At 32.3% G+C, this 72089-nt stretch overlaps 6 protein-coding genes, 1 long non-coding RNA gene, 1 other non-coding gene and 1 pseudogene across 8 annotated transcripts; 6 read left to right on the forward strand and 3 right to left on the reverse strand.

The window, feature by feature from the left end:
• The first annotated feature begins 4498 nt into the window (after window positions 1–4498).
• On the forward strand, window positions 4499–5895 carry LOC131632392 (probable LRR receptor-like serine/threonine-protein kinase At4g36180). The gene has a single exon (XM_058903142.1). The coding sequence runs from the start codon at window positions 4516–4518 to the stop codon at window positions 5893–5895; it is 1380 nt and encodes a 459-aa protein (XP_058759125.1). The 5' UTR covers window positions 4499–4515.
• Window positions 5896–6704: 809 nt separating this feature from the next.
• On the forward strand, window positions 6705–6777 carry TRNAA-UGC (transfer RNA alanine (anticodon UGC)). Its single transcript has one exon. It is a non-coding gene; the product is annotated as a tRNA-Ala (tRNA).
• Window positions 6778–8991: 2214 nt separating this feature from the next.
• On the reverse strand, window positions 8992–10371 carry LOC131632402 (CRIB domain-containing protein RIC6). The gene is made up of 5 exons (XM_058903151.1): window positions 10368–10371; window positions 10155–10238; window positions 9937–10037; window positions 9740–9845; window positions 8992–9612 (listed from the first exon to the last, which is right to left on the reverse strand). The coding sequence occupies exons 1-5, from the start codon at window positions 10369–10371 to the stop codon at window positions 9161–9163; spliced, it is 747 nt and encodes a 248-aa protein (XP_058759134.1). The 3' UTR covers window positions 8992–9160.
• Window positions 10372–15803: 5432 nt separating this feature from the next.
• LOC131632403 (uncharacterized) lies at window positions 15804–19280 on the reverse strand (annotated as a pseudogene).
• Window positions 19281–23379: 4099 nt separating this feature from the next.
• Window positions 23380–23876, forward strand: LOC131632391 (uncharacterized). Its single transcript, XM_058903141.1, has 2 exons — window positions 23380–23511; window positions 23594–23876. The coding sequence occupies exons 1-2, from the start codon at window positions 23452–23454 to the stop codon at window positions 23843–23845; spliced, it is 312 nt and encodes a 103-aa protein (XP_058759124.1). The 5' UTR covers window positions 23380–23451; the 3' UTR covers window positions 23846–23876.
• An 8878-nt stretch (window positions 23877–32754) lies between these two features.
• LOC131632383 (succinate--CoA ligase [ADP-forming] subunit beta, mitochondrial) lies at window positions 32755–38057 on the reverse strand. Its single transcript, XM_058903135.1, has 12 exons — window positions 37825–38057; window positions 37554–37664; window positions 37282–37393; window positions 36987–37051; window positions 36269–36346; window positions 35422–35496; window positions 35195–35347; window positions 34971–35105; window positions 34053–34217; window positions 33705–33827; window positions 33263–33334; window positions 32755–33131 (listed from the first exon to the last, which is right to left on the reverse strand). The coding sequence occupies exons 1-12, from the start codon at window positions 37924–37926 to the stop codon at window positions 33057–33059; spliced, it is 1266 nt and encodes a 421-aa protein (XP_058759118.1). The 5' UTR covers window positions 37927–38057; the 3' UTR covers window positions 32755–33056.
• Window positions 38058–38786: 729 nt separating this feature from the next.
• Window positions 38787–39350, forward strand: LOC131632404 (uncharacterized). Its single transcript, XM_058903152.1, has one exon. The coding sequence runs from the start codon at window positions 38787–38789 to the stop codon at window positions 39348–39350; it is 564 nt and encodes a 187-aa protein (XP_058759135.1).
• Window positions 39351–41022: 1672 nt separating this feature from the next.
• On the forward strand, window positions 41023–41400 carry LOC131632405 (uncharacterized). The gene has a single exon (XM_058903153.1). The coding sequence runs from the start codon at window positions 41023–41025 to the stop codon at window positions 41398–41400; it is 378 nt and encodes a 125-aa protein (XP_058759136.1).
• Window positions 41401–59865: 18465 nt separating this feature from the next.
• LOC131632395 (uncharacterized) lies at window positions 59866–61554 on the forward strand. The gene is made up of 3 exons (XR_009292995.1): window positions 59866–59949; window positions 60036–60337; window positions 61033–61554. It is a non-coding gene; the product is annotated as an uncharacterized LOC131632395 (long non-coding RNA).
• The last annotated feature ends 10535 nt before the right edge of the window (window positions 61555–72089 follow it).

Here is a 72089-nt window from a genome sequence, read left to right on the forward strand (position 1 = left end):
ATCAATAATAATAATATAATATCGAACTAATAAAAATATTAAAATAATAATTATAATAATAATATATTCAACTAACACTATTATATTTTAATATCCTAATTTTTCATTTTTTCATACAAAAAAAATATTTAATTATCAAATAATAATAATAATACAATTTTTTTTAATTAACACTATTATATTCAACTAACATTATTATATCTTATAATCCTAATTCTCTTTTAATTTTTCTCTTTTAATTATTCTATTTAATATTAAAAATATAATTTTTTTATATAAACTTTGAATTACTTATTTTTCTAAATATTCTATAACTCAAGTATTATAAATATTCTCTTTAGATTGCTTCAACATTTATACTAATATTCTATAACTCAAATATATTCTGTTTTTGATAAATATTAAAATTTATTAATTGTAAAAATTTTATATATATATATATATATATATATATATATATATATATATATATATATATATATATATAAATAAAATTTACAATTAATAAATTTTAATATTTAATGTGACAATTATAATTATTGCATTTAAAAAAATAATAATAGTCACGTAATTAATGGTCCAATAACTCCATTCGTTTTGGAAATATAATTATTGACATTTAGTTTTCTTATAATAACTCCTTTTTTATCTATTAATTAGTTTTAATAATACGTACCACTCCATTACTATCCGTTTTCTTGTCATAAAGTCATTTTTAATCTATTATTAATTAATTTAAGAAAAATCAACAACGTCATTACTCTCCATCAGTTTTATTTCATAATCAATCTTCACCCATTTATTCTCTACCATTCTCTTTATAAATAATCGATCCTTATTTTCTTATTTCATCTCAATCACAATTCATGTCATTGAATCTCACATATAATTCATTTATTATGCTATTTCATCTCAAACACAATATTTACATTTTATTATGTTATTTCATCTCAATCACAATATTTACTTTTCATGTTAATCTCTCAATCACAATCTTTATTTCTCATGCCATTAAATCTCAAATATAATTTACTTATATCATTGGTACTTCTCATGCCAGTAAATAAGTATAATTTACTTATACCATTGGTTATAAAGAAATATTAGTTTAAAAGTAGATACATGAGATTTAAAAGTAGATACATGAGAATGGTGGCAGCAACGACGACAGAAGAATGTAAAAAATTTGGTTTAAAAGTAAATACGTGAGAAATGGTGGGTGGCAATGATGGCAGAAGAGGGGTACATACTCCTTATTTTTGTATGCTTTGATTTCTATATTTACTACTAATATTTGTTAATTCTTAATTTTAGAAATGGTGGGTGGCAATGATGAGAAAAGAAGGGTATAAACTCCTTATTTTTGTATGCTTTGATTTCAATATTTATTAATATTTGTTAATTCTTGATTTTTTTTGTAGGTATAAATTTTGAAACATTATAAAATATATTTTAAAAAATTGTTGATAAATTGGATTGTGGAAGATTGAGGAGGGTTAGAAGATACAAATTTATTTTGTTTATTCAATTTTATAATATGTTAAGTCTTTTTAATTTTATTGATGTTTATTAATTTTTTATTATTTGTTTGTAGGTACTGTCTTATATATAATATATTATATTTGTCCCTTAAAAAAGATTTAAAAACTTTTACTTTAAAATTTTATTTTTTACAATTAAATGTGTAATCTTAAATTAAAAAAAATTCTCTCTTCTACATTTCAGATTTAAATTATAAATTATATGTCTCTAGAAGACATATATTCCCTGTTTACAATGTCGAAAAACGTCTTAAATGTGTACATCAATACGGTCTCGGTGGTGGCAAAAAAGAGTTATTGGCCTTCTTAGCAAGGGGATATTTTGAACATCTCTTTTGATCAATGTTGAAGGACTAGAAGACTATTACTCAATACAAATGATATTAATTAATTACAATTTTATTTACTAAAGCTATGAGTTATCATTTTTAATGAAATTTATGGTCCTATTAATAATTATGATTGCATATATAAATGTATAATTGATGCACATATTTTACATAGTTGTAGTATACAATTTAGTTGTAGATCTTATTTTTTGCTCCAAACACCTCTTATATGGTACATATATACTTTTTGATTTTTTATTATCTCTTAAATAGTTCTTAGTTTTTAATTTTATATTGTAATTTTTATTTTATTTTCTTATTTATCACATATTTAAACTAATATTATATTTATGTTACAGATTAAAGACTCAACTTACTCTACTATATTTTTACCAAAATATTTAGCTATAATGTATTGTAATAATTTTTTTATAAATTATTGGTAATTGTTTAATGTTTAAAAGGGAACCAATTACAAACAGATAACATCCACTAAGTTGATTAAATTCAACCGTCCAATATTAGAGGTAGGTTTGTGGTCTTCTTCAACAATCAAAGATTGAATTAATTAGGATTGGAAAGTCCGAATTACTCATAAGTGTCGATTGTACATTTGCTCTTCCAGGATGTATTAGAGGTTAACACCCTTAGAGTTATTTATGTTTTATTTTTCTCTGAGTTTAGGTCCTCATCTATGAATTTGAATGATTGGTTTTTATGATGTAACTTATGATTTATAAAATGGTACGGAAAATATTATAGTGTTAATCTTTTTCTCTTTGTAATTGATTTAGAATTATTTATTTAATTATTGGAGATCTTCAATAAACAAAAATGATAGTGTGAAAGAAAATCTACTTTTCATTGAAATTATCTCTATTATTCATGCATTATTATTAATGATTTTAGAGGTATCATTTACACTTCACTTGAAAAAGAACTTTGGGTCATCCGGAATATAAAAGACATCTTATTTGAAAACACTAAAAAGCTCATGCGGAATATAAAAAACATCTTATTTGAAAACACTAAGTTATCCACATCCTCTGTGAAGACAAATCAAATTGCATATTTCATGGTAAAAATCGCATCCACTAACAACGATCTCCTGCTTCACATCATTTTTATGTTTATAGTTTTTATCTCTCTTTTTTAAGCATTATAATAAATAAATTAAATAATTTTTGTTACACATTATTTTAATAATATTGTGTTTTTATATGAGTAATAGGTATGGTTTCTATTTTATTTTATACATCAATTGAATCTTATAAATTATATTATTTTTATTTGTATTATTATTTTTTAATTTTAATTTTAATTTGTATTAATATGATAATAATTATTAACTATCTCTAAATATCCTTTAAAATTAAAATAATTGATTTAGTTTTAAGTTACTAAACTATTTAAGAGTTACGTAATGATAAAGTATTTGATTTATTATAATATTCAAATAATATGTACTATAAATAATTAATTTCATTTGTTAAATGGAAGAGAAATATGAGGACTAATTTAAATTTTTTATCATAAAATTATATTTAAGAGTCTAAATATCACTATTTAATAATAAATTTTAGAATCATCAATGTCTATAAAATTGGAAAAAAAAAAGTCTTAAATGTTTCATTTTAATTTTTATTATTACTTTTTCTTTAATTTAATTATTGATGTGAATATAATTAAATTATTGAGATGATTATATAAAGTTTTTCACTTGATTAATGATATACATTGATCCATAATAAATAATAGCTTTCTATATCCTATTAAATAACCAATCCATTAATCAAGTCACAACATATTTCTTCCACTATAATAAATAAATAAATCATGAAAATATGAATCAATATGGTAATTATATAATATAATTATAAATAATTAATTTTTTTAGAGAATATATAATTAAAACTTTTTTGGGACTTGACATTAAATAAAAAATTCTTAGATTTTATAAATTATAGATTAAACACTAAATTGAAATTTACATTCATTGACTCTTATATTTATTATGAATTTAATGATTAATCACAAAATAATACATACACATAATTTTGTATAACACTTTTTTTATAATATTGTATTATTCACGTAAATATGACATATCTTTCTAATTTAAAGATATAATTGAAATTTTTTTATGTATAATTTATTAACATTTCACATACTATAAAATTTTATTTTGTATTTAATATAATTTTAAAGTATGTTTAATCATATAATTATAATTAACTATACTTAATCAAATAAATTATTTGATTTTAAAAAAATTCAAATAAAAATTATAAACAAACCCGTGCAACGCGCGGGCCAAAAATCTAGTTCCTACAAAATAATTGTTCTTCTTTATAATTTTATCAAATTGAAATGAAACTTTAATTTTCCTCTTTAATAGTTGAAAATAATTAGAAAGGGAGGGGAAGGAAATATTTGTTGTTGCACACAAGACGACAAATTTCATTTCTGTTACATCCTCTCACACACCCATAACAATATCTCTCGTCTTTTTCTTCCACCTGTCCCATTCCATTTTTTCCGCATTTTCTTTAAGATATCACTAACTCACACTCTGCTGCATAGTATATAACAAACAACACACTCCTCAACAACAACCACCATTTCCCTTCTTCTCTTTTTCTCCAATGGATGAACAATTCGTATTTTTCATCATCTTACTCTTCATGTTGGCCTCCCAAAACAAACCTCCCATTGACCCACTCGAACAGAAAGCTCTCTACAATATTCTCACCTCCATCAACCAAACCATTCCATCCACCACCACCGACTTCCCCGACGATTTCTGTCTCTCCGCCCCACACGCCGTCGTCTGCGAATCCCATCGTGAACCAAACCAAACAAAATCACACATTGCCGAACTCAACTTCGGTTTCTTCGCCGATCAAACCCCTTTTCTTCCTTGTTCCCCAAACGCCACTCTAGACCCTCTTCTCTTCACCTCTTTCCCCTACCTTCGAAAACTCGTCTTCCACAAATGCTTCAACAACACGCTCAATCCCATTCACCTCCTTTCACTTCCTTCTTTCCCTTCATCTCTCCAAGAACTCGTCTTTATCGACAACCCTTCTATCTTTTCACCTCTCCAACCTTTTATCAACAACCTCACCTCTCTCAAGAAACTCGTCTTAGTCGGAAACGGTTTCTACGGTGATCTTCCGCCGCAGATTGATCGTTTTCATAACCTGGAAGAACTTAATCTGTCAAGAAACAATCTTTCCGGCGAGGTTCCGGCGAGTATCGGAATGCTCAAGAAACTGAGCATTCTTGATCTGAGTCATAACAACTTCGAAGGGTGTGTCCCAGAACAGGTCGGGAATCTTGTTAATCTTTTGAAACTTAACTTGAGCCAGAATGGGTTTAATTGTAAAATTCCAGACAGTTTTATCCACTTGAAAAAGTTGGAATTTTTGGATTTAAGCTTCAACCGTTTTGGTAACTTTGGAGTCCCTTTGTTCTTAGGAGAGTTTCACAAAATGAAGGAAGTTCATTTGAGTGGAAACTCACTCTCTGGTCAGATTCCGGAAATATGGGAAAAACTTGGCAGTGTTGAAAAAATAGGATTTTCTAAAATGGATTTGGTTGGTGAAATCCCAGCTTCAATGGGGGTTCATTTGAAAAATCTGACTAATCTTGAGCTTGACAACAACAACCTTGAAGGTCCTGTTCCGGAGGAATTCGGGTTTCTTTTGAAGTCTGCTAATGAGATAAACTTGGAGAACAATAATTTGAGTGGTAGAATCAGTTTCACATGTGGAGGAGGAGTTGGACAGAAGATGTTGAAGTTGGCAGGTAATATGGGACTGTATTTGGAAATCAATGCTAGCTGTTGTTGTGAAAATGGCTTGGATCAACCAAATCACTGCAAAACAGCAACCGTCAACGGGGCTTCTTTGCGGTTTTTCGATCCTATTATGTTGGTTTTGATCTTCATCATAGTGTTTGTGTTTTCGTATCTGTTTTTGTTTTTAAAAAGGCGTCACTTATATCTGTTTAGAAGACTGTGACTCAATTGGAAATGGATCAGTTGAAACTTGAAAGTAATGAATTCACAACTGGAATTCATACAATTGGAAAAGGCGTCACTTATATCTGTTTAGAAGACTGTGACTCAATTGCATATTATTCCTTTTTTGTAAATGAATTCATGCTCAAATTAAGGTCAACTTTGAATATGGTATGGATTTTGGGTTGTTGCTACTAACGAACTGACTAATTTCTCTGCATATTATGCTACTGTTGGATTTTGATCTATTTTGCAAGTTTTATTTACTCTGTTGTTTATAGAATAAATAATAAATTCTCAATCCACCTACTTTAAACTATTTTCGACATGGACCTTCTAAAGTGCAGATCCTTTTGGAGCACGTAAATAAACACGCGAACTGTCTTTTTCATTATATCGGTTTCAAGTTTTCAAAAATCGTAAAATATATAAGTTCTCATTTTTCATCCAAATTACTACAAATTAAGTATATTAGATGCTTCAACAACATAGGGAGTAATTATGAAGATTGCAGCAGCAACAACATTGTTTTATACTACCGGTATATATAATGGTATTGACACAAATAGAGCAACATTGTAAAACATCTTTGATTCTAATAACTAATTAACATATCCCATGCGTGTCTAATTCTCAGAGCGAGCCCATAAACTCTGATCTAACTGATCCATTAATCTTCTACGATTTCTTTCATTTCAATGCTAATGATTCTTTCACCATCAAACAAATGGAAACTTTCAATCTATATAAATTGAAGCTAACAGTATGATGTTTAAATTAAATTCATTTGCGTATAAACGTAAAACAAAAGGGGATGTAGCTCAAATGGTAGAGCGCTCGCTTTGCATGCGAGAGGTACAGGGTTCGATCCCCTGCATCTCCACTTTTTTCAATATAATTGCTTCCATTTTTTCACTCCACTTTTTTCAATATAATTGCTTCCATTTTTTCAACATGTGATGCTGACGTGAAATTGCTAATGTAACGTTTGTTAATTGACGTTGTTTTGTTTTGCATGGCATATGTACAGTTCGATCCTCTGTATCTCCATTTATTTCACTATTATTTAAAAGCATTTATAAACTAACTAAGTTATTAACGTAATTTTTAAAAATTCTACCATAGTATTTTGAATATATGAATTTGTGCTGAGGATTCAAATTAAATCTTTTAAATTTTCTTTTTATAAACAAAAAATCATTAGGTTTTAGATTCACGCAAAATGTTATTTAATTTATATAAATGTTTAATTAAATTATTCTACAAATTGTTCAATTTTCATAAAGTCTTCTTGACTTATTTACTCTTAGGTTGATTGTTTTCAAAATTTAAGGGTTTTTTTTCCTTGCATGTATAAAAGAAATAAAACAACTAAATCTCATGAGACTTTATAAAGCGTTTATTTTAGTGTTATAAATCAGATTGAAAATTGAACTGGCAAAACTTTCGACTAAGGGTTTAATTAGTTAAATCTTTAAACGAACTGTTTATTAAAATAATAATATGAAGTTAAATTTTATAAATATGTCATATCTAATTATACATTCACAATTTCATAAAATAAATATTTTTAAAATTTATTATGAAATTAATATTGTTCTAGACTAACCTAATTGTCAGAATTGACCTAATACATCCATAAGTAGAAAAACAGCCTAATGAACATTGACCCAGTCGCTCGAGCAAACAGAGGCCATATTTCCTATTTTGCACACAACAAGAGACCATCTGGGCACACTAGCTCTCCCTTCCCCGCCAATAGGAAGAGCTTACATTGTGAATGGGCCATGTAAAATCATTATTTTTTGTATATTTTATTTTCATTATGGGAATCCCCTGGATTTTAATCCTGGCTCCGCCCCTGAATATAAATAGCCTTCTCCATTAAGAGGGCAGGGTATTGAAACTCTCACCCAAAATTTCATATTTTCTGTTGTACATTTGCTCTCTTTCTTACTTTGGCATCAAAATGTCTTGCAGGTACAACCCATTTTTCTTAACTTTAATTCCATAACTTCAATTTTAATACACCCACCCAATGTAATGTGGTTTTATTCCGTGTTTTAAAAATTGGACCGAACCATTCGGTCAGACTGAAAATCGGAGGGGTCACTGGTCTGGTCTGATTGCTTGATCAGATATGTTATTAAATCGGTGAGAACCGGCTAAAACTGATCAAAACTGGAAAAAACCAGTAAATCGGTGGTTCAAATGCATACTCTCTTCTTTCCGCACAAAACGACACAGATTTCATGATTTTTTTATAAAAAATAAAATTAAAATATAATTAGACTTTATTCAAACCTTATTTAGAACAACTTTTTCCTTGTTTGCAATTAGACTTGGTTTAAAATTTATTTAAATTTATATTTTGTATTATTTTGTTGTGAGTGATGATTATATTTAGAATTTAAATGTAAAAAATATACATGTGAAATTATGATATTTTAAAATTGTAAAATTTTGTAGGTGTTGTGATATTTTTTAGAGACTAAGTCATCCGATTCGACCGAGTTATCCGATTTAATCTGATTTATTCATGTGGTTCGACCAGTGACCCAGTGATTCAACCAATGAACCAATAACTCAGTATCCTCATCGATTTAATGACCGGTCCGATTTTTAAAACACTAATTTTATCTAATTTGAAGGATTAGTCCATACATATACACATATACACGCAGAGAATATTTGATTTCTAAAAAAAACTTAAATTTTAATACTAGTCTTTTATGCAAAGAGACTAAGTATGAAACATGCTTAGCTTTTCGACAAAAGTAACACGATTAAATAACTAGAAATACAATTTAAGTCTATAGGAAAGCTTTGTACTACTAGTGTTGCATGCTTTCATTTAATGTCTGATTCTTATTAGAGTAATAGTCCTCTGAGATGCATAAGTCCAGGATGTTATAGCATTCTAACACATGCAAGTTGATATTTCACTAAGTTATACTCTTGGCTACTCTTTACCTATTGATTCCACTAAGTTATATATTTTAAAATATTCACAAAAGTTCTTCTATCAAAGGAAAAAAAAACTTTTAATTTATCTAATACAAATCAATGAAAACTAAAGTGAACAAATGGGAGTAATTAGTAATTACATATATCAAGTATCAACAATGTGTAAATAAAATAAGACTCTCTAGTTAAAAAAAAGAAAGAAAGAATGGTTTTCAAATTAAAAAATATCACGTTGAAATTCAAAGAATTATATCTATGAAACACTCTAACTAATAGCATGAAAATACAACAACAATTCCTCAAGATACCCTAGTCATTCCTCTTTCATAATTCTCATTTTCTTCAAAGGAACTTGGTATGTTCCTAGGCTTTGAAGATGGAGATGCATAATCCAAATTCGAATCTGATGATTTTTGGGCTTTCACTCTCAATTTGGATGATCCACCACTTAAATTTTCTTTATCTTTGGACTTCTTTCGGCGATTCTTTTTCGGAGCCTCTGACCCATCTAATTGTTGGATCTCTGAATCATTGGACATGAGCTGTTGTTGTTGGGTTTGTTTGGATCCATCCGAAGATTCTTTGAGGTTTGAGGGTTTATTAGATGATGATTTTCTTTGTCTTGGCTTTTCTCTTGTTGGAGAATCTATTGAGCTACCATTTGTTTGTTTTCTTGATGCTCTTGGCAATTCAGGCAAATCTCTCCCTTGAGTTTGAGAATTCACACTCCTTGAATTTTGTCTCTTTGAATCTATGTGAAAATCAATCATATCGTTATTTGAAAAATAAATAAATATTTTTCTAACCGATATTTTAAATGCTTTAATATATCATAAAGATTATACAGAAATAGAAAGTAAATAGACAAAAAATTATACCTTCTGAAATCCATTTAACTGGATTATCATCTGCTTTATTTTGCCCATCTCCTGTAAGAGTCATTGGTGCCGATGAAAATCCTTGAGTGGTTTTAAATTCATTCATCTAGAAGAAGAAAAAAATCACCAAATATATTTTTAAAGAAAAAACAACTTATTAATAAAAAAATCATAAACTGATTAATTAATAATTTTACCCAGCTGGGGGAATTTACAGAGGGTCCATCCCATCCTATATGGGCCACATGCTTTACATCTGTAGGACATCCAATTTGTATTTCTTGTTCTTTTTCATTTTCTGCATACATATAAATAAATGACATCTTATTCAATTAACATTACATAAATATTTGAGAAATAAGATTTTAGAAATGCAAGAATAAATTAATTGCAAGAGATTTTTTTAATTACATACCAAATATTTGAGATATGTATCTAAGGCCTTTAAGAAGGCCCTTCACCTTCTTGCTGGACATGCTCAAAGTTTGAGTTTTTTCTCCTTTGACAAAAAATATTCAAGATTTACAAAAAATATTGAAGATGAAAACCCAACATTGATTTTGAGACTAAGGTCAAAAATCAATTGTAAACTTGTATCTATGAATTGAACAAATGATGAAGAGAGAACCCATAATAGATGTCTTTTTTTTTTTTGTTGTTACTTGTTAGGAGGTTTTGTGTTTCTTTTGTTATTTGGAAGAGAGAATAATAATGGTTGAAAAATTAAAGACAGTTTTTGACAAATGTGTCATGAAGGTGGCAATGGATGAATCTAACAAACAAAATCTATTGACTTGATGGAAATTGTTAAATCTGTCTGTTGATTTTTTCATGGTTAATTAAAACCATTAGTTGATCGGAATTTTAGGTGTGACAATATGAAAGACATGTAAATATGTAATCTTTTAAGGTTGATAAATTTAGGTAATCTTTAACAGATTGTTTCTAGGATGAATAATAAGTCCACATGAATGGAGAAAATAGATACTTTGGTGTTGACTTTTCCTAATTTCTTGGAAGGAAAATAACTAGAATGCATGTAAGTTAGGTAATATCTATATGAAATATTATTGTTACTATTTTATATAAAAAAAGGTTTTTTCTTCACCCACCTCCTAACCTTCTTGCCCACCCCTGGTGAATTTACAACATCACCCCTTGTTTCGGAAGTTCATTTCCGAAACGGTATTTTTTTTGAAAAAAATGTGTTTTCGGAAATGAACTTCCGAAAACGTGTTTTTTTTAATATAAAATATTGGTTTCGGAGATGCATCTCCGAAATAAAGTTACATTTTCAGAAAATGTGGTGTTTCGGAAGTTCATCTCCGAACGCACCCCCCTTGGAGAATTCGGAAATGAACCTCCGAAAATATGTCTGGACAGAATAAAATGAAAAACAACAACAATTCGCTTTATTTAATCGGGTGAAGATTACAACGATAATAATACATAAAATTAAAGTTACATATTGTTGAACACGGGTAGGTGGGGATGAGAGAGTGGTGGGGAGAAAAAAAGGCTTCCAAATTTCAAAAGGTGTACTACTGTAAGTAACAAATGACGGAGGAGGTGTAACCGGGGCCGGAACATATGACGGAGGAGGTGGATGTCCGGAGAAAGAAGAACCGGAGGTACGTCCACCGCGAGACAAAGGAGCCAATCAATGTAAGCTATAATTTATCATTATCATCAGGGGACGTCATTACAAAAAATTGGGAAAAAAATCTTATTATTTTTAATCTTGATTTTTTAGAAATGATGTCCCCAGATGATAATGATAAACTATAGCTTACAATGATTGGCTCCTTTGTCTCGCGGTGGACGTACCTCCGGTTCTTCTTCCTCCGGACATCCACCTCCTCCGTCATATGTTCCGGCCCCGGTTACACCTCCTCCGTCATTTGTTACTTACAGTAGTACGTATTTTTATTAACATGATAAATCCAATACAAAAACACTGTGCGATACAATCCGAAATCCGAACAAAACAAAACAAAACACGTCAAACAAAACAAAAACATGTTATTCTGCCCGACGGGCGTTACAAAATACACATCAAACAAAATAAAAACACGTTATTCTTCTCGACGAGCGAACTCCTCCGAATGAAAATAATTATACCAATCTTCATCCCACTCAGTATCGGAACCATCAGCGTTGATCACGCCTGAAGGCTGAGCCTGCGCGTCCGAGCCATGGACTCCCAGGGGACGAGAAGCAGAACCAGTCAAAAGCTTCTTCTTCTCCTTCACCACCTTCACCTCCTTCACCTCCTTCACCTCTTTGACCTCCTTCTTTGAAGAACCCTTTCTTCCCTTAGCGCCCTCTTTAGAAGACGCAGTCCTGCGTGCTTGTTGGTTGCCTGACATGTTCCTGTAAACAGTTGAAATCGATTAATATGCGAGACAAAATAAAAAACAAAAAAATTTGAACTTCTGATACAATTCGGAAGTTCATTTCCGAAAACTGGGAGGGGGGTGTTTTCGGAAATGAACTTCCGAAACACCCCTGCGATGGACTTTTCTGCAACTTCCATGGCAGACCCCTAAACCAAACTTCAAACCAAATCAAAATGCTTCTAAACAAACTAAATACTACTAACAACCTAACCATATATCATTTATGCAATTAAAACCCTAAATAACATGCATTTGAATAATAGATCTAAAAATTTCAAAACTTACAAAGTGTTAGGATTGAGGGCTTTTGAATGTTGTTTAGCAGTGTGATTGGAGCCTTGATGCAGCTTTGGAATTCTGTTTGCACAAATTTTCGCCTTTGCCACTTTTTGTTTTGATTTAGGGTAAATGATTGGGGGAGGGGGAGTGTTTTGATAAATCTGCAGAAATCGCAGTATTTCGGAAGTTCACTTCCGAAACCCCTGCTTCGGAAATGAACTTCCGAAATAAGTCAATTTTTTCAAAAAAAAAAAGCGCTTCGGAAGTTCATTTCCGAAGCAGGGGTATTTTGGTATTTTCGCTGGGGGTGACCCCCATAGGGAGGTGGCCAAAGAAATTTTCTAAAAAAATTACAGTTGTAAATCCATTTGGAAATTAGTATACAATAAATTATACACATAAAGACATGGTCAAGAATAATAATAATGTGTCACTTGACATGTCTCACTAGTATTGGTGATTAATTATCTTATTTGTCATGTCATTAGTAACATGTATTCCGCTGACTTTCTTCAACTACAAGTAAGTCGGATTCTTTCTCAAACCAAATAAGCACTTATCTACCTAAAATTTTAAGATGATAGGTATATGAGTTTTCTCACTTATAAAGTATTCATTTTTTCCTTTCCTAAATAATGTGGGACTTCTTCCTCACACTTGATTCTCAACGGTGACCATATCACTTATATTTTGATCCAAAATCACCCCTCCAAATCGTTCTTCTTTCTCTATTAGTTAAATAAGTGATTTTCACATATATTTAGTTTTTTTTGTGATTTCGTCATTTTAGTGCGTCGTTGTTTGTTTTGATTTCCCGTCTTTGTGCAGTGTATTTTGGTTTTTCTGTCTTTGTGCGCAGTGTTCATTTGTTTCAGGTTGAAAGATGAGTTTCGATCTAGTGCAGATCCTATCTATGACTTTGGTGCCATTAACGCTACAGATCTGGAGGCATGAATATTTCAGATATCTCAATATAGTCATAGTTATATTCGTAAGCATATGCAATTTACCGTTTTATGCTATTAATATGCAGGCCCGGCCCTGTGCCTGTGCAAGCAGTGCCACAGCACAGGGCCTCCAATAATATAGGGCCTCAAATTTCTTCTTCTTCTTTTTGTTTACAAACAGATGCAATACTTTGTATTTTATGCTCGTACCAAACATTATCAATTGTTTCAGAGCGGCGCAGCAGCCTGGCAGGTTCTTTTTGAACGAGGTTGCGTATTTTACCTTTGTTCATGCACATTTGTATTTAATTGATAATTTTAAAAAAAAAAAAATATCTTGCAAAAAATTGGCTCTTTAGAACCTCTTATTAAAACATCAAAATAGCATAGATTTTTTATTCCTACACCAATTCACCTTTAATTATTTTATATATTTTTTATTTTTTTATATGTTAAAAATAATTATGACAGTAAATTTGAGTCTACATAAACCTTTATAATTGAATATTTAAAAATCCATTACTATATCAACTCGCTTGTTTTTTATTTATTTATATAAATATATAGAAAGATTTTTTTTAATTGTAGTGTTAGTATGTATATATATATATATATATATATATATATATATATATATATATATATATATATATATATATATATATATATATATATATATATATATATATATATATATATATATAACGCCTAATTTATTATGATGAAAAGACTTTTGAACAATTTAATGTTTAATTTATTAATTATAAATTTTTTATAATATTTTTCACTTATTTTTCTTTCTTCTTGATATTATATTAATTCTTAATAAAATATCAATATTTTTTAATGAGAAATATTTATATATTATTTAAAAGTATAGCAAATATCAAATTAGGTCAGTCAGGTACTCACTAACAAGTGCAATCACGTCTTTAATATAATTTTTAAAAATTGAGACCCTGAGACTATTTTCAAAATATAAAATTGTAAATATTTGTATTTTGCTTTCATTATAAATTAACACAAGTTATGATTGATCTAATAATTCTGTAACATGACAAACATTATGTAAATAAAAAAGTTCTACAAGAAATAAAATCACAAATAATAGTTGTATGGCTTAAACTTTGATCAAAATATTTATTAATAATTTCTTCTTTCTTTAGTTTTAATAATATTTATAATTTAAATAAAAGTAGTTATTTTTAAATTTTGTTTGTTTTTTTTAAAGACCTACTTTCAAATTTAGAACAGGGCCTCCGTATTGTTTGAGCCGGCCCTGTTAACATGGATGTTGTGACCTGTGAGTTTGTTTGCAGATTCATCCTTTTTGTTTTTGGCGATTTTTAATTTGTATTGCAACAATATACTCTGTCGATTGAAATGAATGAATATTTTATTTAGTCAAAAAAAATCATGATTGCTTTTTTTTTTTTTGGTGTTATTCTTTTCAATGCCAATGTTTCCAAGTATCTCAAACTAATGAATTTGCTGCGATGTTGAACTTACAAGTTAAAATTTAAAAATTTAAACATTTATGGAAGTAAATATTACTTTTGTACCTCATGAGTAAAATATTGCTTAATGAAAATGATTCATTCTCCATACTTTATAGAATACTTCCTCTGGCCTGAATTATAAGCAAATATTTTTTTTTTAGATTTATTGAATAAATGAATGTATTTGGTAGATCAGATACATTCATTATTCAATGAACTTAAAAAGAGAATATTTACTTATAATTCAAGCTAGAGGGATTATATGTTAGTACACAAGGTTTAAGAAACCAAAAAAAATAATATTAAAATTTTGCAATAACGGCTACAAAAATGTAAAAAATGATTAGATTTAAATGACAACTACTACTAGTTTATTTATATATTAAAAAACTAAAGTCACATAGATAACATATTAAAATATTAAATTACCTTTCAATAATATATACATATTTTCGGTTGAGTTCAAGATATTCATCTAAAATTTTAACTTAGTTATTACTTTGTCTCCTATTGGCAATGATTACTAATACAATATATTCTTGGATGCATCTTATTAAGATAATTGTTCAGCATGTGCATCTGGAGGAGCACCTAAAGGACTAGGAAAAGACTGATGAGGTGGTAGCGAATTATGCGGAGGAGAACGAAGTGGAGAATGAGGTGGAAATGGATCATTGTTTCTCCGATGTAAAACTAAATCGGGCTTTAATTCTATCCCGACTCAATTTACATAATTTAAAGAAAAGAAAAAAAGTTAACAAAGTTTGATTAGATTTCCACCTTTGGCGGTATGTATGACTTAGAGAGAGAAAAAGTCTCACCTTTTTCAGTGGCGGAGCCAGGACCCTCGTTTAGGAGTGCAAACCTTTAAAATTTAATTAATAATTATAATATTATATATTCAAAAAATTACATCATACTCAAAGAAATTACATATTCTCTATAATTGTCCTCTACGCGGTCTCAAGTTTTGAAACCGTTGAATAATCAACTCTTTATCAACTTTAGAGAACACATATTTCTCAATATAAGTTACAAGACAATTGCTCATCCACTCATCTCCTATTCGGTTACGCAATCTAGTCTTCAAAATCTTCATAGCAGAAAAGGATCGTTCAACAGTTGTTGTGGCGACAGGTAAAATCAATGCTAATTTCAAAAGCTTATAAAGTAATGGATAAACAATATGCCTTTTAGTTGCAACCAACTTTTTCGAAAGATCACTTATTCCTTTCAAAGATGCAAATTCATCACTCGTACGCATATCAATTATGTAAGTCTCAAGTTGATTATCAAGCATCACCAAACTAGTCGGACAAAATTCACTTGGATAAAACTTTGCAAATTCCATCAATTTTGCCTTGTCAAAAGTAGAGAACAAGTTACTTGGACACAAACAAACCATACAAATGAGCAATCGACTATTTGTCTCATTAAAACGATTGTTAAGTTCTTGAAGCTGCATGTCCACAACAGTATAAAATAATTCAATGCGATAGTGATTCCTTATTGTGATAGAATGAGAATCACTTCCACGCTTTGATTTACCACTAAAGAATATATCATCCATATTCGGAATGTCAATATCATGTTCAATGCAAAATAAACATACCTCTTCCAATAAAGGTTCCCACCCATCATCTCTAAGATTTTGTAATCTTTTCTTTGTGATGTTAACCAAGTTCATGGCACTGACGATGTCTTGATCTTTCTTTTGCAATGCTTGAGACAACTCATTTGAAATACCTAAGACATTTTTCATCAAATGCAAAGTGAGTGCAAAATTAAAATTATCCATTAAAAGTAAAAGACCATTTGCTTCGCCTCTTGCATCTTTAGAGGATACATCATCTCTCAAAGTTTCAAGAACACTTGTAACAGAACTATACATCAACATCAAATTCACCAAAGTGGCATAGTGAGAACTCCAACGAGTATCAGCAGGTCGCTTGAAGCTAGTTTCTTGATTCAAACCTTTTCCACTAACAATTTCTCCATTTTCCAAAGCATCTCGAACCTTAATCATTTGTCTTCCATGTAGCATGTCATTCCTTTTGCAAGATCCCCCAACAACATTTAATAAAGTGGATATTAAGCTAAAAAGAGAGCAAACTTGAAGGTGATCTTTAGCAATAGCAACTAATGTAAGTTGCAATTGATGAGCAAAACAATGTACATAAAATGCACATGGACTTTCCTTTAATATCAAACTCTTAAGACCAGAAATCTTTCCTTGCATGTTACTCGCACCATCATAACGTTGTCCTCGAATTCTAGAAGTAGTAAGTCTATGTTTGCATAACAAATCATCTATGGCCATTTTCAATGACAAGGATGTTGTAGTTTTAACATGAGCAATACCCAAAAACCGTTCAACAATAATTCCATCTTTGTTAACATAACGCAAAACAACAGCCATTTGATCCTTATCAGATATATCCTTGGATTCATCAACAAGAATAGAAAACAATTCATCTCCAAGGTCATTAATAATTGCTTTGGTAGTTTCCAAAGCCGCCGCTTTAATAATATCTCTTTGAATTGATGGAGAAGTCATTTTTAGATTTTTTGGAGCATTTTCTAATACAAATCGTCTCACTTTCTTTTTTTGTCAGCATACCATCTAAGCATTTCAAGGAAGTTTCCTTGATTATAAGATTCTATTGATTCATCGTGACCATGAAAAGCCAACCCTTGCTTCAATAGATAGCGAAGACAATCAAGTCAAGCTGTCACTGCCTTCGATACAAGTCACGAGTTTGTTCAGATTGTTTAGATATCACAACTTCAATATGTTGATTTTGATTCATCAAATCTTCACATTTCTTCCAAGCAATGTTATGAGCGCAATTAGGGCCTCCAACATGTGATGCAAGTTTAGCTTTTTTATTCCAACTTGTGAATCCATCTGTTACAAATGTATCACCACCCGATTGCTTTCCAAAATCGGGTCTAAAAAGATAACAACATAAACAAAATGCGGCATCTTTATCTATACTATACTCTAACCAATTTCCAAATTCATTAAACCATGAGGAACAAAATCTTCTCATTAAATTTCCAATTCTTCTTTGGGGAAAATTGTGTTGAGTAGGTTGACATGGTCCTCTTTGTAAATATGTTCGGCGTATTATCTCTTGATCATTCGGATGATATGCTGACATTTTAGGCCGTTTTCCAGGATCTGACGGCAACTCTTCCAAATTACACTCAATATATTGCTGCTGAGAAATTGGGTCATGTTCTTTTGATCGTAATTTTCGTTTATAAAACTTCTCCGTAATCTTCTGCCAAAAATAAAACAACTAAAATATAAGGCAAAATAATTCTAAACACTAACAGAATGGTATTAATACTAACAATCACTAACAAACACTAATATTATATAACTAATATTATATAACTGAACACTAAATAAACAAACTATATTTTTTTCCAAATTGATTCCTAGGTAATATCAAACATTATACAGAGAGCAAACATGTTCAATTTATGCTATAAAATAAACCAGGTTCTTTAAATACTATAAACATGTTCAATTTATCATATACAGCTTTTTAAATATTATATAGCTTCTTTAATAGCTTTTTGATAAAGACAACCAAACATTTCTCTCTAAATGTGTACCAACAATCATTTCAAGTCTCCAACAGGTTCAATTTATCCTATAAAATAAACCAATTTTATCACATTAAACATGTTGAGACTTGAAAGTATCAAAAATAAATTAGACAGAGAGCAAACCCAAAAACTCAGTAGTAGTAAAAATAAATTACAACAATGAAAAAAGTTGTTCCCCAAATGAAAAAATTAGCAAAACTGTTCCAAACATAATCTGAAATCTTATAAATGTGGTAGATTCAAAAAAGGGAAAAGAAAATTTTACAAAACCCTAAAATGAAATTTTAAAATTGATTATCTTAATAGATGTTTAAATGATGTTGAATGCTTGATTAGAGAGTAGGAAGACGAGACTTAAATCGTGGTGGTGGTGTCGGCGGCGCCGCTGCTTCCGATGAACAAGAGGGGAGAAGGAGAAGTTTTCACGTTTTTGGGATGAGAGACTTAGAGAGAGAAAGAAGTTTAGAAAGAAGTGAAAATTATTAAATGAAAGAAATAAATTAAATTTAGGTCATTTGAGTGAGTCAAGGGTGCAAAAGTTTTTTTCAGGGGGTTCAAAATATAAAAGTAATAGGGATATTAGTGCAATTATTTTTAATCCAGGGGGTTCAATTGAACCCCCTCACTATACGCTGCCTCCGCCTCTGCCTTTCTCTCTAAAAATATGTCTTCTTTTCTGCATTTCACTCAATCTGTATCATCTATTTTCATACACTTTCATGTATTCCAGTAAAAAAATCATTAATATACATTCCAGGAAAAAAAACCTCTACTAATAGCATACTTTATCATGCATTTTCATACACTTCTATGCATTCCCCGTAAATATTTTCTTGTTTCTCACATTACATCATTCATCAATTCTCTGATTTGAAACAATGGGTCTGATACTTCGAAAACGGCCACCATAAAACAGTATATAAAATGCCAATATTGTTGAATGTCAATATTCTAATAGGGAGATGAATATGAAAAGTTCTTCGAGCCTCGCATTATTAGAAGAAAAATAAGTGTGTTTGTGTGTTACTTGAAAATATTCCTTAGTTCCACATTGCTTAGATTAGATATCTTGGCTAGCTCCCTTCGTTATATAAGAAAATTACTTCTTTCATTCCAAAACACACCAAAAACTTATATTGAGTTTTTCCTTCCTCACTCTCATAACTCTACATATTTCGAATGGTCAAAGTGCCAACTTCTCACACTTTATTTCTACTCGTTGAGTTTTTTGAGTATTTTCTTGAATTCTCTTAAGAGAATTGTTAATTTCTCCTCGTCTAATTGAGAGATTATTATTGGAGCATTATGACATGTTGGAAAATTTTACAAGATAATCATGCACTAGGTTGATCGCGTGTATACAGAGTGTATTAGAGTAATATAAAATAATGTCGAACCCACAAAGACCTAATGGTCAATCTATCGTTACTATTTCTACGGTGTTTATCTAAAGCGATCTTTAGAAGGTTTGTAACGGACGGGAAAATAAAGTAATAAACTTTTGATAAATATGGAATGATAATGCTAGAATGTGATTCTTGTTAACCAAACAATATACTCTTATTATTTCTAAATAGGATTACTTACGGGACAATGTTTTCTACTTTGCAAAAGAATTAATGAACACAAATTGTCCCTCTCGAGTATTCATAACTGGATTTACTCTTTAATCTTTACAGGGGTTGTCACATTTCCAAGTTACGTTTGCATGAAAGCAGTAAATCCTTTTTTAAGAGATCAAACCTTTGACTCAGTTGAAAAGTAGTTTTGGTTGGAATGTTTAACTAAAAAGGGTTCCCAGCATATGCACTGATAACCGGATTCTAAACCTATGAATGCGTCCGCTAATAGTTTCAAAATCACTTTCTAGAAATATTAAGCTTTCCTAATTAATTTATAAAATGTTTTCACAGTAATTATTAATAAAAAACAAATCAATTTTATTATTTAGTATCACACGACTTTCGATTTTACCCGACATGTTCACAATTTTACTTTCGTAATAACCGATCAAATTAAGTTCAAAAAAATTATGTTAAAACCAAAACAGCCCTCAAATGAAATCCTAAAGAAACAACAGAATGACTATCGTCAAATCGACGGTCCTTACATTGCAGCACTTAAGAAATTACCTGGACATGATTGCGGTAAAAGTAAAAGCTTTTGATTTAAGTGCGGAATTAAACATAATAAGTGAGTGCGGAATTAAAGAAAAATAAGTGCGGGAAAGTAAAGCAAGGAAAGTAAAAGTGCAAGAAAAATAGACAGGCCAAGTAAAAAGTAAATAAAGCTGAAAAAATTAGGAACCTGCTCCAAACGGAAACTTGAATCTGGCACAATTGGAAATAAACTTCTGCGGAAAATAAATGACTTGAAAATAAAGGTGTCCCAAACACGACAACAACAATAATGCGATAATTCTACGGTGTGAAGAATTAAAGCCGAATATTGTACTAAGTTTGGATCCCCTAAAAAGTGAAAAGGGGGACCTATTTATAATGCATAGAAACCCTAGATTTAGGCTGAGCGGTTGCTGAAAACGTGTGAGAAAATATTGGGGAGAGTGGGAGGATTGGAGACCAGGCCCGAGTCCACTTTTCCCACGTTCTGGAAATATAAAGGGTGGCGAACGCCACACCCCCTATGGTGAACGCCATGCTAACAAAATGGGGAAGATTAAGTCTTCCTGATCGTTAGTGGGTGGAACAGAAAGCACGCCCTTGGCTTTCTCCATAGCTAATGCCATCACGAACGCCTTGAGTGCAAATTAATCATCTTCCTTCATTTTCAGTCCAATTCACTTCATTTCTTCGAGTAAGCCTCTAATAAGGTCAACTACCTGAAAAACAGACAAAATGCCAACTAATATTAGGAATAATAATAATAAAAAACGATTAAACATGTGCTAAGAGAATCATATATGTGATATATTTCAGCGTTATCATAGGTAAAACATGATCTTATACTTAGGCTAATTTATAGTTATTTAATTTGCACATATATATGTGCTTTTAAGTCTTGCAATTACCTTTAATTATCTTAGCAACTGTCAAGGGGTATTCTCCTTATATATGTATTCAGGGTCGGCCCAATCAGACAGAAGGTCCCGTTCTAATTTAAAAAATGGGCCCAAATTTTTTTATAAAAATACGATTGTAATAAATAAAAATGGCAGATATAAAATACTCCCTTCGTTTTTTATTATAAGTCGTTTTGGAAAAATATTTTGTATTTTAATATAAGTCGCTTTACAATTCCAATGAATAATTAATGCTATTTTTCCTATTATATCCTTAAATATTTATTATTCTCTCTCATTTCAATTATATAAATTTATCTTCCACATGTCATTAATGAAGGATAATTTTGTAAAAACATTCATAATTTCTCATTTTCATACAACAATTATTATTTTTCTTAATCTGTGTGAAAAGTCTAAAACGACTTATAATAAAAAACGGAGGGAGTATAATTATGTATTAATAAAACAAATTTAATTATATAGACTTTGATCAATCTCATTTTTTGATTGTATTAATTTTTATTATAACATTTTTAATTAATTAAATTTTTTATATCAATTTATATATTTATTAATATTAATCCAAAAAAAATTGAACTTTTCAAAAAATTGGGGCTCTCTAAAATTTGGGTCCCCTATGTTGTAAAGCCTCTTGCTCCTTTTGCACAGGGTCGGGCATGTATGTATTGCATTCACAATCAAAGTATCTTTATTATACTTAGGAATGCCACAACTTCCAAACAAGCATGGTCATTCTTAACAAGATGTTTTTAAGCAAAACTCACTCTCGCATCATGAATCTTAAAGAACGCTTGTCTTAGTTCAACAAAGATACATAATCGGTGACAAATTAGCTACAAGCAATAAAAGCTATGTTTGATGTGTAACACCTTATTTCTCAAACACATAACCATAAATAAATTAGATATTTTTCACAAAAGTTTTCACCTAGGATGTTACACTTCTTGAAACACATTTATCTGATGATCATGTAACACTTAATTTAAACAAACATGCAGCTCAATATTTTGAATGCATACGTTTACACCTAGGATGTTTACACGACATTCATCACATTTGATTTGTACTTCTGATGTATACACGACATCCAACTCATTTGATATCTTCGCAGCGGAGTTATAATTTAAAACATGCCAATTTAAATCTCATAATGGTTTTCATAACAAATAATAAAAACACTATAACATAAAGCAATTAGGAGAGCATGCATTGTCTCTCAGGAAATCTCAGCATAAAACAAAAACAATCCGCTCCCCGAAGTTACATATCAGAGCATAACTAAAGCTAAAATGAATAAACTAAAAGAAATAGCTCCAGGAGCTAACTTCCACTCACAACAGCATCTCTACTCTTGAGTATGTGCACGATGCCTATGTAAAGGCAACATTCATATAAAAGGGGTGAGAATTCATTTCAATAATAACATTATAGAATATAGGCTTAAATGCAGTTTTGACCCCCCTATTTTCATTATTTTGAACTTTTGAACCCCCTTTTACAAAACTCAGCCTTTTAGTCCCCAAACTTACTTACTTTTGGCAATTTTATTGGCCCCCACCAGAATTGCATACGTGGAGTGTTTTAGTGATGACATGGAAGGGTGACCAAGCTGCCACGTAATATAAATCATTTATGTTATTATTTTTAATTGAAAATAATTTTTCTGAAAATTCATTATTCCAATTTAATAAATGAATAAATTTGTTAAATGGATTTAGTTTTTTTCAAACCCTAAATTGAACAGAGTTCGTCGTCTTCCATTCTTCTTCTTCCTCCCATCTTCTTCATTCATTCTTCTTCAGTTAGGGTTCAAATCGCAACTTCTTCTTCTCGTTCGACCATGTCCCGCTGTTCTGTAGCAAGTAATCGCAGCAAAGCTTCCTTCGTCCATGGAGAATGCAGATGTGGTCTGGATGCACCCTTGATGACTTCATGGACAGATGCTAACCCAGGACGCCGTTTTTATGGGTGTGGGATGTACAAGGTTAGTTTATACAAAACTCCATCAGCTTTTCCCTTGTTTCTTCTAAACATTGTAAAATCATGTCGTATACTCTCATTTGTAGATCCAAGGGTCCAAACGATGCAACCATTTTGTTTGGTATGATGAAGAGATGGGAGCAAGAGTAAAGGATATGATTTCTACACTAAATCAGAGACTGATAAGTGCAAAGGTGACTATTGAAGAAGGGAAGAAAGTAGAAGATGAGTTGAATAAGCAGATTAAGGATTTGAAGATGAAGATAAAAAATTTGAAGATTTTGATTGTTATTATTCTTGTGTGCAGTGTTGGTAGCATTAGTATTAGGTTGTTGTAATTTCAATACCAAATTTGTATGAGGAAGAGTATTGTAGTATTAGGTTCTTGTGTTAGATGTTATCTGTTATTTCAATACCAAATTGGTTGTCAATACAATCTGTTATGCAAAGTGAATGTTATACGTTATCTGTTGTATCAATATCAATGTTTTATATTTATCAATGTTATCTGGGCATAACAAACACAGGTCCTTGTATTTGTAGCTCACGATTGGCATAACAAACACAGATGTTAGACGCTGTGGCAAGTGAGCTAGAGGGGGGGTGAATAGATCACCTTATTTAAATTCACGGATTTAAATGTTTTCAGAGAATTTTTCACAAAATTGGCGGAAAGCTATATACGGTCCTGAATGTTTTCACAAAATTTTGCAATGATGGTTGTGCAATGTTCTTGAACAAAGGAGATTGAGAAGATGAAGAAGATGAAGTATCTTTCAGATTTCTGGTGCTCATAATACTCAGTTTGCTTTTCTCAAATGTTGGTAGAATGACACACACTTTCCAATCTGTCAAAAGTTGCTTATATATGAAACAGAATTAGTTAGACATAAAATTACAGTTATGATTCGACACTTAATGCCTATGTGTCAATTCATGAGCCTTTATGAGTTGGCTCATGACTTCATGAGTCGATACATACTGTGATAAATCACAAACCAGTAGCTTCTCAACTTATATGAGTCGATGCAAACGTCGTATGGTCCGAACCATACACTTATGGTTCGATGCATAAAGGCTATGGTCCGATTCATACTGAGTAAAGATGCAAAACAGAATTGCATAACAATTATGGTTCGATCCATGTATCGTATGAATTGGCTCATGTTATTTTGGTTTGATGCATAAAGGCTATGGTCCGATACATGCTGAGTTTGAATTGAAAAACAGAGAAGCAGAAGCTGTATGAGTCGATACAAAACACGTATGGATCGGCTCATGGCTTTTTGGTTCGACACATTTGCAATCATACAAAAATTATTTTCAGAAAAATTATTTTCAATTAAAAATAATAACATAAATGATTTATATTACGTGGCAGCTTGGTCACCCTTCCATGTCATCACTAAAACACTCCACATATGCAATTCTGGTGGGGGCCAATAAAATTGCCAAAAGTAAGTAAGTTTGGGGACTAAAAGGCTGAGTTTTGTAAAAGGGGGTTCAAAAGTTCAAAATAATGAAAATAGGGGGGTCAAAACTGCATTTAAGCCTAGAATATAAGGTAGAGTACAACATCTACGCAATCATGCATAACAACATCAACATGCATAGTTATATTTCACGCACATATTTCATTCATGTTATGAGACTCACGACAATGACTTATATGCATGTGGTAACAACTCAATATTTGGTTCTTCTTCTGAACTGGGTCCACCCTTCTAGATCTGCGAACCCACCCTTGTAGGTTCGGACAAGTTACCGCTCCACACTTCTAGACTTATAACTCGCATCTTTCAACAAAAATGACAAAAATGATACATAACATATAATCGATGCAACAAATCACCAACAACAACAATTCATGTTTACATTCCCCCTTTAAAACATTAACAACAACGATTACGGGTTTCCACATAATGATCCCTAAGCATCAACAATATCAACTCAATGAATTATTAATTCTCATATACGCAAATCACAATTAACTCAAAAACACTCAAACAACACATCAATTACACTCATCATATATAATACATCAATTCATACTCATGGCACATAAAGATATAAATCCTAGCATTCACCGATAATAACACATCTACGTTCCACATAATTCTCATGAATTAATCATATTATTACGACACATTCAGCCTATAATTTTATTATCACTTGATAGAAAACCCTGTTATCTTTCTAGTGCTTCAAACGGAATTTCATTTGGGCTTACGGTTTAAAAGTTATGCCCAAAACATCTTGTAAACCAATCTATTGACGTTGCGGAACAATCTATTGCACAAACTCACTGTTTTTCGTAAATTTTAAAAATTGAGAAGGAGCTAATCGATTGGCTCATGGAAAAATCAATTGATTGAGTTATTGAAACTACTTTTTTTCAATTTTTTAAAGGACCAACTGATTGGTTCATTCCTACAATCAATTGTTTGCTGCTTCTGTTGCTATTTTTTACTTTTTGAAGAAAAATCAATCTATTACTCCCCAAGACCATTCGATTGGTGTCTGGTATTTTTCCGAAAATTCCAATTTTAAATACGTACATCATAGTCATTTAATCCCTAATCTCTTCCCTAACGCAACCTAACACCCAAAACACCTTATTTCGAGTTTCTAACAAGGTAACCAAAATTAATACCATAATTTTATCACATCCTCAATTATTGGCATCAATTTTAACTGTTTAACAATTATAATCATGGATTTCTTTACTTTCACAATTCCCTAAAACCTTCAAACATCATCAATTGTGGAAAATACATGAACGCATCAAAACAGAATTTTATTCACACATTGACACATGAAATTCAACAATCATAACAACACAAAATCACATAAGATCATCAAATTCAACATCATCAATAAAATCCATCAATCCTATTGGAGATTAAGGAATCCTCTACCCTACCTTTTATACACATACCCTTTTATTAAAAGTCATTATCCCCCTTACCTTAGATTTCTCTTGCAAAATTCTTTCAAGCTTCTACAATGGTTGTTCCTCCTATGCCCTAGATTTCTCTCTCTTCTCCTTGCCTCTTTTCACTTTTTTCTACGTACCGTTAATACTCCTCTTTATAACTCTCCTTTTTACACTAAAAATCTAGTACCCTCTTTGGTTATTTCTAATATATCATCATTCTTCTCTCTAACTCCCATTTTATCCTCAATATCTCTACAACCTCTATTTTCACTTTATTTATTTTATTTAAATAATACAAATCAAATCATTATTTTAATTAGTAAATTAATTCTAATTATTCTCTCTTTCTCTAATTACTCTTCACACCCTACTACAAGGTCACACACTTTTCCTTTCACCCACATTTATTTTATCACCCACTCATAATAGTTAAATAAATATACAAAATTATAATTAAGTCAAAATAAATAAAATAAAATAAATTACTAAAATTTGGGTGTTACAACTCTCCCCCACTTAAATAAATGCTGCCCTGAAAATTACCTCAAGTGAACAGATTCAGATATGAATCCTTCGTCTGACTTTCAACCTCCCAAGTTATGTTTCCACCAACTAATCCTCCCCAAGCTACGTTCACCAAGGTAATATCATTACCACGTAACTGCTTCACTTCCCGACCCTTTATCTACGTGGGTAATATCTCAACAGTCAAGTTATCTCTCACTTGTACATCATCCACTTAGATCACATGATACAGATTCATAATGTATCTCTTCAACTGAGACACATGAAACAAATCATGATGATTAGCAAGCGATAGTAGCAAAGTAATCTGATAGGCAACTTCTCCTATCCTCTGCATAATGTGGTAATGACCGATGAAATGTGGAGTAAGTTTTCGAGATTTCAAAGCTCTACCAATACCTGTTACCGAATAGCCCTCAAAAACACATGATCTCCTTCTTGGAACTCGTGTGTTTTTCTTCGTTTATCATGATAACTGTAATATCTCGATTTTTCTATTTTATTTATTTGATAGCTATTTTATTAGTAGTATAATTATTTAATTATTATTTGGTGTGATAATTATTTAATTGTGTGTTATTATGCTAATTGAGTTATTATATTATTAGAAGAATAATGAGAGAATAGCTAATTGGGCCTGATATTGGAAATAGAAATAATAAGTGGTAAAGTGTTACTAAGCCCATGAGACTAGAAGAAAGATAGTGAGGAAAATAGGGTTTTAGAGACATAACATTCATTTGGGGAAAAAGAAAGAAAAGATGCTAGAGAGAAAGAGAAGAGAAGAAAGAAGAGAAAGAAGAGGATTTGAGAGATTCTTGAAGAAGATGGACTTTGATTCTAGGTAAGGGGAAATCTCATTATCTTGAATATATATTTATGCAATGTGTAATAGTATGATATGTATTCATCTCTCTCTCTATTTCATAACTTTCTATGTTAGAGTTTATGTATGAATCCATGAAATTTGTGTGAAAGAATCATGTTCTATGTTGCTATGTTGATACACCATGATAGAACTATGATTAGAAACTCTTAATTGCATGATTGTAGGTTTTGAGTTTCCATTATTTAACTTCATGAGATTTTGCCCAAATTGATGAAAAGTGTGATGTTGTTATGTGATTACTTGAATCGATGTGAATTGTTTTGTGATAATTGGAAATTGTGTTTTGTGTAATAATTGTAGAACTTATTCAAATTATGAAGTGTGAGGATATGATAATGTTATTGTACAATATACTCATTGTACATATTATATGTATTCATTATGATGTGAATTCTCACCCTTCTGTTTGAATGATGGTCATTGGGACATCGTGCAGGTCCGACGAGTAGTGAGCTTGTCTGAGGATTTAGCCGAGGAGCTTTTGATTTATCGTTTTGATTAGGTAGTGAGTCAAATTCTCTGGTCATGTAACACTTGGGGTTTTATTTGAACTCGTGTTTTTAATGTTTGGATATCATTATCTTTTTCGTATTTTTGGCATAATAATTTGGATATGCTTGTTGAAGGCTATGTTGCCTAGTTATTGGATTTCACATAACATAGTTTGATTATGTTATTTTGGATTGGTAGGTGAATATAATATGGGATATATTCATTGAAATTGTTTGATTGTGATTATTATTCCGTTGCGTTTGCATATTATTAAAACATGAAGATTTCAAATGAGTTATAAACATGATCATGTGCAATGCTTGAATGTTTTGTTGTGGTTTTCAAGTGTTTTGAAAAAGACATGTGATGCCCTTTTGTTATATGCTTATTACTCTGTGAATGATTATATTATATATTTGGGGTTAGAAAAGGGTGTTACAATAACTCTTTTGGCGACTCTGAAAAGCTCTCATCTTCTTCTGAATCACTTTGATCTTCTCTGTGGCCTGTTAGAAAATTTCAGGTCCAATCACAATGCCCTCTCTGGACTCATAGCAACACAAAGGAGTCCTACACCTTCTACCATACAACGCCTCAAACAGTGTCATTCCAATACTTGAATGGAAACTGTTGTTGTAGATAAACTCAATCAACGGCAAAAAGCAATACCAAACACCTCTTTGTTCTAGCACACAAGCTCTCAACAAATATTCTAAGGATTGAATAGTCCTCTCTTTCTGACCATCTGTCTGTGGATGATAAGCAAAACTCAAACGTAACTTCGTACCCAAAGATTTCTACCAAATCTCCCAGAACCTCGATTTAAACCTCAGATCTATGTCAGATACAATATTGGACGGAATCTCATGCAAACTGAAAATCCTCTCATAGTACAACTCTGTTAACTTCTCCAACGGATAGTTAAGTCGAATAAGAATGAAATGTGCCGATTTAGTCAACCTATCCACAATAACTCAGGTCAGTAATTTCCAATGTATTGTATATTCCAGGCATAAAAAGTAATTTGCTCAACAAAAGGCAGTTGGTCTAAAACAACTACAAAATGCCGATAGAAGACAAGATGATAAAAGTTATCGACTCAGGCGGAAGGTTAATCTTGAAGGCTCTTATGTCTCATAATAGAACCTTCAAGATTGAACTTAATGTGATGGAGCACAAGTTTCTTGAAACTGCAGCTAGCAGAGATGAATCGATATGGCACTATAGACTTAGTCATCTAAACTTCATAGACATCATAGATCTGAAGAGAAGAAATATGGTTTCAGTATTATTAGAAATCAACATTCTAAATGAAGTATGTGAGGATTGTGTGCAGGCAAAGCAGCACAAGAATAGCTTCAACAAGAATTCAGGAAGCAGGTCGAAGGCAATTCTTGAAATCATATACTTGAATGTGTGTGGTCCTATCCAGGTTGATTCGATTAGAGGTAGTAGATACTTTGTCACGTTCTTAGATGATTTTAGTCGAAAATTCTGGACTTACCTGATCAAGAAGAAAAATAAAGTAAAGTGCAGCAGAATCATCTTGCAACTAAAGTTGGTTGATTCACTCGATTGAAGAGTGAAGAACAAGAGGCAAATCGATCGGTTGATTAATTCTTGTTCATCAAGATTGATTTAGAATTCTTCATAAGTTTGGTGTAATTCCAACATCTTACATGATGCAATTTATGTTTTTTCATCTATTTGTTAATTGCTAAATTAAATGTATTTATGGATGTTTTGCAGCACTTTCGCGAATGTGTAATCAAGAAATGTCTCAGACCTAGGATGAAGGAGATAAAACTTATTGATGTTGAAAATTGTCAATGTTACAACTGCATAATTCATCAAGCTAAAAGGAACAATACTGAAAGTGAGAAAAATGAAAAGTTTATTGGAGGGGGTTGGTGTGAATTTGCCAAGTTTAAGAAGCTTCCCATTGAGGATGCATTGTCTTTCAAAATCTGACGGTTTTCAAGATTCAAGTATATTACTTTGAGGAGGAATTGATATCTTATGTTGCAAAGTTCAATTCAATTTATGCTGTAAAGATGAGATTGTTTGTATGAGAGTCTGTTAGTATAAAGTTTAGTTATCTCTAGGCTATTTGTTAACTTTGCAATCAATTTTTTGTATTACACTTTGACACCTTCTCAAAAAGGTTTTGTTTATTGTAGTTTAATAGAATTATTATGTTTAAATTAACAAACCAGTCTCGTGTGTACGCATAGATTTATTACTAGTTATTTAATAAGCTAATATTCTTGCTCTTCCAGTCATGCTAATCTACAAGAAAACGACATTCCACTAAATTATAACCTTATGATGCAATAATTATATTGTCTTAATCCTAATGAATTATATTGACTAATGCATACATAAATACATGGACAAAGTAAAGTAAACAAACAACCACCGGTCTCTCTAACTTAAGCTTGCACAGAAGAGAAGCTTCCTTGTGCAACACATAGTATAAGCAGTAGTTGTTTTTTTATCATTAGTAGTCTCAGGCCTAATTTATTTACTTTATAAAAGTTTTTTTTTTAAAATGTATTTGTTTTAACTTTTTATAATAATGATGTGTTTGTTTTGACATTTTATCATGTCTTTCTCGGATTACATCACAAATCTGCCATGTAACTCGAAAAATTTATAAATTGTAGCTTCAAGGTGGAAGTGGTGTTGAGTACTTTGCTATCGTCAAAATAACATATACTTCCTCCATCTCATATTATTTGTCATATTTGATCATTTTATACATATTAAAAAACAATAATAAATAAAAGATTATTTTAAATAACTATTGATATATTCAAATTAGCATTAATGTTAAGTAAAAAAAACATAAGATTGTTGGAGTGAATAATTTCGACGAGAAGAAGTAAATGGTTTACTTCAAAAAATTGTCATCTTTCTCAATATGTCCAACTTCTTCTCTTCATAGACAGTAGACCTAGAATTTTACCAGCAACGTGTGGGTCAGTTACACCTAGACTTTTACACCTATTAGGGATGGCAACGGGTCGGATCGGGTGCAGGTTTCATACTACCCAAACCCGCACCCGAAATTGACACCCGAACTCAAACCCAAATGATGTTCGGGTGACAAAACAACACCCACGCCCACACCCGTTAGGTTCGGATTTTTTCACCCAAACCCGCAGCAAAATACATAAAATATATTTCTACTACAACTTTCCAATATATATATATATATATATATATATATATATATATATATATATATATATATATATATATATATATATATATATATATATATATATATATATATATATTATATAATATATATATAAACGGGTGTGATTTCGGGTGCGGATTTCACACTACCCAAACTCGTACCCGAAATATCGGGTGGCACCCAAACCCGAACCCAAATCCAATCAACTCGGATTTTTCCCCGTTGACTCGGGTTTGAGTGCAGGTGGGCCCCACGGGTTCGGGTCTGCTTGCCATCCCTGACACCTATGTCATTTTTTCCTTAGAAAATGAGAACAGTTTTCGACAATAACTTATATGATTAAACCAACTTAAATATACAACTAACTATTTTAAGTGGATAACTAATAAATATTGCATCTCATTAATTATCAATTTAACCCAGTTAAACTATACTGTAATTTAAAAGACCATAAACCATCATTTTCAGGTATATAATTCAATATAAATTATAGTTGAACGATGTCATATCATATATACTGAAACACCTAAAAATCATATATATTTTAATACAACTTAAATAATTAACTAATTACTAACCACGTGTTAAAGTTGTGTAAAACCATCCAAAATTGTATAGAAATATCAATTTAAAATATCATTGCCATCTCGCCCTCTTTCCTTAGTTTGATTTTCAGATGGTCCTGGAGATGTTGGAAATTAAATCTAACGAAAAGTAGAGATATTAATAATTATCTATATATAAAATTAAAGCAAAATATAGATAAAAAACAGAGCAATACTTGTCAACCAAGATACCAGGGCAAAAAAACACGCTCATATACTTTTCTGCCAATCAAATTTTCCCAAGTCATAGTCAAATTTCTAACCACTCGCTTTAAATGTCAAAGTATCTTAAAATTAACTTCACTAATCATAAAAATGGACTATCCTGAACCTATAACAATTACACTATGTTTGTTGGAGTTATCATGTCATCCAGCATGAGAAGCCTACCCATAGAAGCAATGAAATTATAGAATCCCTAAATTGATTTTTCATTAAGTCGATTCTCTAAAAAATAGCACCTACTTAACAGCGAGAAAAATAAGTTACAATGTTAGATAAAAACCTTATATTAGATTATCAATCACACATTCAAATTTGAAAAAGTCTATCAAAAAAACAATTGAAAATCTTAAAAGCAGACTTATGCGCAATTAATGAACCACCGTGTCTAACAAAGAGACAGGCATTAGCATTGCAATAAGACTAAACAGAACTCAAACAAAGGATAATCAGATAGGGACTGGTAAGTTGAATTGTAAGAGAAGCCGAGCAATCGAGTGCATCACCCCCATTTGAATAATAATGTGGAAGTTACTTATTGGAAATGTTTTAATAGCCAGTTCGGCTTCAATGGGAAGATTTCTTGCATCTATTCCCTTCTAGTCAATAATTTTACTCAAAAAATAGTATAGTAACTAAACTGACTTTAAAATTTAAACAAGATTGGAACCCTTCATTTGTATGCTTTCACTGCTTTTTGAGCTGCATCATCCAAATCTTCAGCTGTTATTAATGCCATACCACTTTCCTGTTGAAACATTGGTGATTGACATAATAAGCCTTTGAAACATTCTTTATTTTTAGACCAAACAATTGAAATATTATCAGTTCTTTCTCAAAACAGATAGTTTATTTATATTAATAAACCTAACATTTTACCTTCAGAATTCTTTTCCCTTGGTCAACATTAGTGCCTTCAAGACGAACAATTACAGGTACTTTTAGGGCAACCTGAAAAACAACGGCAAGAGAAGTTAATGCTACAATAAGATTGGATCATATGGATGTAGTGTGCAACCAATATTCTCTTTCAATGAGAAAATGAGATGATGAAAACAATAACATTAGCTCTAAATTTATTTTAAAAACTGAAAATATTAAAAACCTACACCCACATTGTAGATCAAAATTTAAATCTTACAAGGCATCAATTATAAGTAATTTACATTCTTTGACATTATGCAATCCTTTCGATACCAAATAGGTCCAAACAAAACCATAATCAAAAACTGCTAGGGATAAAATTAATAAGGTTGCACGAAGAAATACTCTGTTTTTAAAAGACTCACTTTTGTTTTGATAGAGGAATAACATTACTAACCTGTTTTGCAGCATTCACTATTCCACTTGCTATAACATCACACTTCATTATACCACCAAAGATGTTAACCAAAATCGCCTTCACTTTGTCATCAGCAGTCAATATCTTAAATGCTTCAACCACCTGATTTATAAAATTACAGTAAATATGAACAAAAAGATCTAGTGAGCAGTGACTACTAAAGGATGCTTTTCTAATAAAATGGCTCTGAATTTCAGGTTTATGCACCAGCGGTCTACAAAATGATGTGATATAGGAAGAAATAAGAGCAATCATCTCGATCTTAATAATCTAACTAAGACCAATACTAATACCAATATGAGAACAATTTTGTCTGTAAAACATTACCTGGCCTTCAGAGGCATTGCCACCTACATCCAGAAAATTGGCAGGAGTACCTCCATGCAACTTAATTATATCCATTGTGGCCATTGCTAACCCTGCTCCATTCACCATGCAGCCAATTTCTCCATCTAACCCAATATAGTTTAAATCTGCCTTGGCAGCAGCCACCTGATCAAAAGATAAAAGGCACGAATAATGTTGCATTTAGTCATTTGCCTGGTGAAAAGAGACAAAAGGATGTAGAATTTGGAATTTTAATAATCAGCCACAAATATATCATTTGAAATCTTGATACTGCCATGTAGAACCTAATTTCACTCCATAATTGTATCATAAGCATGAAATCCATGTACATATCAAAAGCATCAAAGTACACTGTAATAAATGTAAGTAGCTAATTAAGCTAGGCTCTATGTTTAAGGGTGTTATGAGACAGGATGAGATAGGTCTCACATAATATCAAAATGAGCCCAATCCAACATTTTAGTCATGACAACTTTAGAACCCATATATTAACTGGGCCAACCCAATATTTGAATTAACCAAAGAAATTCGAACATTATGAGTATTGCATGCATAGTCATAATTAATCTTCAGTAGGAAATTAGAGAAAGTTATACAACATACTATATTGCAACAAAAAAAAAGTACGTCAATATAAGTATATTATCATGTTAAGTAGAAGTCATTAATTAAAAAATTAATTATTTATCCCTAGTTGTTACAAAAGATGTTCTACAAGATTGGGTCACATAGTGACAAATTGGGCTTGCCCAAAATGTATCTTGACCCCAACCCAAAAATACACCAGGGATGGGTAGAAAATCCATGGACTTGAGTTGTAATGATGGATGGGTTTAGGGATCATATGTTCAATTCCCACGTAATGTAAAATACAAACAAAAGAGCATGTGAGTAAACCTCTCGGGGATCCTCTTGTGTTGTATCACGGAGAGTGAATATTTCTTTCTGGCGATATGCAGCATTATCATCAAAATTCAATTTAGCATCAGCAGCTACTAGTTGGTTATCAGCTGTCTCTGCCATGGGATTGATCTATAGAAGATAATGAACTGTCATTATAGAAATTCTTAAAATGCGATAAATATGTAGAGTGCAGACGACTAAAACATGGACATGCTTACTTCTAAAAGGGTGCAGTCAGAATCAACAAAAAGTTTATACAAATTCTTCACTTGTTCAATTGATTGATTTCTATCAGCCACTTTGGGAACCAAACCATCAACAACCTTTGCAGCATCTTCATCGGTAATTCCTTCAAAAACATCAACAGGTACCTACTAGAAAGAAGGAATGCATCAGGCATATCTGGCAAAGAATACTGCTCGGAGAAATGTCAAGAGTCACAAACCTTAACGATCATGTCTGGAAATTTCTCTGCAAGGTCTTCAATGCTCGTTCCTCCCTTTCTACAAGCAATAATAAGCTGCAAAAGTATAACAAAAAAATTGTAATAAGCAAAATACTCCCCCTGTTCTTTGTTATAAGCAAATTTAACCAATTGCACACATATTAAGGAAATCAGTTAAAGTCAATTGTTTTTATTTAATAAAATATACAGACATTTACAAAAATAACCTTCATGAATAAATTTTACAACTATCATCGTGTGTGCTGCCTCTTATATTAACGGCTGCCTACAGGCTACACCTTTAGGCGTTCATCTTCTATGCAGCCCCTCCTTCTATTGATATTACGGTAAGAAGGGGAGAATACAAGGAAGTAAAAAGAGAAAGCAACCTCACCTGTGCATAATTTTGGTGACATTTCCACTAATCAACTACTAGTAGTAACCTGTGCTCTCTCTAGAACTAATCAGCTTGAGGCATAGAAAATTGTTTTAATTAAATGAAGTGGTATTGGAAATTCAAACGGTAATTTAATTAAGGGTATTATGGGAAGAATAATATTAAAAATTATAAAGGTAGGTAACATTTGCTTATATTAGAGAGCAAAAGAAATTGATTTTGTTTTGCTTAAAATAAGGAACAGAGGTGGTAGCTGTTTATTATTAGTCCAATTTAAAGGAAAGAACTTTGCTGTTTTTTATTGGTCCAATTTAAAGGTGAGAATGTTGCGGTTTGTTATAGGTCAAATGTAAAGGAAAGAAAATTAAACAAGTCATGCATCGTATGTGAAAGTTTTTATCTTATCACTTAAAGTAGATCGAAGTTAATATAATAGAATAGGAAACTTACTGGGCCAGCAGTCTTACGATCCAGAGTTATAGCAAAGTACATCTCATTCACAAGTGACAGCTTTTCACACAAGTAAACCTGTATAAGTTAGACAATAAGATGTCAAACAGTCAATGCAGCAGCAATATTTCACTCTTTCATATATATTCTACTTGTGATTGAGTGTGTGGTACTTGTGATATTCAATTGACACAAAATTTACTTCCATGATCAATACATTAATCACATAGAATCCATATAACAATTGGCTAGCCTACCAACCACAAAAAGTGTATAAGTTGGATAACAGGGTCCAGTTGACCCGTCGAACAACTCAAATCATACTGGTTTCACCAGTTTCGGCTGCTGGATTAACAGTTTATGAGCTGAAACCAATCATCCACAATAAACCATATTGGTTAGTGGCCAGTTTACCCGGTCCAACCAGTTGGGTCAGTCTAGACGGAAATGACTAAAGTTTGAAGTACTGTTTTGCAAGGAGAACTTTATCCTCCAACAGGCATATTGCATGTAAGGAAAAAAGACCCATAGTGGACTCCAAATGGTGTAAATTTCACAAACAAACAAGACCAACTCAAACATAATTTATCTGTGAAGATTGATAAGGTTGCAACCGCTTGCCAGAATTTCAATTTTTTGAGAAGAAAATTGCTAGGCAAATAGAAGGATATTGAAAATGCTAACATATTTACAAGTACAATATTGAATAATGTCACACCTTGCTAACGATTTTTCCCTGAGGACCTGTCTGTTTTGTAACAAGTATCTGCCCAAGCATCTTCCCTGAAAAAATAACAACGAATATCACAAAAATGAAACAACTACATGCCCAAGCAAAAAAAATTCACCGAAAAACTTAGATCATCAAGAATTATATCTTCTAACCTCTCCAAATTTAAACTGACAAAACTAATAATATGAACAGAGACATCATATATTGAAAGACATGGATGGACTGAAATGAAAACAAGGAAATTTGGAATTTGAGAAATAACAAAGGTATCATGCATTACCAGCTATGTCTTCCACCTGTTCAGTCTTAACAATGTGGACTCCTCCCTTAAGGCCGCTTTTAAAAGTCCCTAAGCCTCGTCCACCGGCTAAAATTTGACTCTTCACCACCAACTGCACAATAATCGCAGTTACACCTTTAACATCCACTAAGCAAAACATTTTGTAATAAATTTCCGAAGTTGAAAATTGTATAACTCAAACCTCAATTGGTTAAAACAAGGAAATGATAAAAACAAAATTTCAGTCTACAATTTCAAGTTGCATGGCTTACCTCGCTTTGATTGGGGAATGCATCCTTGATGGCTTTTCTGGTTTCTTCAACAGAAGAAACCGCGACACCTCTGGGAACGTTAACTCCGTATTTGCTCATCAATTCAGCACCCTAATTTCATGAAAAATAAAAAATCTGTGTAAGCGAAACTCGATCGCGTTAAATAAACATCGACGATTTCATAGATTACAAATTCAAGGAAAGGAACTACAGATTCATCATCATCAACAAACATGCGATTTGATTTTGTAAGAAATGAATCGAGACGAACCTGATACTCGTGGATGTTGAGGCGGCGGAGCTGTTGGTTCTGCCATTTGCCGGCGACGGAGAGAGAGCGGGAGAGGAGTTTGTTGAGCGAACCTCTGACCATTTTCGTTAGGGATTGGAGATCGGAGAGTGACGGGATCCGATTGAGGAAAATGGAATTGGCTTTAAACACGGTGTGTGCTCCCGAACGCTAATAGCAGACCCTAGAAATTCTTTTTTTTTTTTTTCTTTTCTTGATGCACCTAGAAATTCTTTTAAAACAATAGAATAATGTAAACTTTACGGACCAAAAATATGTAAAAACTTTTCTTGTGCAAAGAATTTTATAATTACTTTAGTTTAAGAGAATTTCTCATCTAATGGATCTCTTACACACCATAGAAATTTTTATTTTTGCCCCCAGCTTTTGTAGATAGATCTCCGGAAGCATCCCATATTTTAAAAAAATTTGTCTCCTTTCGTAGATGCATTTACAGAAGCGTAATATACTAGTATATATTGGGAGAGAATACACATAAAATCAATTCAGGGATTATTCCGTAGATGCATCTACGGAGTGCTCTTAGCGCCACATTCTTCTGTAGATGCATCTACGAAAGTGTCTGATATAGTTTGAACCAGCATGATCACTCCCTCCATTGTTTCATTTCTCCAAACACCACATACTCTACACCCTAAAAACCCTACTTCATCAATACCTTATATCACTCCAAGACTCAAACTTTTTGGTGCAACAAATCAAAGGGAGCTAGAAGAGTCTGAATTTCAAGTAAGTGGTCATTTTCAACCACTATATTGTTCACATTATCAATCATTTTCTGTGCAGAAATGTTACGTAGCTTCCGTAGATGGATCTACGAAACGTGTTGAGGAAGAACACTTTCGTAGATGGATCTACGGAATAGTCCCTGCAAGTTTTTTTTCAGCATTTTGTAATTATGTGTGATTTTTAGCAAAATAGGTATGGTGCACCCATATAATATTTCATGTAAATTAGCTTCTTTAGTCGATGTTAGTGCGAGTATCGATGATGTGGTCGCAAATGTGGTAGATGTCGGAGGTGACTTTATTAGCAAGCAGGACTTTGATGATCGTGAAAGCATGCTAACATGGATTCGTCGGAAAGTAGTTAACCTTGGATTTGGTGTGGTAATCGGAAGATCGGATAATGGTACCGCAAGAAGAAACCTGTTTGTTACAATGTGCGGAAGAAGCGGGAAATACAATCCTCCTCTAAAGAAGTTTAAAAAAGATGATACGTGTACTAGAAAATGTGAGTGTCCATTTAAAAGTCGTTGTTATATGTTGGCTAGCAAGAAGTGGAGAAGCTCTGTTATTTGTGGTTTGCATAACCATGAATTGTGCGCAAAATTACAAGGCCACCCTATAGCATGTCGGCTCAATCTGGTTGAGAAGGCATCTATTAAAGACTTGTCCTTGAATTTTGTCCAACCGAAAAACATACTTGTCACATTGAAAAGGAAGGAACCCGACAACATATCAAACATAAGGCAAGTGTATAATTAACAGTACCAAAATAATAAGGCGAGTAGGGGTGATATGAACGAGATGCAACAATTGTTGAAAATGTTGGATGATAACAAATATGTGTCGCGGTACAGAAATTGCGATGATGAGGTTACGGTCCGAGATATTTTTTGGACTCATTCGGATTTGATAAAGTTGTTCAACACTTTCTCGACGGTGCTCCTTCTTGATTCTACCTACAAGACCAACAAGTATCGACTTCCATTATTTGAGATGGTCGGTGTAACATCTACTGAGAAGACTTTTGTCGTTGGGTTTACTTTTTTGGAGTGTGAAAAAGAAGATAATTTTAGGTGGGCATTGGAGGTATGTCGGTCACTTTTGAAGAAACAAGTCGAGATGCCTAAGGTGATTGTTACGGACCGCGACCCCGCTTTGATGAATGCGCTCACAATGGTATTTCCTTCTTCCGATGCATTACTTTGTCGATATCACATATTATGTAATGAGAGAAGTAAGGTTAAAGTCGCTGTGGGGATGAAACAAGTAGCGACCGAAGGTGGGAAAGCGGTGAAGCCCAGAGTGATTGTTGACCAAATAATGGATGCATGGGCTCGTATTGCAAATTCTTCGATAAAAGAATTGTACGTCGATACCGTATTGCAATTTCGGAAAATATGTGAAAAATATCCTGATTTATTGAAATACGTTGAAAGCACCATTCTTGACAAGGTGAAGGAGAAGTTTGTTTGTGCGTGGACGGATAAGGTTCGACACATTGGAAATACAACCACCAATAGAGTTGAGTCGACTCATGCTACTTTGAAAAATTGGTTGTGCGATAGCAAGGGTGATTTTTGTAAAGCATGGGACACGATACATCACATGATTTCGAACCAACACAACAAAAAGCAAACCTCGTTCGGTCGGAGCATTACGGTTTTGGAGCATCGGTTTAAGGACAACATCCTTTACTCTCAATTGATCGGCAATGTGTCTCAGTCTGGGTTGAATTATATCTTTCACGAGGCGAAACAAGGTGAAACTTTTGGTGGCGATACCGCAAAATGTGGTTGCACTATCACTAGCACGTATGGTCTAGTGCAATTGCGGAGGATTGGATTTCCCAAAACAACCGACATGAAACCCCTGTCTCAACCCATTAAGACAAAGGGTGCTCCCAAGAAAGTGAAGCCTTCACCAAATGACAACTCGACAACATGATCTCCTTCATATTTTGAGCATGTCGACAAACGCTTTTCGGACTCACCTACTCAGAAATCGCAAAAATCTCAAAAGAGTTCAAACAAGGGAGCTCACATATGCAAACCGCCTCCGACGACTATTCCACCCCAAGTTCCACAAGTTTCGATGCTGATTCCAACACCTATTGCCCCATCAATCAAAAAGGTACAAATTGCTCCAAAAATTCCATTCATTGACGAGATGCCGGTTTTTATGCATAAATACGTCGAATCGTCAATGTGGTGGGGGACGGTAATTGCGGATTTCGGGCCGTATCTGCTTTCCTTGGTAAGCGAGAGGATGCCCATGAGCTTGTCTGTCATGATCTTATCAAAGAATTGGTGAACCATAAAGACTCGTACAGCGGATATTTAGAGACGAAACCAAATTTGAATCGGTAAACGAGGCTCTTGTTCCATGGGGTGGCGCTTACGCACCGGTTTCGCATTGGATGAGATTCCCGGACATGGGGCATCTTATTGCATCCGCATATGACATCATATGCATTGACTTGACGCGTTACAATTTTTCGGAAACCTTTTTTCTGCTCCGTACGACACCTCCTACAAATCCAATTGATCATATTATATGTGTTGGATGGATCTCCAAATCGCGTCATTTTGTACAAGTTTACTTGAAACCGGGATGCCCCATACCACCTACTTCACCAGAATGGGCACTTTATCACACCAAAGTTTCTGATACGTGGTCGGACCGTTTTGTGGATAGGATGCACGATTTTGAAAGTTTGAACAACACCGAGAAGGAATCAAATTCCGAAAAGTCAAGATTAGAACCTCCAATAGATTTAGACAGCGATAGCTCTTTTGATGTATTTATGTAGTTTCAAAGTGTAATGTATACACTCTATATTGCAATATAATCCTTTTTTGTCAAGTCTTACATCATGTGTTTATGAGTTTATGCATTTTTCCCATTTCTCACTACTGCTAGCTCCTGGCCTACTGCATTGCTTCTGTTGGAAAAAACAAATAGCGAAATTTCCGTAGATGCATCTACAGAAGGTGCTAATTTGAAAAATTATGGGTGTTTACCGTAGATGCATCTATGGAAAGGGGAATTTTAAAACCCTTCCGTGGATATATCTACGGAACGTTCTGTGACAGAGATTGTATGGTCCATAGTCTCCAAAGGCTTCTATAAATTTGGGGTTTCTAGGTTTCCATTACACACAACCACAAACACAAACCCTAAACACAAACACAAAAATGTCTTGCATCAGGCCGGATGGATGTCACCGAACATCAATGAAGCGTCCCGATCCTGAACCGGAATACCGCATAAGGGAAGGGCATGTCATTTTCTCTCCCGTCAAACCCCCCGTGTCGGTGAAGTTTTGGAATATCCATTCCTTCGACCAACTAAAGAGGACTATCATGTCTTTTTTAGAGGGGGAGTACAAACCCGGGGAAGAAATAAAAAAGGATCTAGAGGCTTAGAACAAGTACCTCGTTTGCGACCGGAAAAACGGAACGTTGGTGGGTTGAAGTAAAATGGGACATTGATTGCATTCAAATGATGCATGGGTTAGATGATATTGTTTTAATCGCTGCTTCCTAATCTTCTTTAGGCCTTTCCTGACATGATGGAGCACATACGCAAATGTATTATCTCCTTATGACAAATTTTATGCTAGAATGTGAAAGCATTGTGAAAATGGAATCATTTCCTTGATGCCTGCTTATAATTTTTGTCATGGTTATTTCAACAATGTCTCCAAGAGCGAGATGACTTGGCACACTTCTATCCATCTTTCTAAATCTCTTATACCTGGAGAATTGTGCATAATGTCATGCCAAATGAAGAAAACCTTCATAGAAAGGACGTTATCTTTCTTTCTTAATGCAGTATTGTCACATTTAGGAAGAAACCATTGCTCATCTTTTCTTCCGATGCAGGTTTACCTCCAGAATTTGGAATTGGATTTTAAACACCTTTAACTTACAACTCACCATCTCTAGCCTAGCAGACTATTGGAAAATAATTGATAGAGGAATGTCACCTCAATGCAGTGTGGTCATCATGGCTGGAATCCAACTTTGTACAGTTGAAATATGGTTTGCTAGAAACAATGCTAGATTTGAGGGCATAACTATCGATTAAAAAAGTTGCATCAGGAACATTACAGGCTTGGTGAACCTAGTTGGAAACAGTTCCAACATCTTAAGTCTAATCACCATGCCTGAGTTCACAATCCTTAAGAACTTCAACATCAACATTCATCCTCCAAAGATGAAAATAGACATTGATGTTTTGTGGAAACCTCCTCCAATTGGTTGGATAAAAAACAACACAAATGGTGTAGCTATGGGGATCCCTTCTTTGTGTGTTTGTGGTGTCATGTTTAGGAATGCTAATGGTGATCATGTTGGTTCACTTTCTTACTTTATTGGGGAGGGTAATGCTTTAACTATTGAATTCATTTGAGTTATCATGGTAGTTGAGGTGGCCATTAACTAGCGTTAGGATACCACTTAGATTGAAATAGACTCTTTGATTGTTGCTAGAGCTCTTTACAATACAAATCTTGTCCCTTGGTCTATCAAGAGTCATTGGGTGAATTTCTTACATAGAATGGAGAATTTTGGTCTCATGATAACCCACATGTATAAAGAAGGAAACATATGTGTAGATATTATTTTTAGTTTAGGCCTAAACAATAGAAATGCTACTTGGTACAGTCATGTTGTTATGGAGGCTAAAGAGGTTTTCTTGTACAACAAACTAGGTTTTCCCAAGCTTATATTAGTTTTCCTATGAGGGATTTTGGTTTTGGTCCCCCCCCTCTTTTGTTTCCTTTTTCCTTTTCAATAAATATCCTTTGTCACAAAAAAATAATAAATTATTTATAAAATACATTATGTAAAAAAACAAAGAAATGTTATTGTCGTAGAATCAGAGAAATGTGTACTACTCTAAGGAGATTTCATACATTATGTTTCCCTGACAGGTTTCTTAATCGTCCATTTATTAAAATGTGTGCCCATTATCTGGTTGTGTCGATCATTATTTAGACCACTCGCTCACTTATGAAATGAAAGGGATTATGTGTTTATATTTTGTAATGGTATGTGAGAGGCAGCCATAGAGGGAAGTCATGTTCTCCAGTATAATAGGGGAATATCGACTCCAACTTCTTAGAGATATATGTTGCAATCATGCTCTTGAGTTCTAAAGATCCAAACTCAATTAATCTCTATAAATACCTTGACCATTGAGTTGAGAAGGATATTTAATTCGCTCATAAAACACCAATAGACAGAGCTTCTCATCACCCTTGCATGTGTTTTCTCTAATACCACAAATACCCTAAAGCCCTCTAACAACCCTATACAACTAGGGGTTGTCACTCATTACACTTTTAGGTAGTAAAATTGGCACCCATCATGGGGCCTAGTAAAATTGACCTTGGGCATACTCATTATTATTCACTACTCACTATCGTCATATTTCCAAGATGATAACAAAATGATGTTCCAATATTGTCGTCAACACCATCACAAGAGGCTTTGCTAGTGGCGCAAAATCCAATTTTTCTTGTCAGAAGCACACCATACAAATTATAATGGCAGGCATTGTGAATATTATTCCTAAAATAATGCAAGTGAAGGAGTCATGATCCAAAATCACCTTCTCCAACGAGGACGTCATTAGTATCCTCCCTCACAATAATGATCGCATAATGATAACAGTTAAGTATGCTAATTGGAATATAATACGGGTGTTGATTGACCTTGGGAGCTCAGCAAACCTCTTATTCTAAAGTGCTTTTAAAGGACTCTAGCTCGACCCAGATGATATATGAACTTTTCAAGACTCCCTGGTTGGCCTTTCTAGCAAACAGATATAGGTGAAGGGTCACATAACTCTCGAGATGACATCCGGGTCAGAGGCCAGCGCAAGAATTGTAAAGGTAAAATATTTTGTAGTAGATGTCTCTTTCCACTTACAAATGTGGAACCTTGTTTTGTAAGTTACTGAATATGCTTTTAATGATGACAACTATTAAAGATGAACAACTTTTGATAATGACAACAAATCCTTGATGATAACCAAATAGCCAGGGCCGGCCAGGGGCCAAGCCATTAAGGCTAGGGCTTTAGGCCCCCAAATATATAAGTTGTTATTAAAGAAATTAAGACCTAAAAAATTCTTCCATCAATTTTAATTTTTAAATCAATTTAATACTCCCAGTAAAATAAATTTAAATCAATTTAATACTCTAAGCAGCTATGTGAAAAAAAAAATTGCCTTTTTCAGTTTTGCCGTCTTGACTCTTCTTCTTTCCAATTTCAACATTCACATAATAACTCTATATTAAATTGATTTAAATTGATTTATTTCCTCAATGTTCCCATAATAACTCTTGTTCTTTAATTGTTAAACTGAAAAATTGAACATTTTCTCAAAAGCAAAAAACTCTGTAACTGTAAATCTGCAATTGAAGCAACTCTAGAGATTTATATTGTAGCACCGCCACCGCATCGTATTAGAGTCACTCCTACAAAGATAGAAACGACTTTTTGTTATCTATCTTCTTAAGTTATTTCTTATTCTCCATATTTAATCAATGGTTTTTTGTTTCGATTGAGGACAAATAATTTGTTCTTTCTTTTATTCTCTTTTTGTCGGCAAACAGGTTCTTTTTGTCGGCAAATAGGTTCTTTTATTTTGTTTAATCTGTATTTTTTTTGTTCTCTATTTTATTTAAGTTATTTTATTCTATTTGTTTATTTTAGTTTATTTAGTTTTATTTCAATTGTTTATTATAGTTGCTTACTTTCAAGATTTGATTGAATTGTGTACTTGTTTTAAAATATATAAATGTCAACTCGAAAATATGAATTGGGCTATTCGAAACTAAAAAAAAATAAAGAGTTGAAGCATTGATTGAATCATAAAAAGGGGGGGCTTTAGACAAATTTGTTAAGACAAACAAAAAAAGTAAAATTGAAAATACCGGTGATTGCTCGCAGAATGAACAAGTTAATAATGTAAACCGTGATGAAAATGAAAATCGAGAAGAGGTAGTTTATGAACAAGTTAACAATATATATGCTAATGAAAATAGATGAGAAGGAATAGCTTGTGAAAATGAAACTATAGTACCAATTAATAGGCAAGATAGTATTGATTCTGACACTCACAATTAAGATAGAGAAGAAGTATTAGAAAAACCATCTCATAAAAATTATATGACCCAAGTAAGTGGACAATTATTGACACAACTTTTAGAGATTTATGAGTAGAGAACAACCCTATAAGAGTTACTGGTATAGATTTTTCTAAGGATGCATGTACAAGACACTTTTCTTCATCACTTTACAGTCAACAATTGTCGAACAGAGAAAAACGTGAAAGAAAATGGTTGGTTTATTTTCAAAATTTGGATAAAGTGTTTTGCTTTTGTTGTAAATTATTTAATGCTCTTTCTAGTACAAGTAAATTAGCGCATAAAGGTAGTAATGATTGGAAAAATATTAGTGCTAAGTTGAAGAGTCATCAGATGAGTAATAAGCATATTGTTAATATGAGTTCATGAATTGATTTAGAAATAAGATTATTAAAACATAAAATAATTGACAAGAATGTTCAAGAAACAGTTAATAGAGAAATAGAGCATTGGAGAAATTTATTACTTAGAATCATTGCGGTTCTTTTGGAAAAATAACTTAGCATTTCATGGAACAAACGAAAAGATTTACCAAGAAAATAATAGATTTTTTTTATGTCTAATTGAAATGATTGCAGAATTTGATCCTCTAATGCAATAATACATCCTTCGAATAAAAAATGATGAAACTCATAACCATTATCTTGGACATAGAATACAAAATGAGTTAATAGATTTGCTAGGAAATGAAATTAAAACAAAAATTATTTTAAAAAATATGGAGTCAAAATATTTTTCAATCATACTTGATTGTACTCCTGATTTAAGTCATAAAGAACAAATGTCTATTATATTACGATGTGTAGATTTTTCTTCAACTCCAATACAAGTAGTTGAGTATTTTTTAGAATTTTTAAAAGTAGGTGATACAACTGGAAAAGGTCTTTTTTATACTATTATGAATGAACTAAATATACTTGATCTTGATATTAGTAACTTAAGAGGACAAGACTATGATAATGGTTCTAATATGAAAGGAAAATATCAAGGTGCTCAAAAAAGATTTTTAGATGTTAATCCTATATCATTTTATACACCATGTGATTGTCATAGTCTAAACTTGGTACTTTGTGATATGGCAAATTGTTGCTCCAAAGCTACGTCATTGTTTTTAGTGGTGCAACGTATTTATACAATATTTTCTTATTCTACTAAAACATAAAAAATTCCACTAGACCATATACCTAGTTTTACTTTGAAATCATTGTCACAAACACGTTGGGAAAGTCGTATTGAAAGTGTAAAAGCTATAAGATTCTAAATTTCACAAATAAGAGATGCTTTATTGAAATCAGGTGAACTGAATGATGAACCTAAAATATAAAGTGAAGAGGAGTGTTTGGAAACTTATGAGCTTGAAAATTTTGAATTTTTGCTAGGCATGACTATTTGGTATGAAATATTGTTCGTCGTAAACTCAGTTAGTAAACACTTTCAATCAAAGGATATGAGCATCGATGTTGCTATAGAGCAATTGAAAGAACTTATTTCATTTTTCGAAAAATATAGAGAAGATGGTTTTTAAAATGCCATAATTTCGGCTAAAAAAATTGCTATCAAAATGGACATAGAATCTAAATTTCGTAAAAAATATATTATTCGTAGAAAGAGACAATTTGATGAGATTATTGATGATGAAGTTTTAAAAAAATCCTGAAGAATCATTTAAATCTGACTATTTTTTGTACATATTAGATCATGCAATTACATTATTTCAAAGTAGATTTGAACAATTTAAAATAAATCAAGATAGTTTTGGTTTTCTAGTTAGTATAGAAAAATTAAGATCATTGAAAATTTAAAATTTAAAAGAATATTATCTTAACCTCAAATGTTCGTTAAAACATAACGAAAACTCTGATATTGATGGATTAGACTTATTTTTAGAATTAAAAATATTAAGATAAATCATACATGTCGAAAATGATCCACCAATTGATATACTTAACCATATAACAAGACTAAACTTCTTTCCAAATGCATTTGTTGCTTATAGAATAATGTTAACGATTCATGTAACTGTTGCTTCAATAAAGAGAAGTTTTTCAAAGTATAATTAATAAAATTTTATCTAAGATCAACAATGTCTCAACAAAGAATAAATGAATTTGCTTTATTATCGATTGAAAAAGAAATGTTAAATGAAATTGATTATAATAGTTTAATAAATAATTTTGCATCTCAAAAAGCTCAAAAAATAAATTTTAAATAAATATTATAATAATAATTTAATTTAATTTAATTTTTTATTAGAATATAAAAGGCCTCAATTCAAAGTTTGCTTTAAGCCTCGTAAGTGTTGGGTCGGCCCTGCAAATAGCGGTTAAATATAAAACCACATCATTAGGGTTTGATAGACTTGACTCTCTGATTATGAAAACTAAAAGGAATATAACTTAAGCCTCATCTCAAGCTCAAGCAAGTGTTCACAAGGATAAGGCATCTGAGAAGTCTTGAAGTATATGGAAGTATGAAAGTTTGCCTCAATATGTCTAAGAGAATATATTGTAAAAGAATAAGGCATTCTCGTAAAGTATATGGCTTAACACACACACACACACACACACACACACACACACACATAAACAAGTTTTCAAACTTATTTTTCTCAAGAAAACATTTCTAAAAATACCTTGAAGTTGTGTCAGACAAGTTAGGAACTGTCAGAAAATATATAGGCAAATTTTTCGCTCTCGCTGATCAATTGACACCTTAAGGCAGTCGATTTGCGAATTTCAAAAAATGTACCTTAATCGATTAGGACAACATCTTAATGAATGGTAACAACTAAATATCTCTTATTACCATTTTGAGATTATTATTCGATAAATCCAAGCCTACTAATTAATTGGAACATGAAGTCAATTAATTGGCACATCAATTATGGCCATAAAAAAAATTATTTTTTGGTCCAACCTCTAGCCTATAAATAAAGGTCCTTCCCATATATTTTCACATCCAAAAACGTGATTTCATTTCTCACTTATCACTCTCTCTAGAAAAAATTCTTTTGTTTACTTTCTCTCACTAAGAGTTTAGTCATAGCGCTTTCGAGAAACTCATTTTGTGAGTGAGGGTAAGTTCACAGAGGAAGTTTTGTTCTTACGAGAATTTTTGTTTAAGTTCAAAACTAAACTTGTAAAAAGCTTTGGTTTGGGTATTGTGTGATCAAGTCTCCGTTTAGGTTCGAGATCAGCCTGGTGGTAAAATCTCAACGGTTCTTGGTCAGCCGGGTATAAAACCAAGTTTTTGTTAAAGCTTAGTATGTGATAAAAGCTTGTTTCAATTTGAAATCATCCCTGAGGTAAAATCTCACAGGTTCTTAGTTATCCTGGTGTTAAACCATGTTAGGTTCGTTGTGTTATGATTAGCCGCATTGTAACACCCAAATTCTACCCAACGAATATTCGATAATTATAACAAAAAATCAGAGTTATTCAAAAACTTTATCAACAATTGAGAAGTAACATTTTGTTATTAAAATCATATACGGAATTTACGCCTTCACATAGATTAATAGCACATAGGTTTAAAACGGACAAATTATAATATTTAATTTAATCCTCAAAATCACTTCATCAAATAATCATTTTGTCTCGCAGCGGAATTCCAAAAACTTCACAATTGTTCAATTTAATCATAAAATCTTCGCACTATAGCTATAAGCTACAATTAAAAAATAAAACATCATTGAAAATTCAGCAAGTAACAAATAATTAAAACACGCATTTATCCCCCCGAGTGCTACGTATCAGAGCGACCACCGACTCGACTTACAGCGTCTAAATCTTCATCAAAGCTATCACCTACACGTTACCAGTATAAAGGTAACGGCAAAACAAAAGAAAGGGGTGAGATATCTAACAATATAAATAAGGTTATGATAAACAATATATTAGAGTTAGAAATCATAAAATCGTCACTTTGCAGTATAATCGTTACAATTCACTTCACTTTATTGCTTCACCCAAAACGGTTCGATTCACTATACACGTCACACAATACTTCACATGAATTCATAATTCAAATCACGACAATTCACATAAATTCATAATCATGCACATAAAAATGAGACTCAAACAAATGCACATGCATGTGGTACCTAGAGCTTCAGCCCTCATCACCAATTTCCAGTTATTAGAGGCATCAAAGCAGGCATAAGCCTTTGTCACTATTTGCCAATCCAGGTCATCACAAAAATGCATATGTATGTGACTCGATGAATGCAACATCACATACACAATCACAACAACATCGTCACAAGGCATACACCTATATCACAGTTATTACCAATAATGAGAGGTAATACATCGTCACATTATTTCATGCACTTCACAATATTCAGAAGGATAGTCACAACACAACGTCGCACTACATCACAACACCAATCAACGACAACAATTTAACGGCAACTCAACAACAAATTAACATTGTCCATAAGCCTACAACTTAGTCTTGCCAATAAATAGGTGCAACAAAAACAACATAACAACGATTCAGCATTGGCAATAAGCCTACAACGTTTTATAAGTTTGAAACACCTCGACAAAGTATTTTTATTAATCTATTCTATACTCCTAACTCATAAAAATTATAAAAATATTTATAATTATAATCCAACAGAGTTTCCTTGAAACGCTACACCAATTTACAACAGTCCCTACAAAATCTAAAGTGTTAAAAAAAAACACTGTACTGCCAACCCTTACCTCTAGGGATAACCCTTATGAACTTAATTGGTAAATGGTCTAACTCAAGAAATAGTAAAACAACTCTAAAGGGTCAAGTACCTTCAATTTTAATTTATAGTTTATCAGATTTTACTCTAAACAACTCGAAAGCAACTCTGACAATCCTATTAACAACTCTAACAGGATTGAAATTAATTTAAGTTAGCCAATTAACCCTAATATTTATCTCTAACTCAAACTCCTAAAATATTATATTAAATAATATTAAATCATTAATATTAATATTATTATTATAAAATGTGATTGAAAATAAATAGAATTACGCTACAGTAACATAACATATGTATTGTATATATGTATCAATTGTTTCACGCTATGCTACAGTATGAATTTAGTTCACATAGCAAAACATGTGATTTATATTTCACTATATATTAAAATGATACCACTAACACAATATACACTATATTACATGTGAACTCAAAGATATATATATATATATATATATATATATATATATATATATATATATATATATATATATATATATATATATATATATATATATATATATATATATATATATATATATATATATATATATATATATTGGTGCTACATGAATGGAAATAATATACTCAGGCATTAAGCGCTCGCCCCTCTCCTTAGGGTTACCCGTTCCACTTTTCCATTGTGGTGGAGACACCCACCTTCCCTACAAGGGGCATCCGCCTCCTAATGAGATGGCCCCCGTCTCAATTTTGTTTTTTTTCTTCCTATTCTATATCTTTCATTCTCCCTAATCGGCTAGCCCATAAATTGTTTCAGTTTCAAAAATTTAACAACGCAACATCTCAGAAATTCATCGTTTACGTTGTATCAGGCATAATCTCAATTCACCAAAATTACAATCAATACAATTAATTAATGCATTTCAACACAACAGTAACAACTCATATTCCAATTTTTCTAGAAAATTCAATGGCAGCAAACACTCAATTACACAAACACAGAGACACAAATTATAACCCTAAAACCCCACATACAGTTCATCATATCCCTATTTATAGAGCAAGAATCCCACCCATACCTTGTATTCGGAGTCTGCTCTACAATTTCCGGTCGAATTCCTAATTTCGGCTTCGCGTAATTCTTCCGTTTTCCTTTCCACGGCAAAGCTCACGTATCACCTTTTTTTCCTCCTATTTTCCGCTTCATTGCTATTCTTCTATTGCTCCCAAATATTATGTTTTCGGTTTTCTAAAAACCTAGGTGTATACCTCACTTCTCCATTATTCCAATATGGGCCTATAAAAAAAATACACACAGTAACTCACTTATTCATTTAGCCCACTTACTGAATTAATACACTCATTTATTACTCTATGTCTCAAATTCTCGGTCTAATATTAATTACTCGGAAAATTCCCAAAACTTCAAATATAGCTCTAATAATATTTCTAATACTAAAAATATTAAAATTCTCGATTAACTATCAATCTGCTATCCCGAAATAATACTGACTAAATCGCTCAAAATACGCCAAAACTCAATAAATACCAAAATAATCCAAATTAAATAATAAATCGAAATACAGGTGTTACAACTTTCCCCCACTTAGAGTATTTTTGTCCTCGAGAATCTATCCAACACAACCATCCTCGACTTCACTTCCACGTCTAACCTTCCAACATAACAACCAATTAGTGTGTAACACTTCGTATTTTTCGTAATTTAATTTAAATTAATTTAATTGAATTATGAGAATTATTTGGAATTAGTGAGAATTGTGAGAATTAAACAAATGGGCTTAAGCTGTGATTAGTAAATAGGGGGGGTGTTGGTAGGCCCTATTAATAATTAGAATAGTTTTATTTTTCACAAAATAAAGGATTGTGAGAAAAGAGGAATAAAACCAAAAAGAAGAGAAGTCTGAACGTGAAAGAACAGAGAAGCGGAGAAGTGCGAAGAGAGGAAGAGCGAAGAATCAACCTTCAGGTAAGGGGGAACTCTTCCATTTATCTTCTATTATGGGATTATAGGTAGTAGGATGGATTGAACATGTTGTTTGTATCAGTTGAGTTATGTTTAGGTTGTAGAATGTTAGATTTTGGGGAATTGATTAATATTGTTTGTATTGATCATGTATGGTGTTAATTGAATGGTTGAAATGTGTTATAAATGTGCCAATTTGTGTTTGTTGTTGCTGTTTGATGTTATAATACATTCGGGTGCGAATTGGTATGGATTCGGGTTGCTACGGTGCTGTAAAATTGGAGTTTTTCTGCTACAGCAGCATCAGGAACCGGTTCCCAGTTGGGAGGAACCGGGTTCCCGTAGTAGAAACCCGAAACAAGGTGATTCTGTTCAGCAGGAACCGGTTCCCATGTAGGGACAACCCGGTTTCTGGTACAAAAACCAGAGAGGTGTTTCTGAAGGATTTCAGGAACCGGTTCCCAGATGGGGAGGAACCGGGTTCCATAGATTTTTCCTAATTCCCACTTAACTTTAAAAACTCCTAACTTTTAAACCGTAAATCGGATTTTGATGTCGTTTCGAGCATAGTGAAGCTAATTAAATGATTTATACAATAAAATGGTGTTTTGAGTCGTGACTCGATTTTATATTAAAACTCTTGATTTTAATTGGTGGTGATAGTTTGTGCATACAGGTACAATGGTGAATGTTTTATCTATTGTGATGTCGTGGTTGTAACTGGTGGTTGATATACATATATTGTCGATGTAAAATATGTGTTTTGTTATGGTTGAGGATAGCATAAGCTGTGTGTGGCTTTTGATTGTTGTGTTGGTTGATGATTATGACATCTGGTTGATTAATGTTGATGATGAGCATGTTATGGTTGATGCATGCATTCATAATCATTATGTGGCTGATCCTTGACATCTGGTTGATTAATGTTGATGATGAGCATGCATTCAGTGGTAGCTAATTCCCATTGTGTGGAATTAGTGAGTGGGTGTCGCCGTATCCTTGACGATGGTGGATCGGTGAGATGGGTTATCCCATGTTTGGTACCACATGCATGTAGTTGCATTGCATTAGGCTACTTGTGTTATTATAACATGAATGGAAAATTGTCCAATGTTATAATACGTGTTGATTGTGTATTTGTTGTGACTAATTGTGTTGTTGTGAATCTGATCGTAACTGTAATTGGGTGAATAATATGTGATTGATATTTTATTATCTATATCTTATAACATTGGTTAAATGTGAATGAGACTCACCCTTACTGTTGTTATTTTTCAGATTGAGGAGTAGCTTTTGTACTTGGTGAGGATTAGCTCTTCAAATATCAAATGACAAATCCACAAGGTAACATGAATTTAGGGTTTAGAATCAAAGTCATTCACAAGTTAACATCAAGTCCTCAAGTCCTACTATGGATCAACAAAGCATGGTAGAAACAAAGACTAAACCCTAAGGAGATTCATCATGTACACAATCCAAAAATGAACAAATAAAGTCACAACACATGAGTCTAAATCATAACCCTAAAAGAGATCAAGCATGTATCAAAGATATTCACACACTTATGAAAGAGACATTAAAATATTTTCAAGGATCAAGCAACTTAAAGCCCTAAAGTTTCAATCATTTAATAAGGCAAGGCAAAAAAATATTTAAATCAAACATGTTCATGGGAAACATCACTTAAACATGGTATAAGCCAAAAAATAAAATCATACTTGAGTAATAAAACATCATCGCCTCAAGATAATCATTAAAAGATTAGGTTAACAAAGTTTTAACATGACAATCATCAAGACTTAAATAAACAAAGAAAGAAGGTTATTAAGTCCTCCAATATCAAGTTACATGAATTTTAGTTAGTCCTTGGTCATATGGCAGATTTTTTAATCACATGGAATCTCCATAATTGTCCAGTCACCTGCCACATCATTAAAACCAAGTTGATTCTAAATTTTTAATTTGAAATATAATATTTAATTTTTCATAAACATTATAAATAACATTTTAATTATTAAAAAAAACCCTAAATCAAATTGTTTCTTAATGTGTGATTGTTTCTTCTTGTTGTTCATTGAAAACCCAAGATCTTCAACAACAACCTTGCTCAAAATCACTTCTTTACAAACGCCGTCGTGATTTTTAAAACAGACCACAAAAATCGCAAACTGAGTAATACATAGCTCCGTAATAACAACGCACCCCGAAGCCTTGTCAAACTACACATAAACTACTTATTTAAGACTAAAAAAGCCTTGCTCAAAATCACTTCTTTACAAACGCCACTGTGATTTTTAAAACAGACCACAGAAATCGCAAACAAAGTAATACATAACTCCGTAATAACAATGCACCCTGAAGCCTTGTCAAACTACACATAAACCACTTATTTAAGACTAAAAAAGCACTTAAAATAAAAATCCCGTTTAGATTATAACCATCCATTCATCTACACAATTCATCAAACAAGTAGAAGAAACAATCAGTTATAGTTTCATCTTACAATGAGACAAAAAAACACAGATCTAGAGCCAAGATGATAATAACACATAGCCTAAAGAAAATAAACGTATGAATGAAAATAGCTTTTTCGTTTGTCTTCATTCCACTGAACTCAAGCTATTTTCCATTTCCCGAGAACAAAAAAAACAACCCAGGTGTGAAAGTTTCCAAAACCTTGGCCACTAGGTCATGCGCTATATGGTGATATATTGATGCAACCACTCATTAATAAGTAAAACATGCTCAAAAATGCTTTTAAAAAAATAAAACAACAAAAATGGTGTCGTTGGGGCTCGAACCAGGACCCCTCGCTCACACACAAACACATAAATATCAGCGTAATAACCACTGAGGTGTAATGCCTATTCAATTAAAATACGCAAACTAAACATAATAACATAAAACAAACATTTAAATTTGAAATTTCGCGCGAACCAACTTCATTTTCAACCTCAAAATTCAACAATGGTTATCCCAAGTTTTTGCATAAAATAAAAAATGTAAATATACAGTCTCCCTCAAAATTTCACAAGGATTCCAAATATGGCCATATCATTGATTAATTCAAACTGTAACTCACAAATTTAAGCAAAAATCAGTAGAACACTAAAATTTCAAAGATAAATTAAATGGTGTATAAGATCAACCAATGCCCATTTCCATGGGGCTTTAGCTCATGGAATCAATACGAACACAGTGGTATCAAGAATGAATCAAAATGATGCTTGCAAGTATGAGTTCCAAGTATGAGAAAAGTTACTTAACGGATAGAGTTTGTTGTCCCTTTCCATGCACTTTCGAGAGTGGAAAATGATATGGTTAGCTTCCTTGGACCTCCAGGAGTGTAACGAGACCTTCACTTTGCTTTAAAATTAACTCAAACTCTCTGACCAACTCAAGTTGTAGAGATGAATATGTAGTAGTTGGTTGGATCGATTTGGATGTTTCAGAGGTCAACAAATGCATACAGTAATTCATATAAAGTATATGGATGGTGATTATGTAAAGAGTTTGTAGAAAACTTGAGTGAAAGGGAAAATTCGAAGAAATGGACTTTGGCGCTTTAATGGAGTTTCTCAAATTTCTCTATATGTTTTTCTGAGTTCCTGTCTCTGTTGGGAACTAATGTATGCCTCTCTATTTATAGAGAAGTTTGAGTTAGTTTAGAAGTGGAAGAATTGATCAGAAATGAAGTTTGTAGAAGCTTTGTTTGATTGGAAATCAAAGAGTAGTTCTAGAATGCAACATGTTTCTAATGAGGTAGCTTCACTTTCTAGGGTGGTTGCAAGCTTTAGAGAGGTTCCTTCTGAGCTTTGCGATGGAGTGCGATCATAAGAAACATCTACAAAGCTCAATGCATTGAATTTGTGATTAAAGTTATCTTTATGGAAATGACAACTTTGTCTTTCTTCCCAAAACAGCATGAATCTTGAGCAATGTCTCAAACACTTGTGTAATACACCAAAGATTTGTGTAAAACACATCTTGCTGAGATTTAGAAGTAACATAGGCATGCAAAAAAAGATCTCAAGGATTGGATTTGATTTTGACATGAAATTAGACATGGTTTTGGACCTATAATTCAGCTCTACCAGCTCTCCTTTTTGAAACTTGATGCTCAAGCAAAAGAAATTCATGCTCTTTGTACCATTGGAAAGATGAGATCACATGTTACAACTTTCATGTTGATCACTTATATTGATCCATTTTGGATCATAAATAAAATTGGCCAACAAATTTGGATGTTGGGACTAAAAAAACACTTAGAAAAATTTCTAAGTATTTGACAATTTCATAACTTTAAATCCCACTTTGTCATGATCCCCTAATCAAATGAGGAATGCTTTTGATTTCAAACTTTTCACTATGGCGTAGTATCATGTATGATCTTGAAATACAACCCTTGTTTTCCCAAAAAGACTGCTTGAGGAAGAAGTTACAATCTTGAGAAGTTGGCTACTTGAACAGTTCTTTGGGACTTAGAAATTTTTTCAATTTCTTCAATGTTGCCCTTTTTGCAAGGTACCTTAATTTTCATGATTTCTCTTGACCAAATTCATCCACCAACCATGCTTGTGTATCTAAATATATTTTATATCGTATTAAATAATTTTTTTTATTTCACAGGTCATTATCAATACAATGTCTATTTTATTTTAATCAACAATTTGTCTTGATTTAAAAGACAAAATCCTTATTTAAAATTATCAAAATTTCCTTTTTTCTTTCTTTCTTCTTCTGACAAGTCTTTTTTTTATATATAAAAGGGAGGGCCTAAGCCCAAAGGAAGAAAACTACAATGAAAGGACACGCGGGGTTGAAACCCCTAACAAATCCTGAACAAACAGATTAAATAAAGCATCTGGACAATCCTCATAAATTCGTGAACCGTTGTCACGATGGAAGTTCCATTTAGCTAAAGCGTCTGCGCATTGAATGACTTCTCTAAATACGTGAATTAAATTAACAGAGATGTCATTCTTTATCTCGTGATGAATTTGGCTAATCAATCCTTTGGAAGATCCTAAGGGAGGCCTCTTTTTTTCATGATAATTTATTACAATTGAGTTTACATAATTATTTTTCATTTTACAAATAAGTAACTCATTTTAAATCTATATATTTATATAAATACATTTTATATTAACTATTAAATATTCATTTTTCTTTCATCTCACAGGTCCTTTTTTCTCTCTTTGTATTTTAATACAATTAAATTTAAATAATTATTGTTCATTTGAAAATTAATAGCTAATTTCAAATTTAGATACATATCTAAATATTATTTATATCGTATCAAATAAATTTACCTGCGTTGTCGCACGGATATCTGGTTAGTAATACACACAAAAAGTACATGTTATTATAGATACATAAATGTCACAAATAATACACTTACTACTTTAAGAGTATAAAATTTGACCTTTTATTTTTAAAACCTTGCAACCACAACTCTATATGTTGAAAATAATTTAAACATTACACATTATTTACAAAGTAAACAAATATATTATTAAGTCACATAAAATATAAACATACATGCGAATTATACGTTTCATCATTGAATCAAGCTGTTTGCCTAAGGAACATAACATAATTACACAATTCTATTTAGGATAAATAATTATCAATTGCCAATAAAAATTGCATGATCACACTACTAATTAATAATGAGTAAAAAATTAAACGTTAAATTAGAGAAAATACAAATTCATAAATACTTACAAATAAATACATGGTGTTAGAAAACAAACTTTATTCAAATCTCTTAATTAATTTTGTATGTATGCTACAATGATGCTTGATTGATTCCTGCAAATTTAATATTATAACAATTCATACATGTCTGATTTATTTATTTCTATCCATATGTGATACATGCACCTAAATGTTAAAACAAAAGTCAAATATTAAAACGAGTTTTGAAATTGAAAATAATACTCCTTTTAAATTTTAAAGCGAATTAATTATTTTTATCAATATATCATTAATTATGTTATATTTTTAATTTATAATAAATACTCTTGTATAAATATTAAATATCTTATCTCTTAATAATAAACTTGTAACATTTTATAAATTGCGTCAATCAATTTAATATTACAACAAAAAAGTTTAATTCTCACAATCAATTTAATATTACAACAAAAAAGTTTAATTCTCACAATCTAATTAAATACTACTTTTTCGAAAATATTATATTTAAGAATCGGTAATATACACTTTCCATAGTAGTGATGACTTTCTAGTGTTGGAGTTGTACTGTTTATTATTTCTGAATTATTACGAAGCACAAATACCTCAAATTTGAACGCGACACTAACACAGCAATACTGATAATAATTTTAAAAAATAAATTAAATTAAACGTAATTACAAGTGTCGGTATATATATATATATATATATATATATATATATTTTTTTTTTCTAAAGGTGTCGGTGCTACATAGCTACTTAACCTCCATTCAATTTCCGGATCAAGCACTAGTACAAAATGATTAATATAATTTTAAAATTTACACCCAATACATTAAAAACGGGTGTAAATGAGAAATGTGGTGGCAATTTTGTAAATAAAATGTCATTTTAAGTATTATCAGGTGACAATATACACCCTATTTTCTAAAAACGGGTGTAAATTAAAAATATTACTATAATCAAATCTCAATTACTCCCTTTGAACTAAAAACAGGTGTAAATTTTTATAAACTAAAAAATTTTATTTAATTTTACAACTCAAAATATGTAATCTATATGACATATTAACAAATAATTTAAACATTAATAACAATTTAATGAGTCTAAACTTTTTAAGTTAATAAAATAATTTAAACATTATTAACAAATTAATAAGTAAATATTAACTTAGACTGAAAAAAATAATCAAACTATAGGATTGAACAAAACTCTCGGGAAACTGAACGTTGATCTAATTTCATAGCAGTGAAATGCAATGAAGCTCTTCTAAACCCAGTTTTCAACAAAACTCTTTTAAACCTAGTTTTCAACGAATTTCACCGATGAAAGCATAAATTTTATATTACATCAGGGTTTATTCTTGTCAAATCTTCCATTCTCCTTCTCCAACATTGAAACCCTAACCTTCTCTGAAACGTAGTCTTCCCAAATATTCCCTTAATCGAAATCCCAAATAACATTCAGAAAGAACAGAAAACCCTGAATTGTGAAGAACCATGGCGAAGAGTATGTTTATCCAAACGCAATCCACTCCGAATCCAGAATCTCTCATGTTTCATCCCGGTAAGCGGTTATGGATACCGGAAGAGCCGATTTCCCTAACGCTCGTTCCGCCTTGAATTCTCCTCTCGCCAAATCACTCTTCGCTATTGAATGTACTTCCCTCGTTCTATCTTCATTCCTTCTAATTCTCTCGACAATGCCCCATCCTCTTCACGTAGTAGCAGGAGTGCTATTGAGTTCACTCCCGGAGACGTACGAGAAATTACACGCTCAATTTCTCAAACGTTAAACGCAAGGAATCCAATTTAGAGTAACCGGATTGAATTTCCTCTTTTTCTGATTCAGTCATTTGATTCCTCTGCCAATTGATTATTTTTATTTTTATTTTTTCTTTAGGGTTGGAATAATGAAAGGGTTGTTATGCGGTGAAGGTTGCTGATGGTGGATGTTGTAGTTGAAGCTCAGAACTGAGTTGTGGAGGAATGTTTGGATGTTGCGATTCAGTGAAGTAGATGCATATTGTTGGGAAGTTGCGAGTTGATGTGTTGATTTTTGTTGAAATTCGCAAGTACGGGTTTCGGTTCTGATTGCGTTTTGGTGATGCTAAAAGCGGGTTGAGTTCGATTGGAAAATGGGTGAGGATGCGAAGTTTGTTGAAGGTGAAAACGAGTCCAGATGTGAAGCTCAGGAAGAATCAGGTGCGGATTACCGTGAAGTTTATTTTCTGAGTATTTTTTTAGTGAATGTATGAGTTTCTTTTGAATCTGCTCTGTGTTATATGTTTGAACTTGGTGAAGGTCGATTCGTAAAATGACTCGGTTCCGATCTTTTCCGGTTGAATTCTTGGCTCTGTTTTTTAGAGGAAACTTATGCTCCAATAAACTTCATCGAAGGCCAAGCTGTGAACCCGACATTGGAAGACGAAATCACCGAGATGGAACCTTAACCTATCATACTTTTTCTATACTAAATTAATTTCAATTATTTATATTTCACCAGATTTTGAAACCTTAACCTATTATACTTTTTCGAGCATCCACCCAAATTGAACTAAGTAATCCAAATAACATAATATCATAATAAAACATCTATAAATAACTGTTCTCGTTATATACTAATTATATGCAAACTATCTGTTGGTAAGCATTTGAAAGTGTATGCATAGAGTGCAGTGTGGACAACATTGATTTTTAAAGTTGTGACCTATAAAAAGTTTTTCTTTCTTAATTTTCCTAATTGAAATACTCACAAAGGCAAAGCATGTTATTTCTGTGTCATTCATGTATATATTTGCAACTTTATCATGCTGATGTAAGTAAGTTTCTGCACCGCTTCTGCTTGTGGCAGCCGTTTATCATATAACTGAACTTCATAAGCTCCAAAATGTTCGCAGGTGGATGCAAGCAACACTAGTTGACTTTTATATCAATGTTGTGGCCCTAGCAGTAAGTCTACATTTTATTAATCTTAGTAGCTCTAAATTTATTTCACTGACTTGGCGGATTAATATTCAAGAAGTTCTGTTTGTCCACAAATAGATTTTAAGACACTCTGTTGACATTATTATTTTTTTTGTGCTTATAACAGAAAGACTTATTCTATGAAATTGTCAATACTCCTCTCCCTGAACTTGACAATTGCAATGAGAGAACAAATAACTGAATTCCCTTAATGCAAATAACTTCTCACTTAGCTATGTAGTATTAGATAGATACATATTACTCTATTTAGAAGGTATGAAATGTAAATGATTTCCATCAATAGAAAAAAACTGGTGTTTGGTTTATTTTAAGTTTTCATTTTCAGTTGATGATAAGTTTTCACATAATAAGAAAAATGCTATCTATTTTTATTTTCACTACCGTGCCTCAAGATTTTTTAGTGGTGAGAATGACAAAATCTTGTTTCCATTCTAATGTTTTTCTAAAATCACAAAACAAGGAAATAGAATATCAAATTTAAAGTGAAAACTATTTATATTTAGTTGAGTAAAATTTAAAGATTAATATAGATTTAAGCTTTTGAAAAAGTGAGTCCTAGTAGTAACGTTTACTTGGTGACCACTGACCACGTTTTCCTTTAAAGATTAATATAGATTTAAGCTTCAGCTTAGATGTGCTTAGGAACATTGAACTGGAATTAGTTTTTTTTTAGGGTTAGGATAATTATTAATTCATGTTATCAGTCTCTTTTATTAGGTGTGTAGTTTTTCTCAGCGGCTTGTGGCTTCAATTTTTTCGTTGTTTTTATAAGCAGTAGTTTCGAAAAAATCTATACTGAAAGTTTCATACGAGTTGATACTTCGGAGTCCAAGTTTAAAATAGACAATGCACATGATTGTCTTCAAATTACGCCCATCCAAATGAGGTACTTGGAAAGTTACAGAAGAACAGTTTCTATTGAAGGTTAGCCAATTGGGATAGTTGTCACCAGGGAGTAAACCAGACCCAATGGGGGGCATTTTCTGTACAATTCACATATGCAAAAAAAAACAATTATTTGACCTCTAATATATAATCATAGAGAGTATTAAAACTATTGTGTGTGACTATTTATTGAGGTACATGCATACAAATTATTTATATTTTATATACATGATTAAATCAATGCTAACTTTGAAATGTGCATCCAATTTTGAAGGTTGTGTTTGTGTGTGGGTCAGTAAGGGAAGGAGAAAGAGAAAACATGCAAAACAATTTCTCTAAGAACGTTGGTGACGATGACTCGATGTTGAAGTCCCAATATTTGAGAATCCCTTGCAATTTTGAGTGTTAAAGCTATCCAAAATACTTTCCACAGTTTGATTTAATTGAGCTTCTGAATCGCATTTCAACCAAAGACGTTGAAGAATCTGAAGGTCTTCAAAAATGGATGATTGGCGATAGAAACTCTTATTTTGTTCATATGTGAAATCAAGACATGGAGTTCCGGCTGATGCTTGAAGTAGAAATGGGATTTTATTTGTTGGAGACAACCAAGAGTGGATAATGGAAGGAAACACTTTACGAGCGAATCCTTCATAGCCACATAGAGAGATATATCCTATGCTTTTTTATCTTACTACTGCAAAGGGAACTCTTGTTATAGCAGTGTTATTCGCATCAAGGGAGGTTAATGATTTCATTTGTTCTATATCCTCTTATAACTTGTCAATTTTTGTACATCCAGACAGAATTAGAGTTTCGACCGAGTCTGACCGAGTCTAACTTGTAGATGCTTCTTGGAAGTTCACAAAGGCCTGTACAATCTTTTAAATTTATCAACAGAATCTTTTTGAGATGTCCTATATTAGAAGAAACCGAAGTCATACGGGTTTGGCAATGCTGGCTATTTCGGAGTTTCTCTCTGTGGCTGAGAAAAATGAGAAATCTATAGCAGTTTCTTTCTATGATGTTGATCAACAAGACCATGCGGCTGATTTATTAAATCCAGAACAATCACCAATTTTGGTGCTTGAAGATCACGGAAGAATTCAGTTTAAAGGGCTTACTCAAGTAAAATTATAGTAGTTAATTTTCTGATTTGAAAAAATTGAAATTTTACACTTGGATAGCAGACAAGTAACATTGTTACATTTTTTCTTGCAGACTCCTGTGAAATTCATTGTTGAGTTTCAAAATTTATACATCACAGCATGTTCTGCACACATGGCTGCACCCAAAAAAGGATTTGAGCCTGCCCGGAGAAGCCACTTGGGATTAATTGTTCATGTCTTTGAACATAATGAAAGTGGAAATGGTCTTGTGAGCAAAATGAATTTTGTTGATATGGCAGGTAACCCTTGCTCAAATTAAAATGGTCCAGTAACCTTTGATTATTTTTCTAGCTTTTGTTGACATATCTTAAAATTTGACTAATTGTATTGCTCTTTTATTATAAGGTTATGAAGATGCTAGAAGGAAAAGTGGCGATGTTTCTGGTGTTGCTGAGAATAACAAAATTAACAAGTCAATTTATGAAAGAAGAAGAAAACTTATATATGGAGAAAGTGTTATGACTTAGTTAAAATATAATTTTTATATAATTTTTATGTGAATGATTTTATAGTACTTGAAATATTATGACTGCACATGATTTTGTATACTTTTTGGTTAATATTAAAAATATTTTGACTTAGTTAAAATATGATTTTTATGTGTATGATTTTATAGTATTTGCAATATTATGACTGAAAATGAAATATAACTAAATGGTGTATATGAAATAGGGTGTAAATAGATTTAAATATAATATAATTGTTCATTCATAAATGGCGTATTTACACCTGATTTTTATTAAAATAGGGTGTAATTAAGAACGTATCTAGATCCGATTTTTATTAAAACAGGGTGTAATTAAAACGTAATTACTCCCAATTACACCCGATTTTTATTAAAACAGGGTGTAATTAGAACGCAATTACGCTCAATTACACCCGATTTTTATTAAAACAGGGTGTAATTAAAACGCAATTACGCCCACCCGATTTTTATTAAAATAGGGTGTAATTAAAAATGTAATTACGCCCAATTACACCCGATTTTTATTAAAACAGGGTGTAATTAAAAACGTAATTACGCCAAATTACACCCGATTTTTATTAAAACAGGGTGTAATTAAAAACGTAATTACGCCCAATTACACCCGATTTTTGTTAAAATAGGGTGTAACGTATAACGTATTTACACCCGATATTTTTAAAATAGGGAGTAATTACGAACGTATTTACACCCGTTTTAAACGGGTGTAAATGCGTTAGACATTTCTCACCCTGTGGATATACACCCGATTTTTATTAAAAATAATGGGTGTAAATTTAATAAAAAACGGGTGTAAATTAACATTTTTGTACTAGTGAAGCTTCTTTGTAACTGTTTGGAATAATTTTTCCTTTTATCTATTAGGAGTATTATTATTGTGTACAAAATCTTTAAAAAGCGATATAGAAAAATTCAAACCGGATACAAGACATGACATTCACCACTATTGCGTTGACAAAATATTAAAGTTGTGAATTTTGCTTATTTAGAAGAACTATAAGTTCCAAAACATGAAGAAAAAATAAATCCCAATTTAAAAATGGGTACATGATATAACTTTGGTTGTTGTCTACTGAATTTGTAACGTTAAACTAAACGCTAAACCCCAATTTAATTTTTAATATTATTTGAGTGACGAAACTCTTGTAACTTGATACTTGAAGGAGAAATACACCTGAGCTATGATAAGTAGAAGTCAAAATTGAATTCATTACTAATATTCATAACATAACATGTGAAAGAAATAGGACAATTATAAATGTTTATACTACAAATAGCTAACAATTCAATGACAACATAAGAGGCTACCTAACCATTAAAACAACACACACAACTCTAAAATGATCAAATACGTTTGATACCTAGGCATCCATGTGGTTGAATAACCACTAATATAAAGAAAATTAAAACATTCACTTGAAACATAAGTCATCCCGTCATAAAAGTTGGATACCTTTAATTACTTGATTCAAACAAGAGTTTATTTTAATTTTTTTAAAAAAAGTTTTTATAGTCTTTGTTAAAAAAAGAATATTTTTAAAATAAAATTTAAATAAAAGTTTGATTTAAATATTCTTTTATATAATATTATTTTATGTATTTCAATATTTTGTTATAAAACTCTCAATTTTTTGGTTGAAATTTTTTTATCCTCAAAAACAAATTTAAATCTCTTAGAGATATTTTAAAAGACTGAAATAAATCAGTGTTTGAAAATATGGAGCTCTAGATATCGCTTTTAGGAGAATTAGTTGCTTAGACTCTAGAGTTGACCCGGGCTTCTTGTAAGTTGAGGACAATTTGTCTAAGACTATAAATATTGTGGATCTATGATTCTTACTAGAGATCAAGGATTCTCAAATGTTTAAAAGGTCTATAGCAAAATGACTTAATGCATGGAGGAGATGTCAAATACCAATTTTTCATGCTTGTGTTAAGAGTAAGAGTATGAGAAATTTCAACATAAGATGGTTAGCTATTTCTCTAATATTTTTAGGGAATCTCTTGTTGATCGCCCCAATTTAGTGATGTTGTTTTTATCTCCCTTTTAGTCAAGGATAATGATGCTCTTTATGTACCGTTTCTTCTTTAGGAGATTGATCGGGTGGTGGCCTAGTTGCATGGTTCTTATGGTTTTAATTTCTCCTTCTTCGAGAGATTTTGATATATTCGTAGGGACAACATAGGAGTTATGTTTGGTAAGCTCCAATGTTTTGCTTCCTTTTCTTCGGAGTTTCTCTTCCTATTTTATTACTTTAATCCCTGTGGTCGACTCACCTACTCATTTGGGTAATTTTTTGCCTATCTCTTTAAAGTATATTTTGTGAAAGCTTATGACTTAATTAGTTGAAGTTTTCTGGATTATATGCTAGTCATATTTAGTTTCAATGAGAAGTATAGATTTTAGATTAGAGTTTGTGTGTTTTCTAGTAATCTTGGTGTGAATGGTTGTCCGACCAAAGAGAATAGTATCCAAAAGGGTTGAAGCAAGAGATATTAACTCCGCTCCTAAGAGGATCTATTAACTCCGCTCCTTTTTTCTGTTGGTGGGAGAAAGTCTGAGGGGTTTATTCGGGAAAACAGTGAAGTTTAACCTATAATATAGGTTTCAAATGGGAACCTTTGACCTAGTGATTTCTCACAGTAATTATGTGGATGACACTTTTATGTCAACATATGCCTCAATGGAAAACCTTTGGCTGATTAAGGATATCCTTCGGGGGTTTATACGAGGTTTGGGTCTTCATGTTAATTTTGCAAAAAGTAGTTTTATTCAAGTTAATGTTGATATTAGTTTTTTAAGTATGAATGGGGACTTTCTCAACTATAAACAAAAGTCCCCCCGTTCAAGTATCTTGGGTTACCAATAAGAGATAATCCTCACCTTTAGGCTCTACTCGAGAGCTATTTGTTAATTTTCTCTATAGGGAGCTTTATTCCTTGGAGCATATGTCTTCCAGTTGGGAACCTTAAATGGATGTTTTAGCTCTACGAAGGAACCATAAATAAAGAGAGTTGGATAACAACTGATCTTGAACGCCGGCTCCGATCTCCATTGCAGCGTGGTAGACTTGTATTGTTAACACTCCAACGCCTAATACAGTTCAAGATTCAAGATGAATATTATGAAATCAGAGATAGAGATTATGTTCCCTCTCATTGCATGTGAATAGTTTTATATTTCTGGTTGAGTATGTAAGTATAAGAGTGCGCCTAAGAGGGGGGGTGAATTAGGTTTTCAAAAATTTAATCGGTTTTATGAGAATACTTCTAATAATTTTTGGTTAAGTGTTTGAAGGTTTTTGTAAGGTTCTTTTCTTTTCTTTGGTAATGGTGATGAAAGCGATAAAGTGCGGAAAAGTAAAGAACGCAACGATATATACTGGTTCCCCTCACAATCCGAGAGTACTCCAGTCCCCTTTCAAACACGAAAGAGATTTCACTATAGTTAGAATTATTGTACAAGCCTATGCCTACTATCTAACCTATAGGGTGATCAAAGGTTCTTAACACCTTTAAGACCAAAACAACACTAATGTGAATGAAGAACAATCCTCTTCAAACACAACACTTACTTCCAACAATCCTGGATAGTAAGGAGAAATAATTTTTGAATGATACAAGAATTTATGAAGATGAATAATATATCAATCTTGGATTGATCTTCCCTTTCAAGCATACAATTCTTTTAATGATAAACAAGTGTTCAATGGATGTATGATATGAAACTTTGATATTTGAGTGAAAGTTGTATGAACAAAGTTTCAAATAAAAATGAAGTATGGACACTTGATGAATTTTGTGAAAGATATGGACACTTGAATTGTTTGAATTATTTGAATGAAAGAGGTAAAAAATAAAATCTGAAAAATCTGAAATATATAGCCTCTAAGACACCTTTACAAATGGTTATTTTGTATGGAAGGATGCAAGAATAAAAGATGAAGAGGTACCTTTTGAAGAATGAAAAGAAATCTGAATTTTTGAAAAAAATTCACGTGGGAACCGGTTCCCTTAAAACAGAACCAGGGTTCCCTATATGTAACGTTAAAAAAATTTGAAAATTTGAACTGGGGAACCGGTTCCTAAAAAGTGGAACTCGGTTCCTGGACATGATGAACAACAAATTGCTGGGCAGAGGGAACTGGGAACCGGTTCCTCCAAACTGGAACTCGGTTCCCACATGCAAAAAACACTAAAAACTTATTTTTAAAAGCTTGAATGATTTTCTAATGTTTTGCAAATATTATGGAACATGTATGAATGTTTGAGAACACTTGTTTATGCATTAAGAGAGTTGTATATCATATACCTTAATATTTTTGATCAATGAAGTTTAAGCTCTTTTGAAATACTTGACTCTTTATGCTTTCATATGAATTGATCCATTCCTTTTGCAATTGAAATCTTGTCTTCATCAAAACCAAATTGTAGAAAGATTGTCTTCACATTCTCCCCCTTTTTGATGATGACAAATTACTTGAAATTGATAGAATGGTGATGTTTCTTTAACATTTGGATCTCCTCCCCCTAAGACAAAGCTCCCCCTTAATATGATAATTGATGCTTTGCTTGAGTCCATTCTTTTATTGAAGATTTGCATATGATAATTGATGCTTTGCTTGAGTCCATTTTTTATTGAAGATTTGCTTGCTACAAATTGTTAGAGAAACATGCAAACATACATGTGCATATCTATAGTTTATATATAATTCTTCTCCCCCTTTGTCATTAGAAAAAAGGAATGGGAAAGAAGATGAAAGATAGAAAATATCATGTATGATAATATAAATAAAAGTTAACACATAGAAATAATGATAAAAATAACATACCATAAGTCTTACAATATAGGAATTGAAACTTAATGAAACATAACATAGAAATTAAACCATAGTACAAACTAGAAATGCATAAACGAAATAGCACATTAAACGGAAAATACATGTAAATTGAAAGGAAACAAATGAAACACATAATGCTCATTCATCATCCATGCCATCAATCCCTTCATCATCTTGGCCTTGGTCACCATTATCCTCTTGATTGGGTTGGTTATGGTATTGGAGGATTTGAGCAAATTGTTGGCGAAAGAAGGCATTTTCCGCTTGTTGTTCTTGGTAGTGATTAGCAATGGTGGTTTCAATAGAGCACAATTTGTTGAAGACTATATCCAAAGTAGCTCCTCCTTCCGGAATGGGTGGTGGAACATCATCATCCTTGTAAACAAAAGTTCCGTCCAAAGCTAAGACAATACCGGTATTCTTGAGAGCGGTTTTGTCATTGATCTCACATTCCCTTGGAGTCATAGGTAAAGAAGGTTGATTCTTAAGGTTCACACCGGCAGCTTTCATGATATGTGTAATGGGTCCACTATAAGGTAAACCACCACTCAAGTGTTGAAGCCTATGCATGTGGAGCAACATTGTGACAGCCCAATTGATATGAATGTTATTCTTGACACCATAAAGCACTTGAAGTTCCACCTCATTGACACGAGAATGATTAGAATGTTTTGGGAGCAAAACATAAGCAATGATGAAATGGAGCATTCTCTCATTAACCGGAAAGTTTGATCCAAACATGTTAAACTTTGAGGGGAGAGGGTTTTGTTGAGTTACGGTAGCGGCTTGGGATGGTCGGATCATATCTAAAAAGCTTTGTGTTTTGCTAAAGCCTTCCCACTCGGGTGTATAACCGGCAACCAAAACTTGGCCGGTAGTAGGGAGTCCTAAACAATTACCAAAAGAAGCAACATCCATCCTAATAGTTTTGTTACGAACCGAAGAGGTGAGCTTAATTTCTTCTAGGTTAGATAAATCATTACCAAACACAATAGTCAAATTATCATAGAACTCCTTAACCAAATCCGGATATATTTTTCCATAATCACTAACAAAATCATAAACCCCTTGATATCTTAGTTTTTCCGGAAATATAAAACTATGAGAAGGAAAGGATTCAAGGTTACCATATTTTGAAATCAAAAGAGGCCTATTCCGAATGTTAAGCTTTGGATTCTTTGGAAGAGGTTGTTCATCAAAATCATTCCTAGCCTTTTTCTTTCCCTTTGATGCTCTTGATGAAGAAGCCATGGATGAAGCTTTTTGAAAGTTAGGGTTTGAGAAGGGGATTTTCGGATTTGATGTTGTGGAGAGTTTTGTGATATGAGTTTTGGATGTGTGAGAGTATATATAAGGGTTTAGATGAGTGGGTTTTAATTTTGGTGGAACAAAAGCTTGATTTAGTGGAGTTTTAATGGTAGTGGATGAAGGTTTAAGAGGATGAATATTGTAGTCAAGAAGGAGATGAATGAGTTGGTCAAAGTTGTTGGAGAGAGGTTGAATGAAATGAATGAGAATGAGTTATGAGATGGAGTGAATAAATTCAAATAAAAGACAAGTTATGACACATAGAGAAAAGAGAAGGGAACATAAAAGTAGAGTTATGACATATAGAAAAGAGAGAAAATGTCACATTTTTGAACAATGTATCATAAAAGAGGAAACAAACAAAAATCACATGTTTGAATAAAACAAAAATAAAAAAGTAAAAGAAGTGAGGATGTTGCGCAGGAACCGGTTCCTCCTTTTGGGAACCCGGGTTCCAGCCCTTAACAAGGAATAAAAATTGGCAGACGAACCTAGGAACCGGTTCCCCCTTTTGGGAACCCGGGTTCCTTAACCAAAAAAGCTAAAAAATGCATAGAAAGAAGCATTTTACACATAGAAAATCATAGACATTATTGCTAGTATATATATAAAAAATATTAATCATATGTGTACCTTTGTTTTACCAAATGAATAATCATATATCTTTTTCATCTAAAATTCCAAGTTCTCGCCGAATTTTGTAAAAAGGTTCTTTTGCGAGTGGCTTGGTGAAGATATCCGCAAGTTGGTTATGAGTATCCACAAATGTTACTTCGACATCTCCTTGAAGGACATGGTCTCTGAGAAAGTGATGTCGAATGTCTATGTGTTTGGTTCTAGAATGCATGACCGGATTTTTTGTAATATTAATTGCACTTGTGTTGTCGCATCGAAGAGGAATGCATCCGAGATCAAGTCCGTAGTCACGAAGTTGTTGCTTAAGCCAAAGAATTTGTTCACAACAACTACCCGCTGCTATGTATTCCGCTTCGGTCGTGCTAAGAGCAACACATGCTTGTTTTTTACAAGCCCATGATACTAATGCATTTCCAAGAATGTGACAAGTACCACTTGTGCTTTTACGATCAGTTTTACATCCTGCATAATCCGCGTCAGAATAACCAATTAAATTGCAAACACTACCTTTTGGATACCGTAAGCCAACATTGGTTGTTCCTTTGAGATACTTCATGATCCTTTTAACCGCCATAAGATGTGATTCCTTTGGATTTGCTTGGAAGCGAGCACAAAGACAAACACTAAACATTATGTCAGGACGGGTTGCCGTCAAATACAATAAAGAACCAATCATACCTCGATACTTAGTGATATCAATTGGAGTACCGGATTCATCTTGATCAACATATGTACCAGAGCCCATTGGAGTATTCATTGCTTTACAATTGTCCATATCAAACTTCTTCAAAAGTTCTTTACAATATTTGGATTGATTGATAAAGATTCCATCTTTGAGTTGCTTAATTTGTAGTCCAAGAAAGTAGTTCATCTTTCCCATCATAGACATCTCGAATTCTCCTTGCATCATCAATGAGAATTCCTCACACATTTCTTTGTTAGTCGATCCAAAAATGATATCATCAACATAGACTTGAACCAATAAAGTGTTACTCTTGATTTTCTTAATGAACAAAGTTTTATCAACCTTACCCTTTTCGAAACCCTTTTCACACAAAAAATTGCTAAGTCTATCATACCATGCTCTAGGTGCTTGCTTTAATCCATAAAGAGCCTTTCTCAACTTAAAGACATGTGAGGGATTCTTGAAGTCTTCAAATCCCGGAGGTTGTTTGACATAGACTTCTTCATTGATGTAGCCATTCAAGAATGCGCTCTTGACATCCATTTGATAAAGCTGAAAATTTAATGAACATGCATAAGCAAGTAAAAGACGAATAGCTTCTAACCTTGCAACTGGAGCAAATGTTTCTTCAAAGTCGATTCCTTCTTCTTGATTGTAACCTTGGGCCACCAATCTTGCTTTGTTTCGAACAATTATACCATTCTCATCAAGTTTGTTCTTAAACACCCATCGAGTACCTATGATGTGTTTATTATTCGGTCTAGGAACGAGTTCCCAAACTTGATTTCTCTCGAATTGATTTAATTCTTCTTGCATTGCATTTATCCATTGATCGTCTCCTAAGGCTTCATCAACTTTGGAAGGTTCAATTTGAGAAACAAAAGCCATGTGTAAGCAAGCATCTTTGAGATTTAATCTTGTTGCAACTCCTTGGCTAATATCACCAATAACTTTATCAATA

Source organism: Vicia villosa, unplaced genomic scaffold (genome assembly GCF_029867415.1).
Source record: "Vicia villosa cultivar HV-30 ecotype Madison, WI unplaced genomic scaffold, Vvil1.0 ctg.000939F_1_1, whole genome shotgun sequence".
Lineage (NCBI taxonomy): Eukaryota > Viridiplantae > Streptophyta > Magnoliopsida > Fabales > Fabaceae > Vicia > Vicia villosa.

Excerpts from the sequence above, each read along its gene's own strand:
- LOC131632383 (XM_058903135.1), bottom strand. The coding sequence starts at position 37,926 with ATGGTCAGAGGTTCGCTCAACAAACTCCTCTCCCGCTCTCTCTCCGTC. Across the intron at positions 36,347-36,986 it reads AGGGAAAAATCGTTAGCAAG|GTTTACTTGTGTGAAAAGCT; the intron begins GTGTGACATTAT and ends TAACTTATACAG. Across the intron at positions 35,497-36,268 it reads ATCGTAAGACTGCTGGCCCA|CTTATTATTGCTTGTAGAAA; the intron begins GTAAGTTTCCTA and ends ATACTTTTGCAG.
- LOC131632402 (XM_058903151.1), bottom strand. Across the intron at positions 10,038-10,154 it reads ATACATATCTCAAATATTTG|AAAATGAAAAAGAACAAGAA; the intron begins GTATGTAATTAA and ends ATATGTATGCAG. Across the intron at positions 9,613-9,739 it reads AGTTAAATGGATTTCAGAAG|ATTCAAAGAGACAAAATTCA; the intron begins GTATAATTTTTT and ends ATTTTCACATAG.
- LOC131632404 (XM_058903152.1), top strand. The coding sequence starts at position 38,787 with ATGGTGCACCCATATAATATTTCATGTAAATTAGCTTCTTTAGTCGAT.
- LOC131632392 (XM_058903142.1), top strand. The coding sequence starts at position 4,516 with ATGGATGAACAATTCGTATTTTTCATCATCTTACTCTTCATGTTGGCC.
- LOC131632391 (XM_058903141.1), top strand. The coding sequence starts at position 23,452 with ATGACTTCATGGACAGATGCTAACCCAGGACGCCGTTTTTATGGGTGT. Across the intron at positions 23,512-23,593 it reads ATGGGTGTGGGATGTACAAG|ATCCAAGGGTCCAAACGATG; the intron begins GTTAGTTTATAC and ends TCTCATTTGTAG.
- LOC131632405 (XM_058903153.1), top strand. The coding sequence starts at position 41,023 with ATGGGGCATCTTATTGCATCCGCATATGACATCATATGCATTGACTTG.